The 72,089-nt window shown below is 34.5% G+C and overlaps 3 protein-coding genes and 1 non-coding gene across 14 annotated transcripts; 2 read left to right on the plus strand and 2 right to left on the minus strand.

The window, feature by feature from the left end:
- The first annotated feature begins 10,880 nt into the window (after window positions 1-10,880).
- Window positions 10,881-14,600, plus strand: LOC141688830 (uncharacterized). Of its 10 annotated transcripts, none has more exons than XM_074492945.1 (4): window positions 10,881-11,056; window positions 11,756-12,349; window positions 12,427-12,514; window positions 14,131-14,600. In XM_074492945.1, the coding sequence occupies exons 2-3, from the start codon at window positions 11,771-11,773 to the stop codon at window positions 12,478-12,480; spliced, it is 633 nt and encodes a 210-aa protein (XP_074349046.1). In that variant the 5' UTR covers window positions 10,881-11,056; window positions 11,756-11,770; the 3' UTR covers window positions 12,481-12,514; window positions 14,131-14,600. The 10 variants fall into 10 exon arrangements, 6 of the variants coding, with proteins under 6 accessions (XP_074349046.1, XP_074349049.1, XP_074349045.1 ...); XM_074492948.1 differs by having other exon boundaries at window positions 11,756-12,247; XM_074492944.1 differs by lacking the exon at window positions 14,131-14,600 and adding an exon at window positions 13,644-13,816.
- Window positions 14,601-19,655: 5,055 nt separating this feature from the next.
- Window positions 19,656-23,006, plus strand: LOC141693384 (uncharacterized). Of its 2 annotated transcripts, none has more exons than XR_012563104.1 (3): window positions 19,656-21,509; window positions 21,640-22,438; window positions 22,518-23,006. XR_012563104.1 is itself a non-coding variant. In XM_074498480.1 (3 exons), exons 1-2 carry the CDS (start codon window positions 20,918-20,920, stop codon window positions 21,873-21,875), a joined length of 828 nt encoding a protein of 275 aa, XP_074354581.1. In that variant the 5' UTR covers window positions 19,656-20,917; the 3' UTR covers window position 21,876; window positions 22,518-23,006. The 2 variants fall into 2 exon arrangements, 1 of the variants encoding a protein (XP_074354581.1); XM_074498480.1 differs by having other exon boundaries at window positions 21,640-21,876.
- A 2,155-nt stretch (window positions 23,007-25,161) lies between these two features.
- LOC141690608 (uncharacterized) lies at window positions 25,162-25,584 on the minus strand. Its single transcript, XM_074495394.1, has one exon. The coding sequence runs from the start codon at window positions 25,582-25,584 to the stop codon at window positions 25,162-25,164; it is 423 nt and encodes a 140-aa protein (XP_074351495.1).
- Window positions 25,585-40,282: 14,698 nt separating this feature from the next.
- On the minus strand, window positions 40,283-40,387 carry LOC141694829 (small nucleolar RNA R71). The gene has a single exon (XR_012564111.1). It is a non-coding gene; the product is annotated as a small nucleolar RNA R71 (small nucleolar RNA).
- Window positions 40,388-72,089: the final 31,702 nt, after the last annotated feature.

Raw genomic sequence — 72,089 nt, forward strand, 5'->3', positions numbered from 1 at the left:
GAACTTCTGATAATCCCTAAATAAGAAACCCCCAATTTTAATCAAGAACATTCAAACGAATATAAACCCTAATTATACAATTCGAGAATCAAACCCTAATTTGAACATGTTATTGAACTCCAAATTCGAAGTATAATATACCAAAATGATCAGGAAAACAAGCTCTGCAACATACAATCATCAAATCATTCAAACAACCATCTGTACAAAAATTCATAGTTTAAATACCAAGAAATTCGAATGTAAATAATTAAATAGAAAATCACCTGATGTTTCTCGGTTGAAATTGATGGAAGATTTGGTAACTAGATTTCAGTAGCTTCGTTTTGAGTATATGTACGCCAAAATCGGATATCGATAACGCCTCCGAATTTGTGTTTGATTATGAAGAACATAATATAATTATAATATTTTCTCTGTAAAAACTCTGTAAATACTGTTTGCAAATGATTTCCGGTATAAAATAAAATACGGTAGAGGCTATTTATAATTACGGAAAATTAGTATCCCGTTGGATCATTCCGGATATAAAACGGTACGTTTATTTATAAAAGCTGATCCAAACGGTACCGGTTTTTGAGATAATTATCTAAATCAGTACAATTTGTACTGTGGTCTTGGTCTCAGCACCTGGTTACACGTATTACGAGATGATAATTATGATAGTTTAATAAAAAGCTCCCGTTTATCGAAAATACGAGTTTTATTGATTTACCAAAACGAATAATGTATCGAAAATGTTGCGTCGGGACCCGCGCATGACAAACCGTACGCCGGATTGAAAAAGTCGAAACATGGAAAATGCTCGGAATATTGCAATTGGGTTAGGAAGGAGTTCTCGGAAGAGTTTCGGGTTCTAAAAACGTAAAAATGGATAACGGTGGTTGGTTCCCGTTTTTATAAAATAGATTTTAGATACCCGGAAAAAGATTTTATAAAATCCATATGATTCTTATAAATTCATAAATCAACATAAAAATAATTAGGAAGATATGACAATTATCTATATTTTATTTTGGACATATAAAAATTAAAATACTCAATTAATAATATTTTTAAACATCCAAACACATTTAACACTTAACAAATAATTCACAGAATAGATACTGAACACATATAATAATTATTTAATAGCAAAAATAATTACACGATATATCCCGGATATTACGTCAAGTTCTGATATTAAATCATGATGGAATTCTTGATGCTTATGTGGCATTTTTCTTTACTTGACTTATTTGTGGTAAAATCTGAAACAGTCATATTTAAATCAGAATATATTTGGGTAAGATAAAAATATTCAAAATCATAATCGGTTAGTGGTTAATGTGTTTGTCCTGAAGAATTGCATGTGCACGGTTATTATTGCTTATTTTATGCGCTCATTAACTCATGCTTTAACTGTTTACTAACTGTTCACACGTTGCCAGGTGTAAAGTGTATCCTATGCTTCAAAAATATAACTGTTGAGTGGAGAGAGTATATATATATGGGAGTTAAAAGATTTACTAATCTTTCACTTACTTTTCTATTCTTAATCTATTTTATTCTCTCTCTCTCTCATATTTTCTGAAGCGTTTTTCTTTCAGGACTTTTAACAAACACCTTGCAAACAATATCTTTCTCACTTAATTTCTTCAGAGATGGCACCAAAAGACTTGATCTTCAATGGAGCTAAGTTTGTTCCTAACAACTACTCGTCTATTCTTAGCAAGGCTGAAGCTCCATCGAAACTTCACTTTATTCAGGACTTCCTTGCTAATTCTGATATTGGGTATGCTTTAACCCAACCTGAAGTAATCTCTGGAACTCAAGTGTTGGAGTTTTGGAGAAGTGGAGTATATGATGATGGTGGTGCTCAAGGGTCCCCAAGTATTATCTTTTCAACAAGGGAGGATGAGCATGTCGTGACATTGGCCACGATTCGACAAGCACTGCAGCTGCCTGAGAACTGCGTTTATTCAACTGTTGAGGAGCTATTTCTTCAGAATATGATGGCCAGTCTGGGGTATGAAAAGACATTGGCCAAGCTGGGTCAATTGAAGAGATCAAACATTAGGAGGGAATGGAGTTTCTTCTTTGACTGCATTACAAAGACCTTCTTCTGAACTCAACCTCCATAAAAGAGAAGGAAGATGATTCTCAGAGATGAATCTGATAGTGATGAGGAAACAATTGAAGCATGGGTTCATGCATCAGAACATGTGATAGTTGAAGCTGAGAATGTTACTTCTCAGAAAGAAACTGCAGCTCAAAGTTCTGATACTTTGAAGAAAAAATCTGTAAGTTCTGAAGCAGCTAAAGCAACTCCTTCATTGGCAAAGAGATTGAAGAAAATGAAGGCTAGAAGGTATTTGGCTAAAGCTCCATCAGAAGATACTGAAGAAGCTAAGGAAGGGGATCAGAAATCTCTGATCTCATAAAAACCGATTATCATTGAAGCCCTTTCAATTCAAGCCAAAGAAACTGCTACTGATACAGTTGTAACCCCTCATGTCTCACCTATTAAAGCTACAAATGATACTGAAGAATACACTAAAAATTCTGATATAGATATTAATAATTTGAATATATGAAATACTCTTTATCTGGAAGCTCCATCTACAGAAGCTCTTCAATTTCCAACTCAATTTTCAATTTTAAATGATGAGATAACATCTACATCAACCACACCAGCTCTGGAGATAAATTCTGATGTTCAGAATTTAAATGAAGCTGTTCCTGAATCTCCAGTTGCTTCGCACACTGTTGTGTTGTCAGAACATAATGAGTCTTCCTCAAGTTCTGAAGACAGTGATTCTGCTGAGACTCCAGTTCCTATACTAGGTAAGGAAGAATTGGTGAAGAAATTTGTTGAAAAGGAAACACATATTCCTTGGGGGGATACTCACAGAGGTGTGGAGTGGACCAAGAAGTGGAATGACACTGATTTCATTCCAAGTTCTAACATTCTGACAAAGCATATTACTAAAGCTGATGAGTTGCTCACAAATGCTGATTTAAAGACACAACTCAAGATCACTGCTCTATCTACCAAACATCTTCAAGGTCTACATTCTTCTACTCTTGAGAAGGTTGATACACTAAAGGAATATGCTGATAAGCTAGATCTACAGCTTAAGCTTGACAAGAACAAATATATCAGACCTACTCTTGAGAAAATTGAATCCATTGAGAAGATTCAAGAGAAGCAACAGGCCCAAATTGATGAGGTCCTGGCTAACCAAGTTTCTCAGAAAGCTCAATTGGAAGAAATCCAATCTTCAGTTGAACTTCTTCTTTCTCTCTTACTTCCTGATGATGCCAAAAAAGGGGAGAAGGTAGTTAAGTCCAAATGCTCACCTACTGAAATACTGAAGAAAGAGAATGATAAAAGTGATGACCAAGGAAACTCTGATAAGAGTAGAGGTCAAGGAATATTCAAGGAAAATATTCTACACATAACAAGTCAAGTTCTGATGTTGTGAATGCTAAAAGACTGAAGTCAAGTTCTGATAAATAAAGTGATGTCAAGTTCTGATATTCTGATTCAGTCAGGATCTAAAGACTCTCAGAAGTTTTTACAAATTCTGAAGCTAAAGTGGAAGCAAACTACTGTTTATTAGAAAAAATCCTAAAATCCAGACACTTGATGAGGAAATAGCAAGAATATTATTTCTGAAACAAAATCCAGGAATAGATTTGGAAACTCTCAAGGAGGAAGAAGCTAGATTTGCTGCTGAGAAGACAAATCTAAGTCTAAAGCTTCTGATGCAAAGAAACCTCCAAGGACTAAGGAAAAAGGCATTGTGATCAGGGAAAAGTTAAATTCAAAGACTTTAAAGTTCAAGACTGGATCACAAACTGAGATTGATCCTAAGTCAAAAGGGAAAGAAAAGGTTGGTGAACCTTTAAAAATTGAGAAAAAGATAATTCTTCCATTTCAGTCTATCAAACTACAATGCATGATGATGATTTGATAGAAGATGAAACTGTTCAAATTCTGAAGAAAAGAAAGATAATTGAAGAATATAAAACAACCTCTGACACTACTCAAGTTTTTCAGAATGAAGAACATCAAGCTACAGAAGAAACAGCAAATTCTAATCAAGTTAATTTGGAAAAGATGACAATTGCTGATAAGAAGAAGTTGTTATGGAAGAAAGTTACTCCAGTTGAATCAAAATCCAATCTCTTGATGAATCAACTTGCAACATTTGGATTGAGATCCAAGCAACCTAGAGATAAAGCCGGATTAGGTTCTGATGAAGAGAAAATACAAACAGGAGTAGAAGTTACTCTAAGAGATCCTTTCATGATGACAGACAAACCATATGAACAAATCAAACAAAAGCACCTTCATAAGGTGTTGTCTGCTCAAATCGTGATAGATGCTCATGATAAGGAAAATCTAAAGGAGAAATTGATTTTATTTCTCTATGATGGATTAACTTACAGACAAGCTGATACTGATGTGCTAAAGAAGTCTGTCAGAGAACTTCAACATATTCACTATCTTCTGGAAGTAAAATCTGATGTTACAAGAAGATGGTCAGAATACATTTTGAAGGCTATAAGAGATCTATTCAGAATCTCTGGTACAAAGACTTCTCAGTATATACCAATGATTACTGAAGATGATGAAAGAGAAATTCCTATGCTGAAGAATTCTGCCAAGGTGGAAGTTATTCTGAAAGGAAAATTCTTATGTTATAATGAAAACTCTTCATACCCTAGAGTTATCAGACTTGTGATGGACTTGAAAGAACATCAATTCAAGCTCTCAGAACTGCCATTTATCAAATTGGTGATAGTAAAGATGAAGAACTGATGCAGGTCAAAGCACAGTTAGTTGAAATTCTGAGGAAAGCTGAAGAAAAGTTGGTAAGAGATTTTGTTAAGAATCATTATGGATTCATATTGATCCAGTGAAGTTGGTAAAGCTGAAAGGACTATAAGTTGTAGTTAATAGTCTTATTAAACTCTTATTGCATTTGAACTTAAATGTTTTTGATATCATCAAATCTATTAACTTGTATATTTTGCATAATTTACAAGTTGGGGGAGATTGTTAGATATATTTGAGATGTCATGTCTAATATGTTTCATGTTTAGTTTTCAGATCTTAACAAACAGGAAATATCAGTATTTACTGGAATCAGTACTTACTGGAAGTCAGAACTTAAGGATATCAGGACTTAGATTATCAGAAGATAATATTAGAAGATGGATATCAGAACTTAAGTACTGGAGGACTAACAGTTAAGGAAGGAAGCTGACTTACAGGAAAGAAGATCGAGACTAATACAAAAAGAAGATATGCATGGAAAGAGTTAGAGGACTTGAAGAATTGTATAAGATATCTGATTGATATATTTTAGGAGACAGAATTATATTCCATATCAATTAGAAGTTATCTTGTAACTGTGTACTATATAAACACAAACATAGGTTTACACTATATGTGTTATCATTATCGAGAAGATCATATATTGTAACCTAGCAGCTCTTAGTGATATTTGTTCATCACTGAGAGAGAACAGTTCCATTATAACAGAGTTTATTATATTGAATATATCTGTTTACTGTTACTTGTGTTTGAAATTGATTTGATTGTATTCTACACTGTATTCAACCCCCTTCTACAGTGTTGTGTGACCTAATAAATAACTTCGACTAGACTACTGTGGGTGGACCATGAACTCAACCAGGATTGAGGTCGAAATCCAGGTCGTCGAAATCATTCGACTTGGATACAACAAATGACTAAAATTTTAACCAGGATCGTAGTCGAATTCCAGGTTGTGGTTCCCGATCGTAATCATTCGACTAAGATATAACAAATGATTGTAATTTTGACCAGGATCCTAGTCGAATTCCAGGTCGTGGTTCCTGGTCAAAATCATTCGACTAGGATACAACAAATGAATGGAATTTTGACCAGGATCCTAGTTGAATTCCAGTTCGTGGATCCTTGTCGAAATTTTTTGACTAGAATACAGTAGCTGTCAAAATTTTTTACTAGGATCCTAGTCGAAATTTCGACTAGGATCCAAGTCGAAAATAACATAAAATTTGAAAAAAAAAAATCAAAAAAAGAGGAATATAATAAAAAATTATTTCGGGAAAATGTTTCCTAGTTATCTGCAATGGTAACCCGAATATTGAGGATAAATATATCTGGGGAGCTGAATAGACCATGGAGCTCAAATCTGTTCCGCTAAAAGGACAAGGAGCCCTTTCTCAAGGAATTTTGATATTCTTAAAAGAAAATGTGATTCAAGCCTCGGGAAAAGGTATAATCGTTATAAATATATAGGTCGCTCCACACTTTACTTTGAAAACGATACCCTGTAAGGGCATATGGAATTTCAACTTCTACGAAATCTCATATATTTTTCTAGAAGTTGGGGGGCAAATGATAGGGGATAAAAGTAATCTTGATTAAGTAATAAATAAGCGCATTAATTAGGCCCGGTTTGGTCCAAGGATGAAGCTTGGTTTTTAAGGCCCAACAGTTAATATGTCATTAATTGGGCTCAAGGGGCCCGTAAATCAAGGATTTATTATTAAATTCGTAGGTCATGTATCAGCCCATATTATGGTTGAGAAAATAAGTTTAAGTTAGAATTAAACTCTCAAAAGAGTAGTACTCAAGCCACACAGTCATATAAGGATGCAAATCCCAACATTCTAGGACTTCAAAGTTTATTATAAATCTGAGACTTGCCCACCAAGTCTCCTATATAAGGGGCCTCACCCCACAACTCAGAACTACATTTATTGAAATGATCCTTAGCATACATCAAGGTACATAGACATCTTGTAAAGACAGATTGAGTCACAAACACGATATCAGTCAAATAGAGTCTTTGAGCTCACGAACCCTGGCATTAAATACACCCTAGTTTTTTTACCCATAACACCAATATATATTGAATATCCTCTAGCATCACTTTCATCTCCTCCTTTCTCATGAAAAAGTGCCTGGGATAGTTCCTCTCAACTAGTGTCGTGACAAGTCATGCATTATTCTAAAGCACAACAATAAGATCGGTGAACACGCCAAAATGAATATAATGTAGTATCTCCTTCTGCACAGATGATAGAACCCAAATACGCATAGCCTAGCTACCACAAATACACTCGAAAGGACCCCGCTCAACTTCATCCCAAATATATGAACTCACGTGATATGCGTTATCGAAGATAACGACCTGACTAGACCCGGAAAATATATCATACATTCTGAAAAAATAAAAATACATTAAATTATGTAAGTTATTCTTATAAAACTCAACATAAGATACTTCGAGTACACTTCTAATCACGTAAAATACACAAAATTGTATAAGCTAGTTTAGCGACAATAATCCCCTTTTAACTTTATAAAAAAAATTATAATTTCTTCGTTTGAGTTCCCAAGTTTGCAGACTATCTTTCACTAAGATCACATTGGTTTATTTTATGTTCTTTAAACAAAATTAGCATATTTTCCGGTCTAGAAATCTACCTAGGCATATACATTCTAACCACAATGATTATCTTCTTATCATACACATATATTCACACACAACCAATTATATTTAAATGCAATTATAATTATTAACCTTTCATAATTTCAACCGAATTATTTCGACTAGAAGATCAGAGAAGTTGATTTAACAAAATATCAAGTGGCATTGTATCACATATAAACACGTTAGGCCTCATCAAATCAGGAAAAAAATCATATTTTTTGTACATACTTCTACAACTCTGCCAAATATTATTAAAGTTTATGATTCAGCTACATATAAAATCCAACAATAATAACAATTCCCCAAATAAGGTAAACCTGAACATCAACAAAAATCTTCCACAATTCCACAAAGCAACGTTTAAGCCACAATTTCACAATTTAACAATTTAAAAATATCCAAATTCAACATAAATCATTACTTCAATTTATGAATCAATTCAATTTAAACCATAATACATACCCAATTAAGATATAATTTCCTTCACAACACATAGCCAATTCGTACCATAACATTAATCCTAACCTAGAACCCGAATTAAGAGTGAAAAATGGATAATGAACGAACATTTGGGCAACCATACAACTAGAATTGGTGAAGAACGGATGAACTAGCACCTATGTTGTCAAATTGCCACCAGATTGCTTGTAATTCAGTTTTGTCCTTGAAAATTTAAGTGTAATTGCTAAATGGTTTCAAAATTGGGTTTAATGCGTTCTTTAAAATTTTCGCAGTTATTTTCTATGGAAATAATTAATGGTAAAAATAATAATTTCTCCTTTTAATCGTATGGAAATAATTGCTCCATAAAACGACCAAGATATAATATGTTGGATAATTGTTCCTAACACACAATTGTCAACGGGATCCACAAAACTTTTATATTCATATTTTGGATTTGAGAACATAATTTCGCAGTAACTAGTTTAATATTTTATTTAAAATAAAGAATATTTTTAATGATTAGATTAAAAATATAAACTATAAATTAAAACTAAATATAAATTATATACCCATTTCCCGTAAACATTTTAAAAGGTGTTCTTTAAAATTCTAAGTGTATACAAAAATTAAATTTTGTTGATTTTTTTGGCAAAGAAGACATTTGATTCTTTTTTTATACAAAGTATCTAAGTTCATAATACAATTGGTCATATGCACAGCTGTTTTACACAAAATATAAATTAAAAAGGTTTATGGTTTATGGTTTAATTTTAAATTATGTAATATTAACTCGTAAACATTCTAAAAAGGGCTCTTGAAAATATATGTGTATACAAAAAAGTTAAAATCTTGTTGATTTCTTTTGAAAATAGAATATTTGATTCTTTTTTATACTAAGTATTTAAAGTGATAATCAAGTTGGTCATATGCACAAATTTTATACACATAATAAATTTTAAAAAATATATTAAACAAAGTATCTAATTATTTGTCAAGCTGGCATGCACTCTATACATGCACTATAAATTGATAGACTCTATATTGTTTTAGCTACCTATATTTGTTAAAGACAATAGAAGAGATTTTGCAACAATGACAAAGTACTTTTTTATCACCATTGTCCTCTTCATTCTAGCTATCAAAGTTAGCCAATTTATATATATCATTTGTTTCAAACGAGTGTCATACTTGTTCTAGTATTTTGTGATGGTCAAGAAGGTTGTGTAGCATACTCTCAATACTCATATATTAAAACTTACAAGTGAAATTTGGTTTATTATATTTATTTTACTAATAGTTTATAGTTTCTTATTATTATAAATATATTAGTATTATTTTATCGTTTCATCAATAATTGTAAAAATATTGTTGGCGTGATATTAAAACTTTAATTTTTTCAGGAACTTGGGGTTGTTCGATATGGAATGTTAATGTAATTATGGGAAAAACATGAAGATATATTCAAGGAAAGCCGAAATGGGCAGTAGAAGTTATTAATTACTGCAATTGTGCAGTATACGGCATTTCGTTGCCGTGTCCTGAATTCGAAACAGTTGAACCCGTAGATCCATCAGTGATGTTAAGATCTGGGGATGGTCGTTGTCTCATCATGCATGGAAATCCTCTAAGTCCACGAGCTTTTGTCAAATTCTATTATGCGTGGGATACAGCATTTGCATTTCCTGTTCGTCAAATATATCTCATTGGTTGTAATAGATAAGATTTTTCAAATAAAATATTTGTCAAATATTTTAATATTGAATTTTTTTTGTTAATTTAGATTTATTAGTACACCGCATGAACTCATCACTTATACTACAACACTAATGATTATTTTATTTTTTACATTCGTTTTATCGAAAAATTTACTTCATAATAAAAGAGAATACACCTGATGAAAAGGCTAAAAAGAGTTACACTTGTTGCACATAATTTTTTACGGAGTTTTTATATTATAGGCTTTCATTTGATTTTATTTTGGATCTATCTTGATATCTAGAAATCAAATATTGACGATTTTTAGCCCATACAAAATACACGAAATAATCTTTAATTTAGTGATGGTTTAAAAGGTATTATCTAATCAAAATAATTCAGAAAATGTAGAGAAAAGACCGTTACGAATTTTTTATGAAGTATTCTATTTTATTTAAGATACCTACTTATTTTTTTATTTAAATCATTAAATAAAGAATATTTTTTTTTATAATCAACGGGTATTATTTTTTAATTTCAAGATCTAATGGTCGTTATTACATTTGTTTTCGGTAATTTTGCATTAAGTATTATATTCTATTTTAGAAATTTACTTATTTTTTGTTTAAATAATGAAATAGAAAATAGTCCTTTATTTTATTTAGATACAACATCTATTACCTATTTATTCTAAGATCTAACGGTCGTCCGGGCCAAAATTTGGATAAAATCTATAATTACCCTTACCATATATAATTTCATTCATAATTGAGTATGAATTATTCATAAGGGGTTTCTAAACTTGTAATGTTGAACCACAGAACTACTACAAATCGTCAAAGTTAACAACAGTGCAAAATTTGTATTTTGTAGTGCTCTCAATTACTAGTTGTAGGGCTGTAAACGAACCGAACTCGGACGAACTCGAACGAACATTTTACGAACACGAACAAAAATATTATGAACCGAACAATGTTCGTTAATATTGTCGAACGTATTTCTCTGTCCGAACTCGAGTTCGGTTAATTTCGAACTGAACACGAGTTGTTCGCGAACTAACCGAACTGAACTCGAACCCGAACCGAGTTCGGTCAGCTCGTTAAATTATTAATATATGTAAAATTTTTGGGCCTCAGATTAGTGTAAGCCCAATTCAATTCAAACAAGTAAGTTGGTAAACTAAAATAAAAACGTTTCTGGCCCATCAAAATTAATAAATAAATCAAGTTTATTATTATACAATCAAAAACTCAAGATATACATACAATTACAAATACAATCGACCTCGACCTCGACGAGACGACGACTGCTGTCAGTCTACAATTGAATTGAATCCGTCTCTGAAGACAAATTGACAAGGGTGTTTGTACAATCAATTCATAATCCTCAGAGCAACTTCAAGCTTCTTCCTTAATCAGGTACGATTAGGGTTTCACATAAAAGAAATTTGGTATGATCCAATTGATACACTTGAAGGCTACTTGTTGTTTATCAGTTTATCGATTATTTTTTTGTCTCGGTCCATTTGGTATGTTTCACATAAACGAATCTTTGAATCTTGTCTACATATTTACACCTAATTTCGATTTTGGGGAACTTTTTATATATATACTGTTTATATATGTGCAACAGTTGTAGTACTTAGTTCAGTAGTGCAAAAGTTTTGGGTGTTTTTTAGGTCTGTGTTAAGATGATTTCAAGATTATATACACATACAACATACATATAAACATGAACCCTCAAATGTGCATTGAAGTTAAATGTTTGCTTTAAAAATCTCATCTTTTTAAAAATGGCATTTTCAAGAACTAGCCCATCTGTGATATTTCAGCTACTAGTTTTGCTTTTCACATTTTCTTTGACCTTCTGCTTTGTGGACTCAAATGATGGTGAGCTTATATTTATGTTTAAACAGCCTTGTTATATTATTATTCTAATACTTCTACACAAGTTCTTGTTTTTCTATGTCTTGACTTTCTTTCTCCCACTGATTTATGTTTACTGCCTCCCTATACTTTAAGTTGTTAAAATACAGCCCCTCCTTCATGAATTTGTTATTCACTTGAGCTGTACCTAAATATATGTGTTAATATTTGTTTGTTTAACTTTAAATGCAGGCGTAGTAGTTAAATATGTCATCGAGCCCTGCTGTGAAGGCGAAGAAAGGAAAAAGAATGCATCAGATAGAAATCATTCCGGAGAATGCTGAATATCAGGAAAATGAGGATATTGAAAGAAGTCTCGGAGATGAAACTCCTTCGGATGACAGTGGTGAACAAGAAGAGATATCCGTTAGGAAAAGAAAAAGAGGTGATGGAATCTCAATTCCAGATGCATCATCTAAAGACAACTCTGAGCAAACTGAAGCTACTGCCAATCCATATGCTAAAAGACAGAGGAAGAAGAAATCTGCATCCTGGCAGTACTTGGATGAATACACATTAAATGGTGAAAAATGGGCAAGGTGTAAACTTTGTCACAAAGAGATAAAGAGGGACAAGACCAGTTCAACTACGCAACTAAATAGACATGTGGACAAGTGTAAGGTGGCTCATGGACTTGTAAAAAAAACTCAACTTCAATTTCAGAAGAGCGGGAATACATCTGAGGTAACACTTGAAACTTTCAAATACGATCATGCTGAGATGAGAAAAATAGTTGCTGGTGTTGTTTCGCTTTATGGTCTAAAAAAGATAAATCAGGCAAATCAGGTTCGTTTCGCTGGTGTTGTTAGAATTGTTAATTTCTACTTCGGTTCACTTCTAATATTACTGATTTTTTTTTTCAGGAAGCTTTGAAGGACATTGAGATTGATTTGTTTCCTTCGAATGTTACTTCCTAAAAAGTACAAGAGAATCACATTTGTAGAATGGCAGGTAAATATTTCACTCATTAATCATTGTCTTCAGCTCTGTTGTTCTATTGAAGTGAACGTTGGATGATTAGTTAATTCATCTGAGTTATATTAATTTGCTCTTCTGTTGGATGCTAGTTTCCATATCAGGAGATTTTTATTTATGTTTAGTTTAGCTATATTATTTTTTTTCCTTTGTACCTGCTACTTAGATGAAGTTATCACTACTGGAAATGAAGCTGACAAACTTTCCCGTGTATGCTTATCTTCTTGGTCTAATTCAAATACATCCCTGATTATGTAACCAAAACCTTATCCTTGTTGACCTCTCTTTATAATTAACTTTCTTTTTTTGCTAAATGTCTATACCTCGTACTTTTGCCTTTTGTTTTCTTTTATATTACCTCATCAAATTGCATGTTTTCATACTGATGTATAATCTTAGTCATTAATGTCATTGAAATGCCCTAAATCTGGTTAAGTTATTTACTCGAATGCTAATAATATTTTGGGAATCCGTCATCTTTTATACATTTGTGCAGGTTTTCAAATTTTCAAGATTAAAAATGTCCGAGTCTGACTAAATCTAAATGTGCATATTTTGCTTGTATTCATGGACTGGGAGCCTGAGACTGTTCCCTGTGGCTTTACTTTAGTTTACTTTCTAAATTCTAATTTTGCTTAACTAGTTAACTTTGATCAAGAATCAAGACCTTAAGTACTCTGTACTCATTTTGTATTTTGTGTATTTATCATGTACTTATTCCAGTTTCAGTACTTAGGTTTAAATTGTTAAATTAATCCATAATTTCTGAATTATGATTTTTTTTACCTTTTCTCGAACGAACTCGAGCTTAACGAACTCGAGTCGAACTCGAGCGAACTCAAGTTGAACTACGAGTCGAACACGTGTTCGTTCGTTAAGCTTAACGGACAAGAATATCTGTTCAAACTCGAGTTCGTTATACTATCGAACCGAGCTTATCGAACTCGAACTCGAGCGAACTCGAGCGAGCTTAACGAACAGCTCGGTTCGTTTATAGCCCTAACTAGTTGTGGCTTGTAGGTTGTAGTAATATGTTTTCAACATTTAAAGATTTAGATGGAATTATAGAAGATAATGGTGAACTAGATGTTATTTTTTTTTGCAGAAAAAACTTGTTTAGCGGAATATTGCAGCATTAACAAATTTAATATGGGGAGCATTGGGAGTACAAGAACTAATTCACATAACCAAGATTGACCCTGAGTTACAAGATGCCACATGCGATCATAAAAAGTTTTGCCCCTGTAATAACTCTCGACTTAAAAATTATTTTTCTCACTTTTTTGTTAGCAAAATCATCAATCAAGCCTACAAAATTACAATTTGTAAGCATATCTTTCTTTATTGATGTCACAGATAACCCATTCAACCGTTCTTGTAACATACTAGAGCGATGATACTACTTAATCAATTTTGAACTTGGAAAAACTTCATTATGTAGAATCCAATGTAACCGTTCTTTTCGGCACATAATGATAGAGTATGTTTTTATATATATTTTTTAGATGATTATTGTCCTTATATTTATTGTATTTTGTATTGATTTGGATATTTATTTACTAGCTTTTGATGTTTTATTGTACGAAATAAAGAATCCATGACTTGGAAGGATTTGGAACAAAAATACCTATTTTGGAGTTTAAATAGAAGAAAAATCGTATTATTGGGTTACTCGGGCTGCAAATATTGCTCGGGCTGTATCTAGAGAACAAGAATTCCGATTTTGATGATCTTACAGTTCACGTGAAGCTCAAAAAATTCTCTTAAATTAAGCAATAGTCCAACAAGGAGAATCAAATTGAAGCATTCCAGCAAAAGAGGAAAATAGAGAGCTACGAATTTGAATTAGAGAATCATACTCGGTTATGGATACTGTTTTGGTAATGGACTTAGAACATTAAAATACTTTTTATATTAGAATAGGGATCAGACTTTTTTATTAGGGAGATACATATTAGTGTAGAGGAGAATAGCGTAGAATATTTAGGGTTTTGTACCGAGAAATGTGGAAAGAGCCATGGATTTTCATCTAGTGTCATATTAATTATTACAGGTTTTCATATCTAAGTTTCTTCTTTATTGTTGTAAGTTTAATTATTTATCTTTATTGTATTAGTTATTTTAGTTGTTTAATCATTAGTGAGTAATATTTTCTAAGGCATATAAGGGGAAGCCATGTGTGTACTATAATCTTAGCATGTTCTTCACAATAGTTTGATTGATTAAGTCTAATTCTTGTTGATTATGTTATATGTTTAATTTATATATTCGGATGATATCATGAGTTAATTCTATCCAAATAGAAGTATGATCGAGAGTTATACTACTAGAGGCACCCATTCGATTAGCAGAACTGAATTTGAGTGTGAGAAGATCATTGGATTTCTGAGAGTGTTAATACTCGAGAGAGATTAACATTGCTTTAATTGTCTGGTTGATTGAATTACTAACAGTTATTAATATGTAAGCATGTTTCGAGAGTGTTAATACTTGAGAGAGATTTACATACTCTAGTTACATGACCGCTTTAATAATTTTAGCTTAGAAACCAAATATTGTGTAACCATTGTGGACCTGATTGTCCTAGGTTTTAAATTCCTTGTTCAGAATTTAATAGTTTAGTATTAATTTAGTTTTAATTCTTAGCTAGTAAAATATCCTTCACACTATCATTTTTCTCTTTAAATAATTTACAATAATTGGATTTAAATTGATAGTTTCTCCTTGTGGATTCAGCCCATAGTTGATAGTTTCTGCTAACAGACACCGTGCACTTGCGTTATATATAAAATAACACATCATATAGCCAATTAATCATAATATCAGAAAACTAAACAAGTAATATGTCTGCAAGCTAGAGTCACTAGTTCATCCAGACCTATAAATTATATAAGTTAAACATTTAGGCATCATTATAGAAAAAAGAAGAACACACTTTGTGTTGCTTGAGTGACAGAAGGATGTAGGGACTCAATGCATAGACTAGAAAATTGAAATGTGTTTATTTCAGTGTGTGCCTTTTCTCGTCCTTCAAGTATATATTTTTGTTATTAACCCTATTTATGTGAGAAGTACACGCCCAGCACAATCCTATATTATAATACCTGAGTCTACCCATGCATACACTTAATGTGCGATTAACCAATCAGAAAACTATGAATTATTTTACGACCAATTATAGTCCATTTATAAATTTTAGACCAATAATATTATATTATACAATTTCCTTATTTATCATTCGAACTCAACTCTATTAACTATGGTTAGTCCGCATATTCACTCTCCAGCTCACCCATGAACTCTACTACTCTTTGACTTAAATTTCCAATTCAACTTTAATTTCTATGTAGTATTAATAATTTAATATACATATATCTCCGCTTATCCCTATAATAATTTTGCTATTTAAGTCATTCCCTTCGATAAAAGTGCATCTTTATTTCAATTAAAGTGCATTAATTAGTGTAATCTATTATGTATTTATTTTACTACTTACCCAATTAGAAACTTTTAAATTATTTTAGACCAATTAACCAATAATTATAATTTTAAAATTGATTTTAAATAAATTTAAACTAATTATTTAAATTAGTGTAATTTATTGCGAATTTAAATTTTAAATTATTTAATTCAATTAGTGTACGATGCGTAGTAAACCAATAAGAAAATTTTAAATTATTTTAGACCAATAAGAACTCCTAAATTTTAAATCAATCATATTATATTAAATTTTTCCTTATTTATCATTATCTTCCAATTATACTAACCATAGTTAGTTAATAGATCAAATTTATATATAGTAGTTATTGAATTTAACATATTTATATATTAAGTTAATCGAGTTTTGATTGATTTTATTTCGGCTATATCTTCAGTTCTATAAATCATATTTTGAGGAATTTATAGTAATGAGAAACTCATGAAACAATTTTAATTTATGGATAGTTTGAAAAGTATTAACCAACTAAAGTTAGTCAAAAACTGAAGTAAAAATACAGTTACGAATTTTACATTAAGTTTTCAATTACATTTAGGATAACTACTATATTTTATTTACATCATGAAATTCTGATATTTATATACTTATTTTATATTGAACATATGCTCATCTATTTCATTCAAAATCTAACGGTTCTTTAGAATAGTTTAAGAAATTAAAAAATAAATATATTTAGCAGAAAAAACCAGGTTTTGTTTAATTTTATTATCGCTCTATCCTAAATTCTAAAATCAGATTTTGACAAATTTACAGTGTACAAGAAACTCATAAAATTTATTTTTAATTTAGAGATGATATATATTAACTTTTTTATTAAATCAATAAGATTTTCTTATTTAACATTCTTATTTTGTTGTACTAACCACAGTTAGTTAATAATAATAATTAATTGTTTAAGATATTCACATATTACATATTTTTGTGTTAAAAAAATACAAATATTCCTTAATTAAAATCTTTACGAGTATACAAATATTTTCTCTCATACTGTAATTAGTCAGGTTTCGTTTAATTTTATTTTGGCTATATTATGAGTTCTATAAATTAGATTTTGACGAATTTACACCCCAAATGAACCTCAAAGAATATTATTTATTTAAGGGACAGTTTAAAAAATATTATACACACTACAAGGAAAACAAGCTTCAACAACGGTTTATGTCCGTTGTCTGATACCCTATTTTTCCGTTGACTATTGAGCCGCCGTCTGTTAGTTGGATCAGACAACGGCTAAAAACCATTGTCTGAGATTATACAGACAATGATTATGGATTAAGGCCATTGTATTACATCCAGAAAAGACAACGTTTTTTGCTTGTTTTCGTCGTAACAAGCGACATTACTCAAGGGTTCTCACAAACTCAGAAAACCGTTGTGTAAGGTATAACATTAAAACCAATCCTACAACACTTATTGTTGTATAAACGTTGTTGTGTATTCACATAGACAACAAAAATGAAATTGAGCTCGTAGAACTCTTGTAATAAATTTCTACACACAACAGTTTTGGATTTTAATGTATGGCATGATCAGATACATACAACTGTTTATTTGTCCAAACATATTGCATGAATACCTTTGATACAATATCTTAATATTATATAGACAATGGTTTACTAGTGTTGTGAGAGTTAATTTTGCACCAAAGTTTTATGTTCGAAAGCATTGTTTTAGTATTAAAGACATGATATTTTAATGAAGCTTGGCTGTTAAAAGTGTTGTCTTACTCAAAATATAACAAGTAATCAAATGAAGGTAACTTTACAAATCTGAACAAATACAATAGCCAATTGAACAAAGAAGGAAAGAAAAGAGACCAGCGTATATGTATAAAAATTACTACACATCATCTTGAATAAATATAATTTCAGCTTTGGAAGAAGCTCTTCAAAATCGCAGCAATTCTATTACCACGTTCAATTTTCCGTAGGAAACATATATCCTAGGTAAAACGCTCATCACCCAAGCACTGGAGAATTTTTAAGCAAAAATTTGAGGAATTCCATCTCATGTGGCACACCAGATAAATTATCTTGTTCATCGGGAAAGAATTTCATGTTGGGAAGTAGTGCTTTTACCAGATTTTTCTAAACCTGACATTCGAGATGAATTTGAAATTTTTTAATACTTTTTTCATGTGACTAAAATAAGTATATCTTCACATCCGTACGGTTGGATCGTCAAAAAAATCATTTAAAAAATTTATCTTGTTCATCGGGAACGAATCCCGTGTTGGGAAGTAGTGCTTTTACCAGATTTTTCTAATCTTGACATTCGAGATGAATTTGAAATTTTTTAATACTTTTTTCATGTGACTAAAATAAGTATTTCTTAACATCCGTACGGTTGGATCATCTAAAAAATAATTTTAAAAAATTATCTCTTTTATCGGGTATGGAAAAAAATCTAGTACGAGGCAACATCCAACGGTTTTCTATGAAAAAGTCTTGTCTGAAATAAATAGTGACAACAGTTTTTTTGAAAAAAAACCGTTGTTTTAGATGATCAACTTTTTTAAATCCTACGGCTGATATTAAATCTACTTTTAATCAACGGCTCTAATTACACCAACTCAACAATCCAAGTGAATGTTTTTTTACCAATCACATGGTGCCACCTCATCACAAGCAATGCTTCAGAAATTTCAAGAATCAGACTTACAGACAACGGTTTTCTATGAAAAAAGGTTGTCTTAGATGAACATTGACAACATTTATTTGAACAAAAGCTGTTGTGTAAGCGTAGCAGCGTTTTTTAATCTAATGGCTGATATTAAATATACTTTCAATCAACTGCTCTTATTACACCAACTCAGCAATCCAAGTGAATGTTTTTTCACCAATCACATGGTGCCACCTCATCTCCTCTTAATGAACGTCTCTCATTATACCAGCTCACCAATACAAGTGACAATGGTTTTATGAGCAAAATGCTTGTGTGATGTCGTGACATACAACAGAATAAAAATACTTGTATGTCAAGTGATATTTAGACAACACAATGGAAGTACGTTGTTTGATTCCAGCTTAACTAATCCATTGAGAAAACACTTGTCTCATTCCAACAACGGTGTTTCACAACGTTGTCTCCATTACTTTCAGACAATGCAAAATTAAACTGTTGTACAAACTACCTCATTTGCACAACATATCTTTAGAAAGGCTTGTCTGTGTCGATTACCTAGACAATAGTTTTTAAAGCATTGTAGGAAAGATGAAATCTTTTTATTTAAACAACACCTTATCTCATAAAACGGTTGTCTGATACGATATGCTAGACAACAGTTTTAAACCTATTGTAGTAAAGGGATTCACACAACACCCGTTTTCTGGTTTTTAAAAAACTGTTGTGTAAAATTTCTGGGCAACACTTTTTTGGTCAAGCGTTGTCTGATGGGTGTTGTCTGATGGCATTTTTCTTGTAGTGACAACTCAAATTATCAAGATGCGGAAGTTAAAAGAATGTTACGAATTTTGCATAAATTATTTGTTTAGATATGGGATACCTACTTATTTATTGTTTTAATCATGAAAATTTTAGTATTCTTCTATTTTTAATCAAACAAATATCATTTATTTATTTTAAGATCTAACGGTCCTTTGAAATAGTTTTTTTATAAAAGACAAACACATCCTATATTATAATACCCGAGTCTACGATTAATAATACTAATTCCCAAGAGACAGTGACCAGCTACAAACTAACATTAATATAGAGGTAAATAACTAAACGACTATTGAACTTCTTAGTAGTAGCCCATGCAACCATCAGAGCATTTCTTGAGCTAGAGCCTCCTCATCTGCCAACACCAACAAGCCTTCAATTTCCTCCTCAACTACACCCCCATAGCCACCTCCATAGCCTGCTCCATTTACTAGAATTTCTTCAACCTGCCCATTTGCCTTATTCACCATATTGGCCATTATATCAAGTTCATGAACTGGCATAAAAGGCTCCCCTATAGGTCCAAGACCCATATCGCTGCATCATAATTCAAACACCCTCTCCACATGCCCTTCCAAAATCACCATCATATTGAAATGCTCAGCACCATACCGTGCTAAAAATAATGCTAGGTTATTCGCATTTGCCTCAATAGGCCTGACATTGATCCGAAAGTTATGATGTGCATGTTGTTTTGGTAGAAAATAGTGGGTTTTAATTCTAAGAAAAAAATTATTGATTAACAATATGGTGCAAATATAAAAGAGCAAAGACACGAGAATTGTTGATGCGGAAAATCTCCGTTAAAAAGTAAAAACCGTGGGTGGGACTTTCCCCAACCAAATGTAGAGCTTTTACTATGTAATAACTATGAGTACAAGAATGTTTTTTCTATCTTATTCAGAATGGACTCTATGTCTTATATCCATCAGCTAACTTGTATTTATAATACATATCCACAACTAAAATCCCTATTTTTACTCTATGCTCCACATTCAAACTCCAACTGCATGCTCTCCTACTTCTTCGGGTTAGGCTCCTTCTTCAAGTGTGTTTGTTGTTTGACCCTTTCTTAATCCTTATCCTCATCTCTGCTGTGTTGACTACTTTCCAGCTTGTTCTTGTCTAAATCTTCTCATCTTGCCTAGATGTCGTCACGTCTTTACGTCTTAGATAGTTGTCGTCAAGACTTCTAGTTGTCATCATGTCTACAAAATTCTGGTCATAACAATTGCCCCAATTAAAATGATAAGAGTATACTTAGCATTTTAATTCATCTGTAGCGTGTAGAACTAGACTTCAATGATGAAACGATAAGACACACCCCTTCTAATACTCTACTTCTAGATTCATGTTCCTCGTAATCCGGTCCATTAATACTTATCTTCCCAGATCCATACTTAACCCTTCGCTCAACCCTCTTTCGTTATTTATTCATGCCCAAAAAGAAACCGAAACAAGCTTCTCTCAAAACCATGGCCAATTCAAGTGAAAAAAGCGAATGGGCTCCTACCAACATACTCGACCCTCGAGATAATGGTAAACAAAACTGGAAAGACGATCGAATTGCTGAAGCCATGACCTTGTTCAAGGACAAGTTTAACTTGGTGCTTCCTTCTTCCGACGAGCTTGCTGACTGGTATCGAGATGGATGGATTTATTTCTATTTCTATCCTTTTAGCATCGGGCTTATGCTACCGTATTCAGATTTGATTAAGGGTGTCATCACGGCTTTGCATGTTTCACCTGGGCAATTGATGCCATCTAATTGGAGAACCCTAGCCTGTCTTGATGCAATTGAGACAAAACACAAGTTGGGCATTAATGTGGATGTGGTAAAATACTCCTATTCCCTCAAGAAATTCAGTAATTGTCGTTTTAGTCTTGTTAATAAGGACAAGAACAACCCCCTGATACTGAACAACGAGACGGTGAACGACCGTGGATGGAAAGGTGAATATTTCTATGCGGAGAAGTCGACTCTGGGGGATGATGTTGACAATTTGTTGGAGAAGTGGAACGTGGATGGTAACTTCTCTATTTATTGCATTTTTTGTATTTAATTTGTTGACCGTATTCTATATGTCATATATTTTTTTTAAAGTAAGCACTGTCACGATGCACTTCCCTTATATGTTTCTCTTCATCCATGTTTTAGGCATTAAATTCGAGGCTAAAGAAGACGATGTAGGGGCCAGGAAAATTACGGAAAAAATCATGTCTCTCCATGTAGCCGATAGAGTATGGCCGAATTGCCTTAATCGTTCAATCAGGAATGCTTCAGCAATTGACACGAGTGAACTCACTGCTTCAATGAAGAAAACTGCTTCTAAAGGAGATGTTGTTCCCCCATCGGCTACGACTGCAGCAAAGGGTGCTTCTTCTAGAACCTGAAGTAAGTTTATCGCTCATAAGCCTTCTTTTTCCATTCAAAGTATTTCCTCAGAATCTAGAGAAAGTCCCAAACCTTTGAATGATATTGAGATGAGCTCTGGACGCAAATATGCTAGAGGTATTGGTCGCATGCTTTACAACTTGATATGTCTTCTTTTATTGAGTAGTTCTGTGCTGATTCTTTTATGTTCAATTGATCAGTTCTTCCTTATTGTAGAGTTTAAGCCTCCAATAATCAAGCCATTGTTAATATCTAGTAAAGATTTGTTTAAAAGAGCTCGTGAGGATAAGTCCACAAAAACCGAACACTCGAAAGCCCCTATGATAGTTAGTCCTACTGCTAGCCCTTTGACCAAAAAGATCAGGACAGAACCTTCCAGTGTGTCTACATTTGGTGATGTTAACTACTCCATGCCCTTGGTAGCCCATTATTATAGTCAGGAAGCCAAGCCTTCTTCGTTTGCAAACTTATTAGGAGATATATTATTGCCCAGTCCATGGAAGGGCAGAGTTCCAAGCCGTTGGAGAGCATTCTAGATGACACGAAGGGACATATTTTTCACGTAAGCTACAGTTTAAATAGTCTTCATAATTGTTTGTGTCGTGCTATGTTTGTGACTTGTTTTCTTTGTAATCTTGTAGGCTTTTCAAAATGCATTGGTTGCATATGAGGTGTATACTGCTGAGGCCAAGAGGTTTAAGGCACTCGAGGAGGAGCATAAGGAGTGTCCTACTAAATTGAAGGCTGTTATGGATCGGGCCTCTGAGAACATGAAGACTGCTACTGTTATTCAAGAGGAGTTTGACGAGTTTGCTAAAAAAGTTTAATCGCTAAAAACTGAAATGAAGGAAGAAGCGGACAAAGATGTCACTCAACATGTCATGAAGACTCGAGTTGAAATGATGCTTGAGTATAGAAGAGGGGAATGGCAGAATTGGGATATCGACGAGACTGTCAAAATTTATAATGACATGTATCCTGATGATGCTTTTCCTGTCCCCGCACCTGATGAGGTCGTCGTCGAAGAAGGAGGCGACAAGTCTGCAAAGGACTTGGACGTCACTGGAAAATAGCTTCTTACCTTTTAATTTGCTTAGTTGTTTGAATCTTGTAATCTCAAGACTATTTTTGTTGGCTAAACTCCTGTTTCGTCTCATGGAGACGGGGAGTGTTAATGTGTTTTGGACATCATTATCATCGTGATTTAATTTAAACTCGTAGTTTGAATTTTTCGTATAAGTTTTGTTTGCATCATTCGTCAATAATTATTACTGAATCACTTTGTTGGTCATAGATGATTAATTATGAGTGATTATTAAGAGGCCTTTCCCTCTAGAAATAATTAAGTAAGATTCTCATGTTGACAGGTGTTGTGGATTTTATGTCCCTTTCCCGTCTTGTCAGTTATATTTTCTTGTAATCGTGAAAGATGGTATTTGTTCACGTCGTGATGTTAATGGGTGATCAGCCCTTTGTAGTAATAGAGTTGAGAAACTAAGCCTCTCGTCTATTATAATTTCTTGTCATTTGTGTCAAGCATTTTGTTGTTAAGCTAATAGTGTAGTTCTAACAATAATAGTAAGATATTTATGTGGAAGTAAATGTATGTAAAAAAATGCACAGGCTTAAGATTTGATACCACATGTAACTTTTATTCGTACTCAAAAAGGATGCAGATAAGTGGCGAATTGAACACAAACATTCTTTACTGCTAATGGACGCTTACTGACTAGGAATAAAACAAATGTCCTATCGACTTATTCAAAGCAAACCTAAAAATCGAGGATCTTAATGAAAAGTAAGATGATTACATGTGATACTTTTTGAGGTGTAATATGTTCCAGCTTCTTGGGACTTGAATTCTGTCTAGGGTGGAGAGTTTGTATGCTCCACGTCCAACTATGTCGTCGATCAGATAAGGTCCTTCCCATGTGTCGCCCAACTTTCCAGCCGTTGTGTCCCTAGTGTTTTGAAACACCTTTCTCAATACTAGGTCACCTATGGAAAGTGTCCTAATATGCACGTTTTTGTTGTAACTTCTAGCCACTACTTGTTGATGTGATGTCATTCGTAGCTTTGCCATGTCACGTACTTCATTTATTATATCTAAGTCATGTGCTCGTTCAACAGAATTTGTTTCCGTAGTTGTTAGACCATACCTTGCAGTTAGGGAAATGATCTCAGTTGGCAGGACGGCTTCTGTGCCGTAGACTAAACAGAAAGGAGTCTGTCCAGTTGACGTCTTGGGTGTCATCCTGTCAGACCAAAGAACCCAAGGTAGTTGTTCAGCCCATCTCCCTTTATGCGTTGTCAACCTCTTCTTTAAGTTGTTGATGATTATCTTGTTGCTGGATTCTGCTTGTCCATTAGCTTGTGGATAACGTGGAGTAGACTTAACCAAAGTGATGTTCCATCGTCTACAAAAGGCTTCTGTCTTGTCACTTATAAATTGTGAGCCGTTGTCGCAAACAATCTCTGATGGTACTCCAAATTTACCTATGACATTCATTTCTATAAATGAAATCACTTCTTTAGACTTGACTTGTCGAAATGCTTCAGCTTCTATCCACTTCGAGAAATAATCCATCATAGCTAGCATAAACACCTTTTGTCCAGGGGCTGGAGGCATTTTTCCCACAATGTCCATTCCCCATTTCATGAATGGCCATGAAAGAATGGACGGGTGTAGTACTTCCAAAGCTTGATGTATGATTGGGGCGTGCCTTTGACATGCATCACACTTCTTGACATAATCAATTGCGTCTTGTTTCAAAGTGGGCCAGTAATACCCCATACGAAGTACTCTACATGACAAGCTTCTTCCACCCGAATGATTACCACAATCGCCTTCATGTATATCCCGTAAGACATCGCTGACTTCTGATTCTTCAAGACACCTTTGAAGTAATCCGGTAACATATTTTTTGAACAATATGCCATCAATGATCATGAATCTCGTAGCCTTTATCTTTAACGATTTTGCCTCGTTGTCCTTTGGTAATTCACCTTTTGTGATGTAGTCTTTATATTTCTGAGTCCAACTTCCACGTTCTTCATGATTGTCGACAGCCATTATTGTGACATCTCTTTCCTTCTTAGCTCTAATCGTGGCAGGCTCTAGGACATGAATTACTGGGATTGTGAGTATGTTTTCCTTTTTGAGGACAGCACCCAAACCTGCTAAGGCATCAGCCTGAGAATTCTGTTCTCTGGGTATTTGTTGGATACTGAACGAGTCGAACTTGCCTTGTAGTTCTTTAACAATTTCTAGATAGGCCCACATCTTCAATCTTTTGCTTCATATTCCCCTTTTACGTGATTGACAATAAGCAAAGAGTCGCAGTTTACTTTTATATGTGCGATCTTCATGTCCACAGCCGTAGTTAATCCAATAATTAAGGCCTCGTATTCAGATTCGTTGTTAGTAGCTTTAAATTCGCAACAAATGGAATAGGCTAAGGTGTCCCCCTGTGGTGACTTTAGTACCAAACCCAAACCTGTCCCATTCACATTTGAGGCTCCATCAGTGTACAACGACCACGACTCCATTTTTCTGGTTGAAAGGATTTGTTGAAGTTCTTCATCTGCCTCACACAGTAAGTTGGGACTAAAGTCAGCCACAAAATCAGCTAAGACTTGTGATTTGATGGTTGTTCGTGGTTCATAAATGATGTCGTACATGCTCAATCTAATTGACCATTTTGCCATTCTACCCGTCAACTCTGGCCTACTAAGTACTTTTTACAATGGATAATTCATCCTTACACAGACCTTGTGCGATTCAAAGTAGTGTCGAAGTTTTATAGAGGTCATGGATAATGCCAATACTAGTTTTTCCATTGACGCGTACCTTATCTCAGTGTCGAGTAGACTTCTGCTTACGTAATAGATGGGGAGTTGAGACCCATCTTCTTCTCGTGTCAAGACTCCGCTAACAGCATGATTTGTGATGGACAGGTAGACGTAGAGTGTTTCTCCATCTCCTGGTTTTGATAATAACGGTGTAGAGGACAAGTACTTCTTCAAGTCATCAAGGGCTTTCTCGTGTTTCTCGGTCCATTCGAATTTTTTGTTTTTTCTCAAGACATCATAAAATGATTGACATCTGTCAAATGAGCATGAAATGAATCTGTTCAGGGCTGCTACTCTCCCTGTTAGTTTTCGTACGTCTTTGACATTTTTCGGACTTGTAATCTCGTAGATGGCCTTTATTTATTCCGAACTTACCTCTATTCCTCTTCTTGTCACCATATGTCCCAAAAAATTTCATGAAGATACGGAGAAATTGCGTTTAGATGGATTTAGTTTCATGTTGTACACACGTAAGATGTTGAACACCTCCTCTAGATCTTTGACATGATCTTCTGCATTTTTCGACTTTACAACCATGTCGTCGATGTATACTTCCATCGTGCGTCCTATTTGTTTTTCGAACATCTTGTTGACTAATCGTTGGAACGTTGCCCCTGTATTTCTCAGACCAAAAGGCATTGCCAAGTAGCAAAAGATTCATCTATCTGTTATGAATGTCATTTTTTCTGCATCAGATGGTTCCATTTGTATTTGATTGAAACCACTCGATGCGTCAAGAAAAGTTAGCAACTCATGTCCTGCTGTTGAGTCAACCATGGTGTCAATATATGGGAGAGGATAGGGGTCTTTTGGACAAGCCTTATTTAAATCGGTGTAATCTACGCACACACGCCACTTGTCGTTCTTCTTTTGGACAATCACGACATTTGCCAACCATTGAGAATAGTCTACTTTTCGAATCATACCGTTTTTCAGCAACTTGTTTACTTCTTCATTGATTATGTTGTTTCTTTCAGCTCCAAACTTTCGCCTTTTCTGTTGGACTGGAACATGATTGGGGTCCACGTTCAACTTGTGTGATGACGTCAGGATCTATCCCTGTGATATCTTCTTGTTCCCAAGCGAACGTGTCTAGTCGTGTAGTCAAGAATTCCACCAAGTTGGTTTCTATATCAACTGGGATGTCTTCTCCAATCAATACTTTCTTTTCTCCTTCTGTAATTGTTACTTCCTTGAGAGCTTCCGGACCTTTCATTGCTATAGTTGCTGCTTCCTTTTGTTTGTGTCATACTGTTGGCTATAAGCATGTTTTGTAACATTCTCTGGCCATGACTTGGTCACCTCTAATCTGTTGTGTCCCCCAAGGTGTTGGGAATTTGACGACTTGGTGAACAGTTGAAGGTATAGCCCTCATGTCGTGTATCCAAGCTCATCCCAGAATTATGTTATAGGTTGAGCCTGCATCGATGACTAAGAATTTTTGAAGCAAATTGATTCCACCAGCATATGTGGGTAGGTGGATATCTCCAACAGTCCTTTTTGTTTCGCCACTAAAACCCACCAACGTCGTATATTGTTTCTCTATGTCAGCTTCCGATAATCCCATTTGCTGTAATGTATTGAACATCATTATGATCGCAGCACTTCCATTATCCACCAAAATTCTCTTTATCAGACAATTTCCAATTGGTAAAGATATTACCAGTCCATCTTGCTGTGGTGACTGGACATGTTCCATGTCGGATGCGTCGAATTGTAATACTGAAGAGTCGTTTGTCGCAACCTCAGCATGTGCAACTTGTATTCCCTTTCCCCTAGCTCGTCTTTTGGCTTGTGAGTACGTTTCTCCACACATTTCTGATCCTCCAGCAATAAAGTTTATGACTTTGTGATGAGGTGGAGGAGGAAGTATGTTCGCAGGTGTCTTCTCTGTTCGGACATGATTACTTCTATGCGACGACATGTACTCCATCAAGTATCCCCTTCTAACCAAAGCTTCAATTTCCCTTCTCAAAGCCACGCAATTAATAGCTTTGTGACCATAATCCCCCTGGAACTCGCACCATAACTTTGAATCTGGATTCGACTTTGGCTTGTTAGTTTTGGCTGGCCATTTTACCACATCATCTATCTTAGCAAATTCCTTAACGAGAACCGTAGGGGTTACACTAAACCCATAGTTGTCGAACGTTGGGGGTAGATTTGGGTCTCTTCTCCAATCTGGACGAACTTGTGATGAGTTGACATGTTGTTCATCTCTTATCGTCCTGATGTATGGCTTATTTTCATTCTTGTAGTCTTTATTTCTTGCTGACATGATTTTCCTGTTTGGCCGATAATATTTGTCGTCGTCATCTCTTTTGTCCTCTTCCAGACGTATTTGAGCCATTGCCTTGGCCTGCACGTCGTCCATTGTTTTGCACGGACACTTTGTCAATTTATCATAAAGTGGTAAATCATTTTCCAATCCTCTTCTAAATGCTTCTATTGCGGTTGGGATGTCTCAGTTTGTGATTGTAACCTTCTCTCTGTTGAATCTGGTCAGGTAATCTCGTAATGGTTCTCGATACTTCTGATATACCTTATAGAGATCACTCGTGATCTTTTCAAACTGTCGGCTGCTGGAAAATTGTAGATTGAACGTGTCGACCAAGTCCGCAAATATGGATATACTCCCATTTGGTAGACCTACGAACCACTGTAGAGCAGGTCCTATTAGGGTTGATCCAAAGCCCTTACACATGCAAGGTTCTCGATATTCCCTTGGAACTGGCACCGTAAACATTCATTGTTTGTACTGAGCACTGTGTTCCTGTGGATCAGACGATCCATCGTATTGCTTCATGTGTGGTACAGTGAATCTTTTTGGGATTTCGACTAGAGCAATGTCGTCAGCGAAGGGCGAATCAGCATAGCTTGTGGGATTTGCCTTTTCCAATGGCTTTGGAACACCAGGGATACGTTGAATCATATCTTTTACCTCCTGTAACTCATTTCTTACTGACTCAGGAATTTCTAAATGTGACTTGGATTTTCTGTGTTTGTGACTTCTCTTTCCGGTACTCTTCTCTATTGTTCCATCGTGTGTGCTTTCTCCCTGTTGGTCTTTGTTGGCATGAGTCTCTATGACGTGTCCATCTTTGTCCGTTATAATGATCTCGTTTTCATGCAGCTGTTCTTTCTCCTTTCCGTCATCATCGAACAATCGCCGTGCAACGACCTTTGATGCCTGTTTAGTTTTGCCCTTGTTGTTGGACTTGATCGTAGTCATCTCTTTCTTTAAACTGTCGTTCTCAGACCGTAGAATCTCCATGTATGCCTGTAACTTCTTTATAGCTGCTAGTAGGTCACCATTGTCACCTTGTTGAGATCCTTCTCTCTGCTGTTGCGGGGTATCGTCATCCATACCTGCTAATCGGATTAATTCTTAGAAAGATTCCCACAAACGGCGCCAAACTGTTTTGGTAGAAAATAGTGGGTTTTAATTCTAAGAAAAAATTTATTGATTAACAATATGGTGCAAATATAAAAGAGCAAAGACACGAGAATTGTTGACGTGAAAAACCTCCGTTAAGAAGTAAAAACCGTGGGTGGAACTTTCCCCAACCAAATGTAGAGCTTTTACTATGTAATAATTATGAGTACAAGAATGTTTTTCTATCTTATTCAGAATGGACTCTGTGTGTTATATCCATCAGCTAACTTGTATTTATAATACATATCCACAACTAAAATCCCTATTTTTACTCTATGCTCCACGTTCAAACTCCAACTGCATGCTCTCCTACTTCTTCGGGTTAGGCTCCTTCTTCAAGTGTTTGTTGTTTGACCCTTTCTTAATCATTATCCTCATCTCTGCTATGTTGACTACTTCCCAGCTTGTTCCTGTCTAAATCTTCTCGTCTTGCCTTGATGTCGTCACGTCTTTACGTCTTAGAAGGTCGTCGTCAAGCCTTCTAGTTGTCGTCATGTCTAAAAAATTCTGGTCATAACACATGCATCTGCTGAAGTTGTTGCACTACATACCGATGCTCTAGAACTACCCCACAAGATAAGCATTCATCATTTCCCCATATGAATCCTCATGATCAGTCTTGAGCTCAACATCTAAGCTTGCTTCTAGATATGCTCTTTTGAGGCCTTCAAGCATTGCATATGACTCATTAGTACCTTCCTCTTCAATCCCTAGAGAGCCTGCCAACATCCTCAAAATTCTTCCCCTTGAATTAGGAATGCCACCTCCAATGCCAGACAAATTACCATTGGGGAGTCTCTCATTCCTAAGAAAACTATGCACATTAATCTTGCAAAACCCTTGAGGGAGAAGGCGCCACAAAGCTCGAACTGGCTCCATATTTACTTACTTTTTATTTACTGAGCTGAGACTCTACTATTTACTGCGACAATATTGGTTTAAATAGACAAACATAATGTTAACGAAGTTTCCAGGGAAGCACAGCTTACTAAGAATAAAAGGAATCAAACTTGCAAATAGTTAAGGTTAATGATAATTTTTATATGGATTTTGGATATTTTAAAATCATCTACAGATAACCATCACCATATAAAAATAACTAAACACATGCCAAAATCACCATGAAAATCACAAGACTCTGACAAAAATTGAAAATAAATCATGCTTGCATAATTAAAAACAAAAATGGAAAAGACGATTTGGAAGAAATAAAATATTTTTTCACAAAAGCATGCATTGATGAAGAACCAATGTAAATAATATATCATAAATAGATATGAAAAATTGGTAGAGAGTGCAAACCAAAAAAAGAAGTAATAATCGAAATTGATTTTTTGCGATTTCGTAAAAAAGATAAAGCTCGACAAAAAATATGAATATATATATATATATATATTACTTATATGTGTATTATCTAAAATTAGAGGTACAACTTAAGATTAATATAAAAAAAATGGGTGATTGAGATTAATTTCAAAAGTGCCCTCTTCTGAATTTTTTATTCAATTATCAACATAATTAATAGACCAATGTTACATAGTTTATCTACGAAATGATAATGATAAGTAATTTACCCAATAAATATAAAATTCTATATTCTTAAAATATAAGATTGACATTTTTTATAATCTGCGTACCTAAATTTAAATAATAAAAATAACATTATGCAATTTATACAATGAAGAAATGAGTAATTTTGAGGTTTTCAAAAAAAATCATTTCTTATACATTTTTGTTTTTAAAAAATATGATACTTTTAAAATTATTGCAAAAGTACATTTTTTAATTTTTTTTAAGAAAATAATCTGCAAAAATTGCACCTCAAATGTAACTTTATTTTTGCTTTTTAGAATGTTGATTTTCGGTTTCTTCGGTTGCATTTGGTGTTTTTTAGTTAGTTCCAATTGCATATATGATAAACGAAATCAATTTCAATTAAATATCTAAGCAATCAGAATCAATAAAAATAATTTTATATTTATTGGTGATATTATGTCAAACATTTAATATTCATGAAAACTAATGAATTAAATCAACCAAAATCCAACTTCATAATTTATCAATCAATCAAAAAGCAAAAAGAGTAGCAGACAAACTTGTTATAATCAAAATTTACTATGATCAGTTGATTGCAAATTTAGAAGTAACCAAATCAACTAATTGTAAGTTTATGTAAAACCTTATATTTGTTAAGTTCCATTACTTCTTTGATCTATATAAAAAGAAGAGTTAAGTCAAATATAAATAAAGGGAGACGACGTTGTTAGTGCATTAGAAAAGAGAAGGAGGGATGCTGGTGATCCAAGATCGTATACGATGAAAGATGATGACGATGACGAAGAATGATAAAGACGTGATGGAGGATGTAGAAGGAGAGAAAAGCAGGGGATCGTATTGGTTAAAAAAAGGATGAAGAAACTGTTAAAACGAAAGAAAAAGAATACACCACATTTTTGAAATAAATTGGTAAAATATATTTAATCAAAATTTTCTAATTTCATATTTTACATTGTAATATGGGTTGAAGGATTCTGAGGTAGATTGCAAGAAATATTTTCTAAGGAAGTCATTGATTCGTGTGTATTTTATTAATAATTTAAACATTCAAGATCCTAATTTACAACAAAATATAAAGATGGTAATTAAATAAATGTCAAGAATGAGTTTTTACATGATTTTCTCATACACTCGGAAAAAATATCCTGAGATTAACCTTATGATCCTTATTCTCTTATTTTATTGTAAAGACTATCGATAATTATGGGTTGGCGGTTCGGTGCGTAGCACAGGTAAAATGCTAGTTATTTGTAAGAATGGGTTAGGGTTATTCTTTTTTTCTTGCTACTAATTTATGTATATTTTTATATTGAATTTTTAATAATTTTTATTTTATACTTTTAATTTTTTTTTAAATATTTCTCTACATTATTTTTTTTAAACTAACATTTTTCGTACTTATAAAAATCTTAAATAATTACCTAAATTATTTTTTTGAACTATTCTCTAGTTTTTTTAAAAAAAATACTATCCGTACATGATAGATGCCCCCACGGGATGAATTATATCTATTGCCCTAAAGTCAACCATGTATATAACATTTCGGGACACAGGTGTACATAACATTTCTTGACACTGGTTACGGTATGCATATAATCTACAGTTTGCACCAATATATTCTTAATTCCTCCTAATGCCCATTTAGTATTTTACCCATGGGTAAATTTTTTGACCCGATTTTCTTTTAGTATTTCACCCATGGATCCAGTTTATAACTCACAAATAACCAACTTTTTGAATTTTAAAAACTCAAAATGTACTCACGTATAGGTTCTATTTTGTAGTAGGTAGTGTTTCATCATAATCTTCTCCTATTAGCATTAGCATTCACTCTCTATTTTCTATTTTCTATACCATGATGAAGATGGTGCTTTGAACGATTTTCTCTTATAAATATGGATCCAGGTTTAGAGAAATCTATTTCGAGATCTTCACTTACAAGTTTGTGATTGTTTGAATATGTAACTGTTTTTTAATTTTAGAATGTGGAGAATGAATATCATATGTTTGATGTTTTGTTTAGGATTAAAATGTAGGATCCGTAGTCAAAATTTAGAGAATGTCCATCCCAGCCATTCTAATATCAAATCAAATTTTGAGGATGCGAATGTTGGTAGGTTTTCAGTATATATTGATGTGTGTATGTCAGATATTATTGTTCTTATATAGTTTCATTCGTATAAATGAATTTACAGTCTCGGTCAGAACAAGTTGTGAAGACAGCTCCTATTATAGTAATTATATGTCAACTAGTATGTACTTCTCAGCATATTAGTTTCTTATATCAGCATAGAATTGTTGTTGGGTCGTCAACTGTTCTTGATTTGAAACCTTGCTCCCTCACTAGGTACTTATGCCATTCCCTCTGTCCGTGTTTCCTTTTTCTTACAGAATTTGATGGAATTTCGAGTACCAGCATGTCGTCATCTTCGAAAATACCGTCATCTTTGAATTTGACATGTTAGTATGTTTGTTTTTATACTGTTACATGATAAACGACCCATGTACTCTACTCTGCAAGAAGAAAAATATATCCCCTTTATGTTTCTTTGTAATACTCATGACCATCAATCAGAAGGCCTTCAAAGGAAAATGTAAATGAAACTATAAGACATATGTTTTTATAAGTGTTGCTAAGGTATACAGTGAGATTATACGTGTTGCCAATAATATTTCCTGCAACCACAAAACCTGTAAGACAAACCAAAATCAAATCCCAGTAATCAAACAAAACTATTTTGGTAAGGGAGCATAGCACATTCTTACCTGACTGATTCAATTATTATATGTATCAGTTCCAAAAAGAAGCCCTTTACAACCTCTCCAGGAAACCAATCTACCAAATATGCAGTGTACAAGCTCTACATCTCCGTCATCGATGTCTTTAACATCCAAAGATAATCCAAATTATCAGATTCCCGAAGGTGCAGTCCAAATGGATAGACATGTTATTCCAAATAAGGAGTGTTAAAACTATCCACCTAATATAAACAACTACAATTACAGATTTAGTGGTAGCAACTACAATTACGAAGATTATATGACTTTCATTTCCGGGTTTAATAAATTTTAGTATAGACACGTGTTTTGTAAGATTAATATTATTAATAGAGTAATGAGTAATGTAACAGAGTAATTCAACTAGCAAATATAGCCCGTGATTCACACACGGAAATTTCTTAACATATATAAATTTAGTTTTAAATATATTTCTTTCATTTAATTTTTATATGAATGTCGGTCTTATTTTTATACATTTCAAAATTCATCAAAAAGTAGAAAAAATTTATAATAAAATTTAGTTAAATAGAGGACCCATTTATATTCTATATTTTCCTCTATAAACGGAGGAAAAGTAAGAACAAATGAGATTATAAGACTGACCAGAAGCACCGCCTTCATTTGTATCATTGTGAATTCTTATGAAAAAATATGAAACTAATTAGTAAGGGGACGATGCTCCTAATTTCTGTTAGAAATTGAGGATTACATGCACTGGAAAAATATTAATCTTATAATTGGAAGCCAAGTGAAGCACAAAAATGAAGAATCTCAGTCTAGTCTGTGTAGCCTTAAAAAGTGTAATCTTCTCTCTCTTCCTAAAGTGTGTATATTTAATTTATTCATCACCAAAGAATTAAAAGATAAAGAATGAAATTATTGTACTTGAAGAGTATATAAGGAAAGTGTCTATTATAAAGATCATTTTTGTACAAACATGTCAATGTATGTTTGTTGTTAGAGGACAGAGTAATCATTTGAAACTAAGATGTTTTAAATTTCTTAGAAGATGTATAGTATTAAGTACCTAATTTCATGTATAACAGGAATTGTAAATGACAAATTGAATTCTTACCTTCAATGCTTACATCCAATTCATCATTTTCCTTGAATATGGTTGTGTATACAGTATTAGGTCCCTTCGAAGGACAATTAAGAATCACTAAAGTATCTCCAGCTTCAATCTCTGCCTCGCTGATAAATTTTAGCCATCCCTTCAAGCACCGCTCCCCTTTCCATATTATTTCCATATTCCACAGTTTTCCAGAAGTCAGCAAGAAAACATACGACAGATTCCTCCATTTCTGGTAAAGGCCTTTTAAATCATTACTCAACGGCTGAAATTAGTTGAATATTGTAATTATGTCAATATAAAGATAACTAAATTACGAAGCTATTTAATAGTAAATATTGAAAGGAAACATGGCACTCACCAGATTATAAATTCTTGGATCAATGTCAAATCTATAAACTTTCATTGAATAGTATTCTGTATAATTTCCATAAGCGTTGAATCCCCAAAGACTACAGCTTTTGTCAAATTCTAAAGTCGAATCGCCCAATACAAATTCTCCAACATTCCAATATTCATTCTCTTTGTTCTTTAAATAATCTTTTATAATTTTTTTTTGGCCTGTCACCCTCAATTGTGGTGGACTTGAATATTTTAACCTTGAACATGTCGTCATCATAGTAATCGAATTGCACAAGACCATTTATTATTACTCCGTAAAACTTCATAAAAATATCAAACCCGTCCAATCTCCTCATATCAGCATCAAATAATCCTGGCCAAATATATTTACCACACCTAAACTTTAACTCTGTAGACATCCGTTTGGAATGTTCAGAAAGAAAAGAGTGTGGAATACACTGTTTCAATAAAAAAGAACATATGTCATATCGTTCAAAACCCAAATAAATTTGTGATTTATTTTAAATATTTCAAAGATACAGAATACTTATAAAGGAGCCAAATGTGTTTTTTTCATTGTTAACGGCCTATCATCCTCCCTCGCCCCTTTTCAATGCTTGCCCATTTCATCTTCAACATTTTTTTGCCTTTAACAAGATCAATGTTTACAAATGTAATCTCAATCATATACTAGCTTATTATCAATATGTAAGCAAGTTCTAAAATAATATTATATATAATATGGGGTCGCAAGTTCAAGATCTGTTGCATGCAGTTACTTAAACAAAGAACATATTACAAATTTCCACGTAATTGACATAAACAACTGACAAATTCTTAATTCATCAATAGGAATCAATGATCGGGGTAAGGGGAAGTATGCATTTTTGTATTTACAATGTAATTGATAAAAAGTAACAATAAAAGATGTAATTTAAGAAAGAACAGATGCACATATAACCTCCATTATGCACAACACGATGCTTCAGAATGCTCAAGTCTAGATTGGGCAAGGTCTTTGACTAGTCATTTGTAGTATGCATACTTCCGATTTGGGTTTTTTAGCCAGTAAAGAAATGAGTTTTTTTAGGCGTGTTTGTCTGAATATATGACAGCTGTTGTGCATATTTTTTGTTTTTTTAGTTTAATAATGTTAAAAAGATTTCATGTTATTACATTAAAAAGTTGTATGTAATTCTATATTTTTGGAGGAAAAATATTTACCTAATTTTTTACTAAACTATATTTCTTTAAATAATATATTTTCTATTAAAAATTATAAAATTTAATATTTATAGCATTTTTTTATATTATCTCATGTTAATATGTAAAACTTTATCATTGCATGTAATTTAATTAGATAGTTTTATACAATTTATATATATATATATAACTGGGAAGCGATTGATAAAGAAAACGTATTTTTATATTATCTAAAGTTAATATATAAAACTTTATCATTACACGTAATTTAATTAGATTTTTTTACAATTATATATATATATAATTGCGAAGCGATCGATAGAGAAAATGTATTTTTTATAGTTATTTTTTTCATACAATTTAGTAATATATATTCTATAATCAGCTGAAAGTTATTTTTCCGTAAAGGCAATCCTTTTTTTAAATGAAGCTTGGTTATATTGTAAATTAAAATTTTTACGTTTTATTAGTAAATGTAATGTAAGATAATGTTGATACAAATGCATCTTTGTTGCAAGAACATATTTCATTTTTTCGAGAAATAATGAACAACATTATGTACAACAAAATTAATTTTTAAGCTTCATGGATTATTTAAATTTCTCTATTCTAATTTTCATGATGACAAAAAATTCCTGTGTGCGAAGCACGGGTAAGATTGCTAGTATAGTCTAGCACTGCATAAACAAGATCCAAGTGTATATATGATATATGTATGGTCATGTTGTGTATAAATAATGAAAAAATACGGATACTATCGAATGGTAAAATTTCTCTTTGCCAAGAAGAAGATGCAGGTTTGATTCTCACTATATGTCTTACGAAAAATTCGGGAAAAAATTTCTGTAAATATTTCTCCATATATATTTTTTGCCCCGAAAATTTTCTCGGTAAAAACTTCCGATCCCGAAAATTTTCTCGGTAACAATATTGATCCCAAAAATTTTTTTGGTAAAATTTTTTGTACTGAAAAATTAAAAATATTTTTCTAAACGCAAAACAAATAAAGGAAAAATGTTAAACATATTTTCGTGAAATCCAAATAAATGCACAAAAATATTGTCATAGATCCGAATACAACAAACACATGAAAATTCAGAAAACATTTTCCTCAAAAATATTTTAGTAAAGAAACGGAGCCTTATTAAGCGAATCTGCGGAGATTAGAGAAAGAAAGATGTTCTCAAATCTTGCACTAACTCCAAGTCCAAGTAGTAGAAAAAAGGAAAGTAAAGTTCCCTTTTACAAATTAGTTAGTAATGCTACATGTACAAAATTGCATAAAGAATTTCTATACAGAATGATATTAATAACATTTGTATTCCACTATGAGTATAGTTGTCCACTGTAGTTGTACACCCTCAACTTATTTTTATTTGTTTATCTAAAAATTATATTTTTGTTGTGCACTTACAAAATTTTTATTAGTTAATTATAACAGTTATTACTATGTATTTACTTTTTATGATTTAATAAAAAAAATTACATTTTTATGTTTAATATATTTTCTTGTAGTATGTATTTATTTTTGTATTTTAATAATAGTATAGTTTTTTTAAATACACTGATTAAATGTTTAACTTTATATATTAAATTCTTAAAAAAATTAATTTCATTATAAAAAATTACAACACATAAGATTGACAAAAAGTAATCAAAACACTATAACATAAAGAACAACGGCCTAAATAGTAAAATTATATGTCTCAATAGAAATCAACAATAAGTCTCAATAAAAAAATTATAGCATACTTGTGTTAACAATTAAAAATACCCAACTTGGATTAAATAAAAAGAACATGTTTCATAGCCTTCCAACTTAAATCATCTCATTAATAATTTTTATTCTCCTTGATTTCTAAAATATGAGGATGGAAGGCTTGTATGTGTTCCTTCCAGATGACTTGGATCCATATTTGTTGTACCACCATCATGACTCCAGTAAGGAATTACCTAATATAATGTACACAAAATTAAGTTAGTATATATAGTCTTAAAATAAAATAAAGATATTATAATCTTATAGCCAGATTCCTTATCTCAAAATCATGAGGAGTATAATAAGAAGAAAATGCAAAAAAATTATCACCAGAAAGTGATTGATGCTCATGATTGTAGGTACTTGTTTCCCTGATACTTACATTTCCCTAGAAATAAATTAAAAAAAATTAAAATTTTGTATAAGCATACCATTACTAATTGATAAGTGAATTTTATATCTACTTGGAACGCTTCATTACAAGCTTAAGTTGGTGTTTTGGACTCAAGTTATTGGTATTTTTGATGTATTTTTTCCGTTATTGCATTTCAGACATCAGTTAAATGAAGAAAGGAGCTTTTCAAGGAAATATGCTGAAAACAGGTCAGAATTGGAAGCCTAGGCCATTCTCAAGTTGTAGAGAATCTCGTTAGCTTCGCGTGGGCAGTTGAATCGCCTAATTCTGACGAGCAGAACTCACGATACGGCCAAAAGAAGAATTGTCAGAAAAATTCCAGAATGTCAGCGCGGTCGCGCTAGAAGGTAGCGTGCCCGTGCCGCTGAAACACTATTTTAGCGCGGCTGAGCCTGAAGGCCGTGCGGCCGCGCCCGGTTTCTGCCCCAGAATCCTGATTTTAGTCAAAATTGAAGATTTTGAGAGTCCTGGTCATCCTGGAACCTATATATACAAGACGTTTTTCACAAGAAGGAGGCCTGGGAGAGCAACAAGAAGACCTAGAGAGCACGAGAAGGCTACGGAGAAGAAGACTTTTGTTTTCTTTGATTTAGACGATACTTGGATACTCATTTTTGATTTGTCTTTGAACCCTAGTACTCTTATATTGTTTATTATCATGCTTTCATTGGAACCCATGGTGACGATGAGTTCGATTATGAACTAATCGTTATCGTGGGGTTCTAACGGATTTACTTATGAATTTCAATAGTTAATTTATTTCAATATCTTGGTGTGTGATGATTGATTGATATCCTAATATTGGTTGTGCTTATTCGTCTTATTTGCGTAGCTAACATATAAGATAGCGCGTTAATCTCTATTGAAGCGACAGTGAATATAGAGATTTTGAACTTGCCATGCTAGCATAGGTTTATGTATTTGTTATGCATGATTCGTAGGTAATTTTAACCATCTTACTTTCCCTATGTAATCATGATAGATAACTTGTACATTAAACCGTTATGTTTTCAATTCTTATAGACATATAAGGACTAAGCATAATTGGTGTCTATTCAACTTTTATCTCTTTTGTGGATGCTTGGTAGTAGGGTATGTACAATGAAAGTTGGCGTTTACTAGTTTCGTGTTATCTGATTAGTGTCATCACCATTTCATGTTAAGGTTAAGAACAATGACTTTGAATGAAGTATTTAATGAAGTTAAGATCCCATGTTTGTCTCATATAAGTAATTCAACCTCAATTCTCTTAGTTAATGCTATTTAGTATAATCTCTTAGTTTAATCAAAACCCAATTTGTTATTTGTCTTAGCATTGAGCGAAAACCATATATTGTTGCATAGGTGCATAAATTTTACTTAACCTAAAGCAGTCTCTGTGGGAACAAATCTGATTTATATCTTATACTACTTGTGAACGCGTATACTTGCGTGTAATTTTGGCGCGTGTTTTCGCCCTAACAAGTTTTTGGCACCGCTTCCGGGGACTCGGTGTTAATTTTTAGTTTATGTGCTTATCATCAGCGGTCGTTAAAGTTCACTGACTCAGATTCTTTTACTTTCATGGTTTATTTGTTTGTGTTTCAGGTACTCATTACAATGGGAGATCCAGCAGCATGAACGAAAGCCTTGATGGATTTTTCTTAACCCAAGATCAATGACATTTAATCTACCATTGTCAGGCCAGCTATCACAGCTAATACCTTTGAGATCAAGCCTGGCATAATTCCATGGGTGCAGAATTAAATCCAGTTTGGGGGTTCTTCAACGGAAGATCCCAATATGCACATTAGGGATTTTATTGAGATCTGCGACACCTTCAAATTCAACGGTGTTTCTAGATACTGTGAAGCTGAGACTATTCCCATTCTCTCTGAGGGACAAGGCTAAGAGTTGGTTAAACTCTCTACCAGCTGGTTCGATTAATACTTGGGAAGATCTTGCTCAAAAGTTTCTCACAAAATTCTTCCCTATGGCAAAGACAGTTGCAATCATGAATGCTCTTACTCAATTTGCGCAGCAATCAGAAGAATCTTTATATGAAGCTTGGGAGCGCTACAAAGAGATGCTTAGGAAGTGTCCTCATCATAGAATGCCTGATTGGATGATCATCAATTGCTTCTATAACGGTTTGGGAGCACAGTCAAGACCCATGATCGATGCAGCATCAGGTAGAGCATTATGGGCAAAGAGCTATGAGGAAGCTTATGATCTAATTGAACTGATGGTTGCTAATGAATATCAGTATCCAACCCAGAGATTGCCACAGGGCAAGCTAGCAGGAGTTCTTGAAGTGGATACAGCTACGGCTATCACTGCTCAACTAAAGACGTTGTCTATGATGATCGATTCGCTGCCTAACTATGGAGTTCATCAGAGGACAAGTGTTTTTGAGCTTTGTGCAGGTTCGCATGCGACGAAGCAATGTGCTATATCTAGTGAATCAGCTCAGTGTGTGAGCAACTTTCAGCGATCGCAGCAACCAGTTCCAGACACTTATCATCCTGACAACTGGAATCATCCTAACTTCAGATGGAGCAACAATCGGAATGCGATGCAACAGCCGTTCCAGCAGTTTGGAAATGAGCAATTCAATCTTCCTGGTTTTCATCAACAAATTTCACCAAGACAACAACTCCAACTTCAACAACAAACTCATGATGCAGGTCATTCGAATGAAAAATCTGAATTGGAGGAGTTGAGGCTTATGTGCAAAAACCCGGCTCTTATATGCCAAAGCCAGGCTATTTCTATCAAGACTCTTGAGGACCAAATAGGGAAAATTGTTAACGCCTTATTGAATCGACCACCAGTAACGCTTTCTAGTGATACTGAAGCTAATCCAGGCAAGAGGGAAGTTGAAGAACAGGTGAACGCCATCACCTTGAGGTCTTGAAAGGTCGCAAGTCCCCAAATTCAGCAAGACGATGAGCTTGAAAAATCTCAAGTTTCAGAAAATGAGGTTGTGGCTGAAGAAGAGGTGCTAAAGGATACCGAGGTGGAACCAAGGAAGACTACTGTGGAACACACTCCTCCTGAGGGTAATACAGGGGAGAAACAAATCTATCCTCCACCCCCTTTTCCTAAAAGGTTGCAGAAGCAGAAGTTGGATAAGCAATTTTCTAAGTTTCTGGAGGTGTTCAAGAAACTTCATATCAACATACCTTTCGCTCAAGCTCTTGAACAGATGCCTAGCTATGCGAGGTTTATGAAAGATATTCTCTCTCGAAAAGTGAAGCTCGATGACTTAGAAACCGTTGCTCTAACAGAAGAATGCAGTGTTGTGCTGCAACAGAAGTTGCCTCCGAAGCTTAAAGATACCGGAAGCTTTACTATTCCTTGCACCATCGGAAATTTATCGTTCGATAAGTGTTTATGTGATTTGGGAGCTAGCATCAATTTGATGCCCTTGTCTATCTTCAAGAAGCTTGGTCTGCCTGATCCGAAACTAACATATATGTCATTGTAACTAGCTGATCGTTCCATCGCTTATCCAAGAGGTATAGTGGAGGATGTCTTGGTCAAGGTGGATAAACTCATCTTCCCTGCTGACTTTGTAATTCTTGATTTCGAGGTAGATAAAAAAATTTCCATTATCTTGGGGAGACCATTCTTAGCTACTGGCTGAACTATGATCGATGTGCAAAAAGGAGAGCTTACGATGAAGGTTCACGATCAAAAGGTCACTTTTAATGTGTTCAAGGCAATAAAGTTACACACAGCTAAAGAGGAGTGCTTTAAAGTAGAGTGGGTAGACTCTGTAGTGAATTCGGAACTTGAACAATTGCCAAAGTCAGAGACCTTAGAGAGATCCTTAATGGGGAAATCAGTTATTGATGACAAGGAAGGAGCAGAGCAACTGCAGGTTTTCAATGCACCTCCGTGGAAGAAGAAGTTGGATATGCCATTCGATTCTCGTGGGTTAGCAGAGCTGAAAATTTCTTAGGAGCATCTCGAGCCGTCTATTGAAGATGTTTCCACACTTGAGCTTCACCCACTACCAGATCACTTGAGTTATGCATTCTTAGGTACACCACATGATAAGGTCTTGGGATATATTTTTGATGTTGTAGAGGGTAGCCGAATGAATCCTCTAGTGCCTATAGAGGGTTCTTCCCATGTACAGCAGGTAGTTGATAGGACTGGTGTTGGTGATGAGTAGTATAGGCGAGTAATTAGGCGTATGGAGGCCATGCACGACATTCACCTTCGTTTTGCTGTAGATTTGACACGGGCTTTGGGCACTATTTTCCGAGCCACTGGTGTCGAGGTTGATTGGCCACCTGATCCTTCACCCGAAGAGGGTGATCTTTCTGATGACTAGGTATGCCTGAAATCCTTATTATTGCCTTCAATGAGGGCATTGAAAATTTTAAGTTTAGGGGGTGATAATGTAAGGATTAGTTTATGTGTGTCCATATAGTTCATATAGATTCATGTTGCATATAGTTGTATTTCATTCATATTTTTACATGATTGTTCATATAGGACATATTTGTTTGTTTGTTATGTGATTTCGTAGAGTTGCATTTGCATGCATTTTTAGCATGATCCCTTAAGATGAACTATGCTATTTGAGAAGTTAATGTTGATGTGAGTGTAGTGATGACGAATAGAGGGATGTTTAAGTCCTAATGAATTGATTTGCATGCCAGGAACAAATATTTTCACAAAGTCTTATAGGGTTGCTTTTGATCTAGATCATGATCATACTTTGTTGTTGAGATTTAATCACGTGGTTATATTTAGAATTTGTGGTATTCTCGTAATGACAAAAAGAACACTGAATTTTTAAACTGGAGAAAAGCAGGATTTCATTGCTAGTTGTTGTAAGACTAGGCGTCAAATGGCTAGTAGCCGGCTCATAGTTTTATGAGTAGTCTAGGGTTGAATGAGATGGAGCGAAACGCACTCATTCAGAAATTGTTGAAAAAAAAAAAGAAAAAGAAAAAAAGAAAAAAGAAAAGAAAAAAAAGTATGTGTTTATGCATAATTGATCAAGAGTGAGCTCTTTAATACTCGAGTTATTAAGTTCTAGGGGACTTTGTGCCTAGTGACCTAAGGTTTTTATAGTCTGGGATCCGCTAACCTAACGCTCGCTACATGGGTATTATTGCATAAGTCTTTTGGGACCTCATTCATTGCACAGTCAAATAAGTATATTTGTTATGTGTTCAATAATAGCATGAATCCTTGTATAACTCTAGTAGGAAGGAGGTGTTGTGAGTCATTATGCGTTTAACATCTTTCTGTTTATAAACTTGTGATTGTTTTGATGAAAGATAAGTTATGGTTATTTATCTCATTTCGAGAGTATATCTGTTAAGCATCCATACACGCATGTTCTGGTTTGTGAGTTGATTTGTGAGATTTATTCGAACTCTGTTTTGAGTTATTGCATTTTTAGAGGCGTTGGCTTATTCATTTGGTTATGGTTATTCTGAGGGGATCGATTGCATTATCATTTAGTTGCATTCACGTAGTTGCATTCATGCATTAGGTTTGTTTTGTAGTTTTGAGTCTGTTTATGCTTGAGGACAAGCATCGATTCAAGTTTGGGGGTGTGATAAGTGGATTTTATATCTACTTGGAACGCTTCATTACAAGCTTAAGTTGGTGTTTTGGACTCAAGTTGTTGGTATTTTTGATGTATTTTTGAGTTATTACATTTCAAGAATTAGTTAAATAAAGAAAGGAGATTTTCAAGGAAATATGCTAAAAAGAGGTCAGAATTGGAAGCCAAGGCCATTCTCAAGTTGTATAGAATCTCGTTAGCTTCGCGTGGGTAGTTGAATCGCCTAATTCTGACGAGCAGAACTCAAGATACGGCCAAAAGAAGAATTGTCAGAAAATTTCCAAAATATCCGCGCGGCCGCGCCAGAAGGCAGCGCGCCCGCGCCGCTGAAAACTATTTCAGCGCGGCTGAGCCCGAAGGCCGCGTGGCCGCGCCCGGTTTCTGCCCCAAAATCCTGATTTTAGTCGAAATTGAAGATTTTGAGAGTCCTGGTCATCCTGGAGCCTATATATACCCATAAAAAGACGTTTTTAACAAGAAGGAGGCCTGGGAAAGCAATAAGAAGACCTAGAGAGCACGAGAAGACTACAGAGAAGAAGACTTTAATTTTCTTTGATTTAGGCGATACTTGGATGCTCGTTTTCGATTTGTCTTTGAACCCTAGTACTCTTATATTGTTTATTATCATGCTTTCATTGGAACCCATGGTGACGATGAGTTCGATTATGAACTAATCATTATCGTGGGGTTCTAACGGATTTACTTATGGATTTTAATAGTTAATTTATTTCAATATCTTGGTGTGTGATGATTGATTGACATCCTAGTATTGGTTGTACTTATTCGTCTTATGTGCGTAGCTAACATATAAGATAGCGTGTTAATCTCTATTGAAGCGACAGTGAATATAGAGATTTAGAACTTACCATGCTAGCATAGGTTCATGTATTTGTTATGCATGATTCGTAGGTAATTTTAACCATCTTACTTGCCCTATTTAATCATGATAGATAACTTTTGCATTAAATCGTTACGTTTTCAATTCTTATAGACATATAAGGACTAAGCATAATTGGTGTATATTCAACTTCTATCTCTTTTGTGGATGCTTGGTAGTAGGGTATCCGTACAACGAAAGTTGGCGTTTACTAGTTTCATGTTATCTGATTAGTGTCATCACCATTGCATGCTAAGGTTAAGAACAATGACTTTGAATGAAGTATTTAATGAAATTAGAATCCCATGTTTGTCTCAGATTAGTAATTCAACCTCAATTCTCTTAGTTAATGCTATTTAGTATAATCTCTTAGTTTAATCAAAATTCTATTTGTAATTTATCTTAGCATTGAGCGATAACCATACATTGTTGCATAGGTGCATAAATTAAACTTAACCTAAACCAGTCTCTGTGGGAACGAATCTGATTTATATCTTATACTACTTGAGAATGCATATACTTGCGTGTAATTTTAGCGCGTATTTTCGCCTTAACACTAATTAAATACTTTAAACACATATCGCCAATGTTTTAGGTGGAAGCACATACATTGGACAATTTTTTTTGATATTCTGGTATTTGGCAGCCTTTTGAATACAAATGAGTTAAAAGTAAATAATTATAATATATATGCAACAATTATATATTTCATACCTGCCCTTTCTTCTCATCTTTTTTTTCTTTTTACTCCTTTTTTTCTTTGTAGTGGTTTTTTCAACAGTGGAAATTTTTCTATTAATCGGTGGACGGTCTTTACCTCTAACAACCACTGGATCAATTATGTTTGGATGCTCGATGTATGTGCTAATTTTTGTTCCACCATCTTCAGAAGGTTGAGCAACATCAACATTGGTATGACTATCAAGAAATTTTCTTAATTTAGTTGTCCGTTCCACCACCTTTTCATATTTGGAATCACTATCTATTGCCATCTCAGCTACCTTATAGAATGATTTACACATATTTTCAAATTTTTGTATCTCTTTGTTAACTGCCACAGTATAATAACTTATCTTCGCCCGAGTATGACATCTTTTTATATCTTTTCTTCATCTATTCATGATATATTTGGAAGAAATGTCATAAACTCTATTGTGAATAAGAACTGAAATTGCATTTTTACAAAAGATTCTTCTAAATTCATACAACTTACAGTTGCAGATGACTTCTCCATTAGCTTCTTTGAAGTCTACTTTATAAGACACATGCTTCCTTTTTTCACCAAATTTACAGTCTTCAATAACTTCATATTTCTTGGATTGGAAAAACTTCAAAGTAAAGTTTTCCTTTTAATTCTTGTTGAAATTCTTTAAACTTTGCATTTGTATAAATAGACTGAATTATTTTTCCATTTCATACTCTATAATGCATGGATACATTGAGTTGTACTAGTTGAAATCCTCTTGATTCTCGTTTTCTACTTTACTTGCAAACGCATAGTCATATTGTTCTACAAACTGCTTCAACGTTGTTTTTGAGTTCACATACCCATCAAAAATAAGTTCATACTTTCACTTCGTTTTGTAATAGACATACGAGCCCAGAAAACATCCTTCACATGAGTTAGCACCTAACGACTCCTCCCATTGTATAATCCACTTAACCACTCATTATCTTGGAGCTCAAACTTTCCAATCATATTAGTCTAAGTTTCTTCAAATTCATCCATACTTAAGGAATTATACACATCATTTTTTAGAAAAAAATTGATAAGATCATACTCGTCATAACTCTTCAATTTTTCTTGCAACTTTTTCAACATATGCCATAAGAACCATCTATGTCGAACTTCCGAAAATACTTCTACGATAGCAATTTGCACAGCTTTATCTTGATCTGTGATGATGGCTTTTGGTGCATAACTTGGCATACACGTTAGTCAGGACTTGAATAACCAAGTAAAAGTTGGAATATCCTCCTTTGAGATTAACCCATAACCAAGTAAAATTGATTGTCCATGATGATTTACTCCCACAAATGGTGCAAATGGCATGTCATACTTATTTGTCAAATATGTTGTGTCAAAAGTAATAACATCACCAAATTCTTTATATGCAGCCTTCTTATATAAGCCCAAAATATATTTTTTAACTGACCTGCTTCATCGAAATCCACGGTGTAGAAAAAATTTAAATTATCAGCTTGCATCTTGAGAAAGTATCCATTATTTGCACTTGCATCATCTTTACCTAGTCGTAAATGCCTTACCTGATCAAGAAAATTTCTACAATCCTTTTCAAGAAAGGGCACATTTTGTGGCCCGCCTACTTCTACTACCATAGACCTGTAGCTCTTATTAGGTCAAATCCCTGCTACATCATTAAGTTCAAGTTTTCTTTTAATAAGTGGATTGAGTGCTCTATTACAGCGATAAAATCGAGATTTTTCTGGACTCAACACATGATTATGCTTCAATTCAAGATAATTCACTACACAACTTCCATCAGTTCCAACAATAACATTTATTTTTTCCTTACAGTTTGTCCCAGCGGATGGTTTCATGCGAAACTCATTTTTTGATTTAGAAGTTCTCTACCCTCCTCTATAACATGATAATATTTTGTATAGTTTATTCCCTTCACCTTTAGTTGATGTCGGTAGAAACACAGAAAACCTTCTTGTTTAGCATAATTTTGATAATATTAAAGGACTTGTTTATAAGAACTAAAAGTCATTCCAACTTTAGGTTCTTCAACTAATTTTGTAGTAGATTTATCACATTCCATTTTGTATTTCAAGGATAAAATTGGTATAACTATCAAGATTATCAATATCAATATCAATATATTCCTAATGTTTACTAGCATTACATTTTTCAAATTACACATTTTAGCCTTCCTTCCCTTTTTTCCTAACTTCCATCTCATGTCCTTTTTTGTCCATAAAAATATAATTGGAGCATCCACATGACAAATGGGTTAACCCAAATCTAATTTTACACTATAATGATACTATATTTGCGCTCTTTTAGGAGGATCTATCCACGATTGAACCATGTAAGTGTAATTGTTGATACCGATCTTAACTGTCGCCTAATCTTCAACCATTCGATTTGCATAAAGCGAGTTTGAATTTCAATCCATCAGTTTTTCCACACGAACTCCCTGCCTTATCCCGGTCGGGCTATTGATATTCAAAATCAGGTACCAATTTCATCTTTTATCTCATAATCTATTCTTATTTTTATATCATCCCATACTTTTTTTACTATTTCTTATGATCTTCCTAAGGCGGTGATTTTATTGAATAGTTATATTTTGAAGACTACGCAATATTTTCTGTTCAATTATGTTTTTTGCAGCCTCTACATTTATCCAATTCTATCTACTAATCAATGGATCGGGTTAGTAATGTCATTGTTTTTGTATCTATGTTTGAGTTATTTTGTTTAATCCAAAGGGTCTCAAGTTAATTTAATAGGTCAAAAACGAGCATCCCTTGATACACACTCTCTATGTTAAGGTATTATGTTCTTCGTTAATATTTTTGCTATATATATACATACATATATATATAGATAGATGTACTGTTTTTCAAATATTGTAGATTATAATACTCTACAATGAGTAATTCGGTAATTATAAATCACAATATCATTCTTGATAATATATTATAATTTTTCTAAATATCTATGCATTTCTGTTATGCAGACCACTATTGCACTTGCAAACCTAACTGTTGTAGCTATACTAGAACTACATTCAAGTTTTTGAAACTGGTAACTATGATTTTTTTTGTGTTTTGTTCATTTCTTTACGCGTCATTATTTTTTGCAGAATTGTATTGACCTAGATGTATAATTTTTAGCTAACATAGAATTGTGTTATTAATATCTCTCTTAAACCAAAAGATTATATAGGAACAAGTTTGCACTTTATTGTTAATCTCTTACAGGTTTATGTGATATATATTACAGGAATTAAAGTATGATCTAGACGTTTCCACCCATTAGGCTTTGTTTAGGAATTCTGGTTTCAGGATACCCTACTCCTCTATTTTGTTTCTTTCATTATTGTCTCTTGCTGCATCAACCGTGTGGCCTACTTGACAATTGACAGGAAGGTAGGTGCTTTATTGTATAAATAACTATTTTTCGTTTATATTTCTTTACTTTATTTACCACTTAAGTTGATTTGAGACATTTTAAATTACTCATATCATTGATAACATATATGATCGTCTTGGACTGCCAAAACTTATTTTAAATCGATGATGGGTTGGACTTTATTACCTTATTATTCTTTTAATTTGCTTAAGTTTCACTTCATGGTTGTGTTATTGCTGAATTTTGAATCTGCCGGTAACCATGGTTTGGAATGTCCAGATCCTTTGGAGCACTTTTACGAGATAAGATAAACCCAAATTGAAGGAATATCCAAGAAAACATATCAACGAATTTAGGCACATATAATGTGTTCTGCGAAAACAGGTTGATTTTATGCCCACACATAAATATTTGCTTATTACATATAATTAACATATTGATATCCTTTCATTGTATTGGCTAATTTACTTGTGACGTCATTTTTTAATTTAGCATTTTAATGTATTTATTCATTATGAATTGATGCTGCTTAAGATGCTTTAGATTTTATACCATATATAAATATAAATATAAATTTTAGGAATATCAAAAGCTGCGTCACATTATCTAAATGTTGTCGAGAATGAAGCTGCAAACAATTATGCTCATCCCTTAAGCAAATGAAGCGAATCAGACAAGTTCCAAATCTTGGCAGCTAAAACTGCGTCAAAACTGACACCTGGTACAGTAATCATCTCATTTTCCAGTTGCTAAATTATGTTGTGCATGAGAGCATAATTTCATATATGCTGGCTTTTTTTATCTATATGTTGTACAATAATTATCGAATTTTCCGGTTGCTAAATTGTTTTGTGCTTTTCCGGCACTAAATAGTATTAATGATTCCCCTCACTGAGTGAGCAAGCCCACAAACAAACAAACAAATCATTTAAAATGTTGGTTTATAGTGCAATTGAAAATATGATCCAACTCCCTTTTGTTATTATTATCTTTTTTCCTTTTAAAGCTTGGATGCTCCAAATATATTCTGGACTGTCAGGGTTAGGATTCAATATTGATGAGATTATGTTATGTATTTTAAGAGTATCGTTCTCAGGGAAGGATTAATATCAACACCAATTTCAAGTCTTTTATCTCTTACAGTTCAGAAATGTGGAGAATAATTATATGGGTGTTTTAACTATCCACTAATTTAATCTAATAAACAAATAAAGTTATATAAGATATATGAGAGAAATAATTTAAGAATAATGGTTCTTCAATGCCTATCATGAATGTCTAGTTTGTGTCTCTTGTTTTACTAAAAATAATCCTTCTAATGTTTATAAAATCCTCTCCCAAGGTAGATTATAGTGCCTATAATTATCCCTTGAAAGCTACTCCCATGGTCCTACAAAGTACAATTATAGACTATTAAAAACCAAGGATTACATGTTTCACAATTTGCATATTAATCTCCCGACCAATACTTAAATTGTGTATATCATATCATGTACTAGAATTAAAACTCCTCTTCCGATTCGTTATAATTCTTAGAGATACAATCAAAGGTTCGCGACTCCCTCAATTGTGTTAAGCCCTCAATGACAGATTACCAATAACAAGAAAATCACAATACAACTAAATAAACACAACAAGCCGAAGAATACTACCAAACTCTTGGATTAAGGGATTAGCTACACATAATATATGAATAAAACTAATAAATATTAAAAATGCAAACCATGAGTTTAAGAATTGATGCACAAAGAATACAACTTTAAAGTTCCTTTGGAATCTGGATGAATCCATTCACGCCTTCTTCCAATCTCTCTCTCAAAGTGCTTCTTCTCCTTTTCTCTCAAGAATTACAAATATCTCTATTCTATCCTCTAATACAATATGATATGGTTCTCTCTATACAATATATAAAACCTAATATATAATAGAGTTTTAATGCTTTTCCCAAAATTAATTAGATTCTGATGTAAAATTCGTAGGCTGTCGTTCAGGCCTGATTCTGGGCTTGTCCAGTTGGATTCTTGATATTGGACCACTTCTAAACTGTAGATAATTCTGTAGCTTCGCATGGGCTATAAGATTGCCCAATTCTGATGTCTAGAACTCAAGTTACGGCCCAAACAGTGATGTATGCGCGTACAGCCCAATAAATCTGAATTTCCTTATTAATTAAGTCCAAATAAGCAATTCCATATAAAGTTGGGAATTCTTTATTTTCCGTCATAAAACAATAAACTCTAATTAATAATATCCAACTAATGATATAATATTATAAATATGAGAATAAAATCCTTTAAAATATATATAAATATATACCCTATCAAATATCCCACACTTAGTATTTTGCACGTCCTCGTGCAAACTAATATAATGTACTACAAACTAGTACCACTTTCGTAAGGTGATCACGGTTGCATTTGGCATATGTAACAAGCCCTTTAAACCCCAAGGCAGCCCTAGTGTATAACGACTCGTGTATATTCTTTTATTTTTTTTTAATATTTTCAAAGTGTAATAAAGGTTTAAATAATTAAATAAAAGTGTGTATTGATTTTGGCAGCAGTTGTTGATTATTATTTTTATTTGTGATTTGTTGATATGTGGGATTGGATTGTGTGATCTATTATTGAGTTATATGATTTTATTTTGCTTGTAAAAGTATTTTTATTACAGTTTTAATTCCATAAATATTTGGATTATTTCTAAAATTAGTTTTATAATTTTATAATTTCAATAATTATTTTTAGGACTTCATAAAATTGAGAAATCAATATTTCACTAATTATTTATCTTTAAATAATTTTCTGATTATGTTTATTTATAAAATCCATATTTAATTTTGGAAATCTTCAAAAATCATGAAACTCATATTTTATTAAGTTCGTATTATTCTGGGAATTTTAAAATAATTTGGAAATTTTTGGGATTAATTTTACCCGCGCGTCGTTTCGTCTAATTGTTAAAAAGCGGGTATAGCGTGCACCTTAAACGTCATTTTAAAATTTTGGAATTTATGTTTATGTAAACTTCGGGATATTTATGATATTTTTAGATTATTTCCGTAATTTTCTGAAATCATTTTTTCGTACACCTCAATTCATTAATTTCAAATTTTCGGGGCAAAGCATATTGTAGGACACGTGTTTACTTCTCGTTTATTCATAAATACGTGTCAGGTGCTTATGAATTGAAAAAAACAAATAATAAACAACCATACCCCCACCCCCTACACTCGTCTCTCTCCCTCCTCTTTTCATCTCTCTCGCGTCTCTCCCTCCCAATTTCTCATTTTCTCTCTCTCGGCTCTTATTTTCTTCCTTCCGTTTTTGCTTCCCTGGACTTCGTTCGTCTTCCCCTCGTTGTCCGGCTAATTCTCCGGTGAGCCGCCGCTTAATAGTAGCTTGGCTGGTTCGAATTCTATATTGCTGGTATATATATATATGCATATGATTATGTATATGTTTGTGTGTGTTTGATTGTGTGTGTATCAGTGTGTATATGTGTGTGGCACGGTGGCGCGTGTGTGGTTGTGCAGCTGTGCGGCTGTGTTTTGGTTTGGGCTTGGTTTCGGGTTCCTGTTGTTGGGCTTTGCAGTTGGACTCTGTTATTGGGCCTTCCATGTGGCCTGGTTATGCAGTTGGTTTTTTTTGTTGGGCCTTGTTGGGCCGTCTGTGTGCTGTTGCATTGGACTGTGCAAATTCTTAATTATAATTTCTGTATTGCAGGGAATTTTGAGTCATATTCGTGATAAAAATGAATTTATATGGGAAAAAATTCAGTAATTAATCGGTGAAATTTTTGGTTGGAATCCGAATTATCGGGTACCCCGATAATTTTGCCGTTGTATCGTGATGACTAGTTACGAGAAGACGGTGGACGGTGATAACGTTGTTCTGAGTCCTAAATTGTATAAATAAATAAAATGTTTTCGAAAATAAATTGTATTTTGGGAATTGTACGAAAATAATTAATGAGATTATGCAATTGACATTGTGATGAGATTGTGACTTGTTGTGATTGTTGACGTCGATTGTAATCGACGGGTAGGCTTATAAACAAAGGAGTTGCTGCCAAAATTTTCTAAAAAATTATTTTAAAACATACTTATTTATATTATACTTACGTGATTACGTGATTATGTGTATAATAGTTATACGAGTCGGGTTATCGGATTGGGTTATTAGGATTTGAGGATATCAAGCATGTCAGTATAACTGATTAGGATACTTTGTATTTGTACATCCTAATCGAGTTTCACCAAGACCGCAGTCAGCGTGAAAGCTACTTAGGGCTTTGTAAAGCGTTACAAGGAAAGTACCCCTGACCATTCTTTTATGGTTCAGTACGTATGAATAGCTAAATGTTTTATTCTCGTAATGGAATAGAAACGTTTTAAGTTATGTATCCCCTGTAGTTATAAATCACTATTTTCAAATTATTTTGGGGAAAAGTAACTTCGAAAGATACCTATCTCGGATGAAATGATTTGCGAACTGGATTTTATATGTGTGTTGTTAAAATGAATGATTTTGAAAATGAGATAGGTACAAGTATTTTGAAAACTGGATAAAAAGATCAGATATGGGATACATAGGGGCCAGAGTAGGCCTATTGAGGTGGCGTAAGAGGCTAATTCGGTTGCGCGCACTATATAACCGATTAGTCCAGCAGGTCAGAGACCTAGCTAGTCTCTGAGTTCCGGAACAGGTAAATAGGATGGCAGTTAGAGCCATCTGGTGTTGATAGCTTGATCAGGTGTCTTCACATATCCGTTACGTATCTGATTTAGATTTGCGATTCCCGTAAAGGTATAAGTAGTGATACAGCGGTTTTATAAATGTGAATAGCATGCTAAAATTGGACTCTGGTACTTACACAGCACGCTACTATGTTGTTTTGATAAAGCATGCTAGTCAGTGATATCCAGTTATCTCAGTTTTTCATTATACAATGTTATTGACATGATTATAGCTCTGTTCCTATCATTGTTACGTTACTGTTTTATCCTGATATTCATATTTTGGTACTGCTGAGCGATTATGCTCACCCTTGCAACCTGTTATGTCTATATATCGCAGATGCTTAGAAGACCAGTCAGACATACCCGTTTTCCAGCCCCTTCAGGACCCGGCTCCTCTGAGATAGTGTTTGTGAGGCCACATGCGGTCTGATGAGTTGCTGAACAAAGTTAGAGTGTGTTAGATGTTGAATAAATGGTTTGTAATAATGTGAACCTGAATCATACTTGAACCTGGATCGGATCTTGGTTTGGGGTCAAGTTAGTATATATTAATAATAATCTTGTGGTTTATATTTTGATATTAGTGTTTGGTGACGTCAACTCCTGACCCCGGGGTTGAGGCCGTCACAGTTGGTATCAGAGCTACAGGTTCAAGTCCCTGATCCAGGTTAGGGATTGTGTCGAATAGGTGATAAAGTGAGTTTTAAGGTGTGAGTCAGCAACTCATATAGAGGAACAAACCTTTAGAGTCAGTCGAGGGTTCTGACGGCGTATTCTGGCATCTATTAAATGTTTTGATAGAATTGCCTTGACCTGGTTGTATCTTCCCTATATATTTATTATGTTGGCAGTGGCCTATTGTGATTTCAAGTTCTCCATCTCGGGAGAATCCCTCTGAACCGGATAGCTCAGATTTTGAGAGGACCCTGGATGTTGTTGTTGAGGAGACCCCTATGTCTCCTCCACCAGTTCCTTACTTTGTGCCGAGAGACATCCCTGGACCTGGTACTCGTCCCTGTTGGGTACGTAGGTCTGTGTCTGCCGTTAGGGATTTTCCTCCCAGTTGTGGTCCCAGTTCGTCCTCGACGAGACCTCCAGTACCTCCTGTGGCCCCTAGTGGTACTTCTTCACCGATCCCTTACCATGTTCACCGAGCGGTGAACACCTCTTTTATCAGAGATCAGAGTCCGGGATTGGCTGCTCAGCTTGATCAGGTACCCATTGCACCTTTCCAGGGCATTTCTGCCCCTTCCCCTAAGGTTCAGGCCCGTGTGCGATCATTGACCCAGATGGCTATTGAGAGGGCTAGATTCATTGACCGTTTTATTAGCTCAGAGTTCAGGGCTGTGCAGTATTAGGATCTAGTGAACTGGTTAGTGTTTTAGCTAGGTTCCATCGGTGGCAGTGGGATTGGTTAGACCAGGATTGCAGCAGAGAGATACAGAGCTCAGAGTTGGCTTCCAGGAGTTCTGTAGTTGTTTACCTTGTATATGTATAGTATGTTGTGATAGTTTGTAGTAGGCGGAGGCTTCTATGACAGCCAGTGTTGATGTGTATTCGGATGGTTTCTTTTCAGTTGGATTTAAGTTGTACTAGTTGGATTCCTGTTGGTTATTATATTGTAGCTGCTTTATTTCACTGTTTAGATTTTATATATATTGTGCGTTGTTATTGTTGTTACTATTATTGTTGCTTCTATTGCTGGCATTTTTAGATTATTATCATTCACTCCGGATGGATCCAATTAAACTAGGGATGAGGATATTTTCTTAGTGGCAACGCTCTCCTGATGCATAAATATAAACTGCTTGGAGCAATCCATTTTCTTATATATGACTGTTATGTTTTAGGAGATGCCACTAAAGAGGAACTCTCAACCCAATAACAGATCTGCTGGGGATCCTTCCATGAGTGAATTGATAAATTTGTTGCGTCAGCAGTCTACACAGCTGGCCCAATAACAACAATAATTCCAGCAGCAACAACAACAATCGCAACAACAACAACAGCTCATACAGCAACAACAGTAGTAAATCCAACAGCAGCAACTGCAAATCCAGCAGCAGCATGAGATGAGGGGGGCAAATCAGGGTGTTAGTTTTAAGTCTTTCCAGGCACTGAAGCCCCTAGAGTTTAAAGGAGAGGTAGATCATGTTGCTGCCAGGATATGGTTAAAGGAGATGGAAAAGGCGTTTGCGCTCACCAAGGTGAGTGAGGATTTAAAGACAGATTATGCTAGTTATTTTCTGAAGAATGATTCGAATTATTGGTGGGAATCTACTCGAGCCCTAGAAGGAGAAGGTCATGTTCCATGGGCCAGATTCACAGAGTTGTTTTTGGAGAAATACTTTCCGGACTGTCTTCAGAGTCAGATGGAGATGGAATTTTTGGAATTGAAACAAGGAGATAGGAGTGTTACGGAATATGAAGCAAAGTTTACGGAGTTGGCCCGTATAGCACCGGAATACGTGAGTTCGGAAGCTCAACGAGCGAAGCGGTTTCAACAAGGGTTGAAGCTAGAAATAAGGAGTGAATTTGTAGCTTTACAACTCAAGACATATACTTCGGTAGTCCAGGCTACCCTAGTGATAGAAAGTGATCAGAGGTTAGCTGCAAAGGAGGAGCGTGAGAAGAAGAGGAAGTTTGAAAGTGGACATGTTAGGTCAGAATCAGGAATAGCAAGTCAGAAGTTCCAGCGTTGGTTTGGAAAGAATAAGAATAAGAAGTTCAAGAGGCAGAATTTCTCCCAGGCTAGACCCAGTACTACTTCAGTTAACTACACTGACAAGGGTTAGTAAGCCAGTAATTGATTGTAAGACATGTGGGAGGAAGCACAGTGGACAGTGCCGAGAAAATATCAACTGTTTTAAGTGTGGCCAGAAAGGTCATTATTCCACAGAGTGTAAGTCTGAGACTCAAGGAGTAACTTGTTTTAGTTGCGGCAAAGTGGGACATATAGCTAGGAATTGCAAGTCGGTGACCCAAGGTAATGTTGGGAGGAGCGTGTCCCAAGGACCAGCAACCAGTACCGTTAGAGCTAGGACCTTTAAGATGACCAAGAAATCTCCAGTTCATGATTCCGATGTGGTTGCAGGTACGCTTTCTCTTAATTCCGTACCTATTAACGTTTTGTTTGATTCGGGAACGTCCAAATCTTTTATATCTGTGAATTGTGTGAATAAAATACAATTAATATTGGAAGATTTAGAAGAACCTTTGACCATAGAAGTGGCTAATAAAGATAAAGTTCCCGTAAGTCAATTTTTTCCTAAATGCTCCTTAGATATTTTATGATATATGTTCCCTGTTGACCTAATACCTTTCGAGTTAGGAGACTTTGATGTTATTCTAGGCATGGATTGGTTGTCTCTATAAAAGGCGAATATTGACTGTAAGAAAAAGAGAGTTGTTATGTACACCCCAGATAATAAAAGAATCAGCTATCAAGGACAGAGGCAAGATAAAAAGTTCCTTTCAGTAATGCAAGCAAAGAGATTGTTGCGGCAAGGTTGTGAGGCGTATTTGGCTTATGTGGTGGATACGAAGAAAGAGACCCCTACTTTGGATGAGATTCCCATAGTGAGAGAATTCCCTGACGTTTTCCCAGAAGAATTACCAGGATTGCCACCTGATCGAGAGATAGAGTTCTCCATTGATTTGATACCTGGAGCTGAACCAGTTTCTAAGGCTCCATACAGGATGGCCCCAATGGAAATGAAAGAATTGGCTAAGAAACTTCAGGAATTATTGGATAAGGGAGTTATTCGACCCAGTGTTTCTCTGTGGGGTGCTCTAGTACTATTCATAAAGAAGAAAGATGGAAGTATGAGATTGTGCATTGACTACCGAGAGTTGAATAAGTTGACAATAAAGAATAAGTATCCCTTGCCACGCATCAACGATTTGTTTGATCATCTTAAGGGGGTGTGTTACTTCTCAAAGATTGATTTAAGGTCTGGCTACCACCAACTGAAGATAAAGCCTGAAGATATTCCCAAGACAGCATTCAGTACAAGGTATGGCTATTATGAGTTTCTAGTGATGTCGTTTAGATTGACAAATGCGCCAGCAGCTTTTATGGATCTAATCAATAAGGTGTATTAGGAGTATTTGGATAAGTTTGTTATTGTATTTATTGATGACATCCTCATATATTCAAAGAATCCAGAAGATCATGCAACGCATTTACGGATTGCCCTTCAAAAATTGAGAGGAAAGCAATTGTATGCGAAGTTCTCCATGTGTGAGTTTTGGCTGACAGAAGTACAATTTCTTGGACATGTGGTGAGTAAGGAGGGTATCAAAGTAGACCCAGTAAAGATTAAAGCCGTATCCAGGTGGGAGCAACCGAAGACTCCGATGGAAATAAGAAGTTTTCTTAGATTAGCTGGATATTAGCGAAGGTTTGTAAAATATTTCTCGAAGATTGCATCCCTATTAACCAAGTTGACCAGGAAAAATGAGAAGTTTGTTTGGACGGAAAAGTGTGAAGAAAGTTTCCAGGAATTGAAAAAGAGGTTAGTGACAGCTCCAGTATTAGCATTTCCAGATGAGAAGGGAAACTTTGTGATCTATAGCGACGCTTCTTTGAAAGGATTGGGTTGTGTACTAATGCAACATGACAAAGTTATCGCCTATACCTCCAGACAATTAAAGCCTCGCGAGCAGAAATATCCAGTTCATGACCTTGAGTTGGTGGCTATAGTGTTTGCTCTGAAGTTATGGCGTCATTACTTGTATGGAGAGAAATGCGATATTTATACGGACCATAAGAGCCTGAAGTACATATTCACGCAGAAGGATTTGAACATGAGACAGAGAAGGTGGTTGGAATTGATTAAGGATTACGATTGTTCGATTAATTATCACCCAGTTAAAGCCAATGTGGTGGCCGATGCCTTGAACAGAAAAGAAAGGTTGAATATGGCTCGGATTGCGGACAAACTAGCGCAAGACTTTGAAAGAATGGAGATTGAGGTTCGAGTACCCGGTGAAAGTCAGGAGAAGCTAAATGAAGTTACCTTCCAGCCGGCATTGATGGAAAAGATAAAAAGGTGTCAAGAAGGAGTTATGGAACAAGAGTTGGATACTTTGACAGGAGAAGAGTTGTGTACTAAAAAAGATAATCAAGGTTTGTATAGATTTGCATCCAGAGTTTGGATTCCTAATATAACAGAATTGAAGAATGAAGTATTACACAAAGTGCATAACTCTAGGTTTTCTATCCACCCTGGTAGTACTAAGATGTACCAAGACTTGAAGAGAAACTTTTGGTGGCCAGGAATGAAGAAAGATATTTCCAAATGGGTTAGCAAGTGTCACGCATGTCAAACAGTGAAAGCGGAGCATCAACGACCAAGTGGATTGTTACAACCTTTAGAGATTCCCCAATAGAAGAGGGAAAAGATTGCTATGGATTTTGTAGTGGGATTGCCAAGGACGAGAGCAAATCACGACGCTATTTGGGTAATTATTGATAGATTGACCAAGTCAGCGCATTTTCTTCCGATCAATGAAAGGTATTTATTGGAAAAGTTAGTTAAGTTATACTTGGATGAGATAGTTACCAAACATGGAGGCCTGTGTCTATAGTGTCAGATCGAGACCCGAGATTTAATTCCAGGTTTTGGACTAAATTCCAAGAATGCCTAGGAACAAAGTTGAATATGAGCACCGCTTATCATCCTCAGACAGACGGCCAAAGTGAAAGAATGATTCAGACCATAGAGGATATGTTGAGAGTCTGTGTTTTGGATTTTAAGGGTAATTGGGATGAACACCTACCTTTGATTGAGTTCTCATATAATAATGTTACCATGCCAGCATCGGGATGCCACCCTATGAAGCTTTGTATGGACATAAGTGTAGATCACCGTTATATTGGGATGAAGTAGGAGAAAAGAAAGTGTTAGGTCCCGAGTTGATTCAGCAAACCAGAGATGCAATAGTATTGATTCAGAAAAGGTTTGAAGCAACCCAAGATAGACAAAGGAAGAATGCAGATCTGCATAGGAAAGATATGAATTTCGAGATAGGGGCTCTGGTATTATTAAAGGTATCACCTTGGAAAGGGTTAGTACGATTTGGTCAGAAAGGTAAACTTAGCCCCAGATTTATAGGACCCTTTGAGGATTTGAAGAAGGTGGGAAAGGTTGCTTATGAGATAGCGTTACCACCGCAGTGGAAGCACATTCACAATGTATTCCACGTATCTATGTTTAAGCCCTATATCCCTAGTTCGAATCAAGTCATAGAATATGAACCGATTGAGGTGCAGCCAGATTTGTCCTACGTGGAACAACCGATTCGAATCCTAGATCGTAAAGAGCAAGTTCTTAGGAATAAGTCGATCCCCATAGTGAAAGTCTTGTGGAGAAATCCTCGAGTCAGACATGCTTGATAAATATCCTCATTTGTTTAGTTAAGTCAGATTCTGGGGACATAATCTTTTTAAGGGGGAAAGGATATAACGACTCGTGTATATTCTTTTATTTTTTTAATATTTTCAAAGTGTATTAAAGGTTTAAATAATTAAATAAAAGTGTGTATTGATTTTGGCAGCAGTTGTTGATTGTTATTTATTTATTTGTGATATGTTGATATGTGGGATTGGATTGTGTGATTTATTATTGAGTTATACGATTTTATTTCGCTTGTAAAAGTGATTTTATTACAGTTTTAATTCCATAAATATTTGGATTATTTCTAAAATTGGTTTTATAATTTTATAATTTCAATAATTATTTTTAGGACTTTATAAAATTGAGAAATCAATATTTCACTAATTATTTATCTTTAAATGATTTTCTGATTATGTTTATTTATAAAATCCATATTTAATTCTGGAAATCTTCAAAATCATGAAACTCATATTTTATTAAGTTCGTATTATTCTGAGAATTTTAAAATTATTTTGAAAATTTTTGGAATTAATTTTACCTGCGAGTCGTTTCGTTTAATTGTTAAAAAGCGGGTATAGCATGCACCTTAAACGTCGTTTTAAAATTTCGGAATTTATGTTTCCGTAAACTTCGGGGTATTTATGACATTTTTAGATTATTTCCGTAATTTTCTGAAATCATTTTTTTCTACACCTCAATTCGTTAATTTCAAATTTTCGGGGCAAAGCGCTATTGCAGGACATGTGTTTACTTCTCGTTTATTCATGGATACGTGTCAGGTGCTTATGAATTGAAAAAAATAATAATAAACAACCATACCCCCCACCCCCTGCACTCGTCTCTCTCCCTCCTCTCTTCATCTTTCTCGCGTCTCTCCCTCCCAATTTCTCATTTTCTCTCTCTCGGCTCTTATTTTCTTCCTTCCGTTTTTGCTTCCCTGGACTTCGTTCGTCTTCCCCTTATTGTCCGTCTAATTCTCCGGTGAGCCGCCACTTAATTGTAGCTTGGCTGGTTCGATTTCTATATTGCTGATATATATATATGTATATACATACATATGATTATGAATGTGTTTGTGTTTGTGTGTGTTTGATTGTGTGTATCAGTGTGTGTGTGTGGCGCGGTGGCGCGTGTGTGGCTGTGCAGCTGTGCGGCTGTGTTTTGGTTTGGGCTTGGATTCGGGTTCCTGTTGTTGGGCTTTGTAGTTGGGCTCTGTTATTGGGCCTTCCCTGTGGCTTGGTTATGCGGTTGGTTTTTTTTGTTTTTGGGCCTTGTTGGGCCGCCTATGTGTTGTTGCATTGGACTGTGCAGATTATTAATTATAATTTATGTATTGCAGGGAATTTTGAGTCATATTCGTGATAAAAATGAATTTATACGGTAAAAATTTCAGTAATTAATCGGCGAAATTTTTGGTTGGAATCCGAATTATCGGGTACCCCGAAAATTTTGCCGTCGTACTGCGATGACTAGTTACGAGCGGACGATGGATGATGATGACGTTGTTCTGAGTCCTAAATTGTATAAATAAATAAAATGTTTTTGAAAATAAATTATAATTTGGGAATTGTACGAAAATAATTATGAGATTATGGAATTGACATTGTGATGAGATTGTGACTTGTTGTGATTGTTGACGTCGATTGTAATTGACGGGTAGGCTTATAAACAAAGGAGTTGCTGCCAAAATTTTCTAAAAATTTATTTTAAAACGTACTTATTTATATTATATGTGTTACCCCTATTTGTGTTCGAATTACGTGATTACGTGATTATGTGTATAATAGCTATACGAGTCGGGTTATCGGATTGGGTTATTAGGATTTGAGGATATCAAGCATGTCAGTATAACTGATTAGGATACTTTGTATTTGTAGATCCCAGTCGAGTTTCACCAAGACCGCAGTCAGCGTGAAAGCTACTTAGGGTTTTGTAAAGAGTTGCAAGGAAAGTACCCCTGACCATTCTTTTATGGTTCGGTATGTATGAATAGCTAAATGTTTTATTCTCGTAATGGAATAGAAACGTTTTAAGTTACGTATCCCCTATAGTTATAAATCACTGTTTTCAAATTATTTTGGGGAAAAATAACTTCGAAAGATACCTATCTCGGATGAAATGATTTGCGAACTAGATTTTATATGTGTGTTTGTAATATGAATGATTTTGAAAATGAGATAGGAACAAGTGTTTTGAAAACTGGATAAAATGATCAGATATGGGATACATAGTGGCCAGAGTAGGCCTATTGAGGTGGCGTAAGAGGCTAATTCGGTTGCGCGCACTATTTAACCGATTAGTCCAGCAGGTCAGAGACCTAACTAGTCTCTGAGTTCCGGAACAGCTAAATGGGATGGCAGTTAGAGCCGTCTGGTGTTGATAGCCTGATCATCTGTCTTCACATATCCGTTACGTATCTGATTTGGATTTGCGATTCCCGTAAGGGTATAAGTAGTTGATACAGCGGTTTTATAAATGTGAATTGCATGCTAAAATTAGACTCTGGTACTTACACAACACACTACTACGTTGTTTTGATAAAGCATGCTAGTCAGTGATATCCAGTTATCTCAATTTTTTATTATACAATGTTGTTGACATGATTATAGCTCTGTTCCTATCATTGTTACGTTACTGTTTTATCCTGTTATTCATATGTTGATACTGCTGAGCGATTATGCTCACCTTTGCAACCTGTTATGTCTATATGTCGCAGATGCCTAGAAGACCAGTCAGACATACCCGTGTTCCCGCCCCTTCAGGACCCGGCTCCTCTGAGGTAGTGGTTGTCAGGCCACATGCGGTCTGATGAGTTGCTGAACAAAGTTAGAGTGTGTTAGATGTTGAATAAATGGTTTGTAATAATGTGAACCTGAATCATACTTGAACCTGGATCAGATCTTGGTTTGGGGTCAAGTTAGTATATATTAATAATAATCTTGTGGTTTATATTTTGATATTAGTGTTTGGTGACATCAACTCCTGACCCCGGGGTTGAGGCCTTCACATAGTGGACGAGTTAGGTCTCGTGAGGGCCTATAGTGAATGTACCCACAAAATTCATCTAACCATGTAATATGTAACTATATAAATGCAACTAAATGATTGACAATACAAAAGATCTCAAATATAACAGTTCATGCCAAGTCAGATAGAACCCTCAGCTCATGCACCCAGTTTAGACATATCAAGCTCACACACAATATCACAACATAGTTAACACAAGTACAAAGTGTGCGTATGTGCTTAGCTTAACAAAACGCTCTCTAATGAATCAAGAACAAAGACAGACAAGTTTCAACATGACAAGTCATGTGAGTTAATAGCCCCAAGTTGAGTATTAGAATAGAACTAGCCATTGTTCAAGTTTAGCAAGGGATTTTTATGTCTTTCTTTATTACTATAACACTACAACTATATATACATACAATTTATTTACTGCTCGGTCTAAGGTTGGGTGGCTCCTCGGTGTAAGTGAGTTACGACCGCCATAAGACTTCACAAGCTCAGTCTAAGGTTAGGTGGCTCCTCAGTGTAAGTGAGTTACGACCTCCATAAGACCTTGACATCCATACTATACACGCATATATATAATGGTTTATTAATTGTGCAATGGTCGAGATCCCTAAAGATTTATGCACTAATACCCATGTAGCGAGTGTTGGGTCAGCAATCACAAACCATAAAAGGATTTAGGTTACTAGGAACAAAGTCCCCTCAGACTTAATTACTCGAGTATTAATGAGCTCAACCTGGTCAATTATACCACATTTATTTTTTTTGCGTGTTATTTATTACTACTATCATATACATTTTTTGTTGTTTTTTTAAAGACATGTACACCCCACTGCTTCCCTCAAACTTAAGTGTTTACGTACTAAGCTCAAAAGGGAATAGTCAAAATTCTAATCATCAACAAGCGGCTACCCCTCAAGAAACAAGCATATCTAAGTCTCAGTTTAAGAGCACAATAAGTGTGTGTTAAAAAATAAGCTCCGCACTAGTAATGCTACACATGTAACATCTTTAGCATGTGATCATAGTAAGACAGTCAAATATAAGGTACACAAAGTATCATCATAGGTCACCAACTTGGGCTACTACTAATTTGAGATCATGCTATGATATGAAATACAATGCAATGCAACTAGCATACAATGTCACTATATGATATAATGTAATCTATATAATTTTTTTTATTTTTTTATGTATAATGCAACTACTGAAAACACATCCCCACACTTAAATGAGTCAATGTCTTCATGACACGCTACACTAATAATTCTATAATATAAGAGAATGAAAGAAATGATCCCCTATATATATGCTTGAAGTGTCTGATCCATATCCAGCTCGATTGAGTCTATGCAAACTCGTAGTGCTTCTTTTGTTGATGTAGTTATGTTACATGAGCATGCTTATAAACTGCACGAGCATGTCAATCCAGTGCGTGATCATGCCAATAGCATACATGACCATGCTAAACCCTTAAAAACATGTTGTGGGTTTCTTTTCCAGTTGCATGGTCATGTTGATGAAGTTGCGTGAGCATGCTAAACCGCCAAAAAGAAGCCGTGAGTTTTTTTCTACTGCATGAACATGCCAAAACTCTGCATGATCATGCCATTTTCTTAAAAATCAGCCGAGAGGTATAGGTTGTGCTGCATGACCATGTTGACACCCTGCATGACCATGTCGTTTCTCCATTCTTGTCCAAAATCATTCTAAACGCTTGAATCACTTCAAACAAACACATCAAGGCAACACGTGGGAGTAAAAAAACAAAAAACAAAATCTAACTAATCTTATAATCTTGGGTTGTCTCCCAAGCAGCGCTTCTTTAATATCATTAGCTTGACGTGTACATACAACTAGCATCATCAATGTGGTGAAGAAGCAAATAAATGCACATATCTACGAATCAGTATTAACATTATGATGTGCAAATATATCTTAGATCCATAAAAATATAAGAAACTTTTTATGATCCACACTTTCTCAAGAGACTCGGAAAAATCAAAGTAGCTAGAAAAGTCGTCAGAATAATCATCATAAGTATGACTCATAAACTCCTCCCAAATTGGATCCCTATATTCCAAAAGCAAGACTCCAAATTTCATCAATCATAAATCCCTCCTCAATTTTAATGGGACACTCATCAATTTTTATCTCTTCTACCAATTTATTAAGCTCAACAACATTCTCTAAATTTGGTAGAATTTCAATTGCATCCAAATTATTGTTATCACGCATGGGACTATCATTAACTAAATAAGTAGACTCATCAGACACAAAATTATCATCAATTGCTAAACAATAATCATGGATCGTCGGAAAATTGACACAAGGAGGAACTTGAAGACAACCATCATGCATCACAAGTTGAACTTCCATTATAAATCTATTTCTTTTAGCATAATACTCGTACCAACCTATTGATTCTACTTCACATGGAATATCACCTTTATTAGCAATCTCAAAATTTAAGTCATCTAAGTGTTTAAGAAGTCCCAAAGAAAGTAAAGAATGATTAGAATGACTCAAACTCTCATCAACACCATTGCATACATATGAATCATCATAGTATTGATTATCAAAAGAATATGAAAAATCTGTGTTAGGAGGGTATGGAGCATAATATGAGTTATAACAATCGAACGAGTTCACCTGATATGCATTAAAATCCTGAAAAGAATTAAAATCTTGATATCATTCTTGATTGCTGATGAAATCTTGAGCGTTATCCCAACCAAAATTGTTGTACATATTGTCTCCCAAACTCAAAACTGTACGCTGTCTACCTCAAAGAACCCTATAGACACACCAAAGAAAAACAAAAAGAAGGAAAAAAAACTATATACAAAGATAAAATCCAAACTACAAGAAATAATTAACTCAAAATCAATATTGTTGCCTTCCCCGGCAGCGGCGCCAATTTGTTGTTGTGTATTTTAAGAGTATCGTTCCCAGAGAAGGACTAATATCAACACCAATTTCAAGTCTTTTATCTCTTACAGTTCAGAAGTGTGGAGAATAATTATATGGGTGTTTTAAGTATCCAGTAATTTAATCTAATAAACAAATAAAGTTATATAAGATATATGAGAGAAACAATCCAAGAATAAGGGTTCTTCAATGCCTATCATGAATGTCTAGTTTGTATCTCTTGTTTTTCTAAAAACAATCCTTCTAATGTTTATAAAATCCTCTCCCAAGGTAGATTATAGTGCCTACAATTATCCCTTGAAAGCCACTCTCACGGTCCTACAAAGTACAATTATAGACTATTAAAAACCAAGTATTACATGTTTCACAATTTGCATATTAATCTCCCGATCCAATACTTAAATTGTGTCTATCATATCATGTACTAGAATTAAAACTCATCTCCCAATTCGTTATAATTCCTATAGATACAATCAAAGGTTTGTGACTCCCTCAATTATGTTAAGCCATCAATGACATATTAACAATCACAAGAAAATCACAATACAACTAAATAAACACAACAAGCCAAAAAATCCTACCAAACTCTTGGATTAAGGGATTAGTTACTTATGATATATGAAGAAAACAAATAAATGTTAAAAATGCAAATTATGAGTTTAAGAATTGATGCACAAAGAATACAACTTTAAAGTTTCTTTGGAATCTGGATGAATCCCTTCACTCCTTCCAATCTCTCTCTCAAAGTGCTTCTTCTCCTTTTCTCTCAAGAATTACAAAATATCTCTATTCTATCCTCTAATACAATATGATATGGTTCTATCTATATAATATATAAAACCTAATATATAATAGAGTTTTAATGTTTTTCCCAAAATTAATTAGATTCTGATGTAAAATTCGTAGGCTGTCTTTCAGGCCTGATTCTGGGCTTCTCCAGTTGGATTCTTGATGTTGGACCACTTCTAAACTGTAGATAATTCTGTTAGCTTCGCATGGGCTACAAGATCGTCCAATTCTGATGTCTAGAACTCAAGTTACGGCCCAAATAGTGATGTATGCGCGTGCAGCCCAATAAATCCGAATTTCCTTATGAATTACGTCCAAATAAGCCCAATTCCATATAAAGTTGGGAAATCTTTATTTCCTGTCATAAAATAATAAACTCTAATTAATAATATCCAGTGATATAATATTATAAATATGAGAATAAAATCCTTTAAAATATATATAAATATATACTCTATCAATGGAGGAAATGCATGAAGCAATAAAGTGGCAGAGTAGAATTCGTTTTTGCTTGGAGCCATTACTATAAGCCGTGCGTTAAACCTTTTTATCATGACCTTAAAAAGGATGAGATTAAATATTTTAGTCATTTTCAATGTCATTTTTATTTTATTTTTCATATGTTGTATATTAATTTAGGTTTGTTTTCGTAAGTCTAATTTTGTTTCACAGGGTGATACAAAGATATTGTGAAGCAAACTACTACACGTATCGGAGAAAATATGAAAGTGAAGAGGTTTTCCCATTTCATACTTGGTGAAAGCTTGCAAAAGAAAAGTTTTGATTTTGATGCAGAGGTAGCAACCCAAAATAAGGGAAATGAAGTTGTTAGATATATTTGATAATGTCATGGCTAATATGTTTTATGTTTAGCTTTCAGATCTTACGTGAACAGGATAAATCAGTACTTAACTGTTGATCAGTACTTATACTGGAAGTCAGGACTTAAGGATATCAGTACTTATATTATCAAGAGATAATCATCAGAAGATAGATATCAGAACTTAAGTGCTGAAGGACAATCAGATAAGGACAGTAGCTGATTAAAGGAAAGAAGATCGAGATAAACATAAGAAGAGATATGCATGAAGAAGGAATTTCGTGAAGAATGGAATACTTGGAAGAAAAGATATCTGATTGATATATTTTAGGAAGCAGAATTATATTCCATATCAATTAGCGATTATCTTGTAAATGTGTAGTATATAAACACAGACATAGGGTTTACACTATAAGTGTTATCATTATTAAAAAAGATTATTCATTGTAACCCTAGCAGCTCTCGTGATATTTGTTCATCACTGAGAGGTAACAGTTCCATACTGTAACAGAGTTTATTGTTTCAATAAAGTTTGTTTTCTGTTACTTAAGTTCTTAAAGTTCGATTTAAGTGTACTATACACTGTATTCACCCCCACTACAGTGTGTGTGTGACCTAACAATTGGTATCAGAGCCTATCTGTTAACTTACATACAGTTAAAGATCCAAACACAATCATGTCGGACACAGAAACTCCAACTAAGCCTACCACAACTGAGGAACCACCAAAGACACAAATTCAGAGTCGGTATGAGACCATCAGAGTCCCCATACTGAGACCATCTGAATATCCCATATGGAAGGTAAGGATGACCATGTTCCTGGAAGCAACAGATCCAGAATACCTGGATAGAATCAAGGAAGGTCCTCACAAACCAACCAAACTCGATGTTGCAGTTGCAGGTGAAGCAGCAAAGACCGTACCAAAGGAGAAGAGTTATTATACTGCTGAGGACATAGCATCAATTGCTAAGGATGCTAAGGTACGACACTTACTACATAGTACCATTGATAATGTAATGTCAAACAGGGTAATCAACTGCAAGACTGCTAAGGAGATATGGGATGCTCTGGAAACAAGGTGTCAGGGAACTGACACAATTAAGAAGAACAGGAAGACAATACTCACTCAAGAGTATGAACACTTTGACTCAAAGACTAATGAGTCATTGAATGATTTATATGATAGATTTGTCAAACTTTTGAATGATTTGTCATTGGTTGATAAAGAGTATGATCTTGAAGATTCAAACCTTAAGTTCCTGTTAGCTCTTCCTGAATGCTGGGATTTGAAGGCAACAACAATAAGAGACAACTACAATCTTGATGAAACAACTCTTGACGAAATCTATGGAATGCTCAAGACTCATGAGCAGGCGATGGAACAAAGAAGCAAGAGGAAAGGAGGAAAGTCAAGGACAGTTGCTCTTAAGGCTGAAGAAGAATTCCCCAAAGCAGCTTCCTCAAAGAAAGACAAGGGTAAAGCTCTTTTCATAAAGTCTGATACTGAGTCATCAAGTTCTGAGAGTGATGATGACTCAGATTCTGAAAGCTTGCCTGAGACTGATACTGATGAGGAGATGATGAAGCTGTGTGCTCTTATGGTGAAAGGAATCACAAAGATTGCATACAGGAAGTTCAGGAAGGGAAAGAAGTTTTCCAGGAAAAGCATAAGTTCTGATAAGAAGAATTTCAGAAGATCTGAAGGCAGAGGAGGAAAGTCTGACAGAGGAGATTACACCAATGTTAAATGCTATAAATGTGGTGAGAAAGGCCACATATCTCCTGACTGCAAGAAGGTAAAGGGTGACAGAGGCAAGGCTCTTATCACAAAGCAGAAAAGCTGGACAGACACCTCAGACTCTGAAAGTGAGGAGAACTATGCATTGATGGCAAATGATGATAAAGAAAGTGCTGAGAGCAGTTCTGAAGCTGCTGAAACAAAGGTACCTCGGACTACTTATGCTTTTCATACTGATGATATTAATGAGTTGAGAAGATATCTTAAAGCCATGTTTGTTAGCTATAGAGACCAAACTTTAACATGTGAAAGATTAACTTCTGAAAATCTTGCATTTAAGAAAAGGAATGATTTCTTAGAAAAAGAGTTAGTCATGTTCCATCAAACTCAGAAGGATAGAGATGATGCTTTTTATGTTAGGAATGAAGTGCTAAAATTAAATGAATCTCTAAAAACTGAGTTAGAAAAGGAAAGAGAAATTATCAGGACTTGGACTAACTCTGGCAAAACAACTCAAAATTTGCTAAGTAGTGGAAACTGGAAAGAGGGCTTAGGTTATGGAGAAGATAAGAATGATAAAGGAACTGAAGAAATTAAGCCTGTTGTTAAGCAAAAGCCAAAGTTTAAACCTATTAAGTTTGTAACTGTAAAGTCTGAAAATGAGAAATCAGAAGTTAAAGAGGAATTAACTTCTGACAAACTAAAACAGGAAAAGACAGCTGAAGTGAACATAGGTTTAATGACAAAGAAGCAGCTTAAGCATAAGCTGAAAGATGTCAAGAATGCAAACAAGGTAAAATCACCTAGGAAAAATAGGAATGGAAAGGAAGGTGTGAATAAAAGCAATGATTATAAACCTGTTCCTGATGCTCCTAGGAAAACATGTCATAACTGTGGAAGTTCTAACCATCTGGCTTCTTTTTGCAGGAAGAATAAGAATATTAACTCCTTACCTTCAAAATCAGGAGTTAAGAGTCAGTCTGTTAGATACAAACCACAAAATCCTTGTTTTCATTGTGGTAGTTTATGGCATTCCATTTATACTTGTAAGGAATATCATAGTTTGTACTATGATTATTATCAAATAAAACCTTCTTTGAAGAAAGTTTCCATTGTTCCTTCTAGTGTAAATTCTGATTCAAAGACTGATAGTGTAAATTCTGATAAGAAAAATGTTAACATAAACTCTGATGCTAAATCCGCTGCAAATGTTAACAAACTTAATAAGGCCAAAGGATCCAAGCAAGTCTGGGTCCTTAAAACTAATAATTAGTGGTCTTTGTGATTGCAGGGCAACAGGAAAAATATTCTAGTTCTGGACAGTGGATGTTCAGGACATATGACTGGAAATAAGGCCCTGCTATCAGACTTTGTGGAGAAAGCTGGCCCAAGTGTTTCTTATGGAGATGGCAACATTGGAAAAATATTGGGATATGGCAATATCAATCTTGGAAATATCATAATTAAACAAGTAGCTCTGGTCTCAGGACTTAAACACAACCTACTGAGTATAAGTCAAATCTGTGACAGAGGTTATCATGTTGATTTCTTTGAAGAACACTGTGAAATTGTGAGTAAATCTAAAGGCAAAGTTGTTCTGAAAGGATACAGACGTGGTAACATTTATGAAGCTAAGCTTTCAACAAGTACTGATGGTTCTGCAATCTCTCTGATAAGTAGAGCATCAATTGAAGAAAGGTGGAATTGGCATAAGAAACTCTCTCATTTAAATTTCAACAATATAAATGAACTGGTCAAGAAAGATCTTGTGAGAGGATTGCCAAACACAGTATTTGCTCCTGATGGTCTTTGTGATTCATGTCAGAAAGCCAAACAAAGAAAATCTTCATTCAAGAGCAAGACTGATTCATCAATTCTTGAGCCTTATCATCTTATACATGTTGATCTATTTGGTCTAGTAAATGTCATGTCTATTGCAAAGAAGAAGTATGCGTTGGTCATAGTGGATGAGTTCACCAGATACACATGGGTGTATTTCTTGCACACAAAAAGTGAAACTGCATCTATCTTGATTGATCATGTCAAATAGCTGGATAAAATGGTCAAAGATTCTGTGAAAATTTTAAGGAGTGGTAATGGCACTGAGTTCAAGAATTTGATAATGGAAGAGTTCTGCAAAAGCCATGGAATAAAGCAGGAATTTTCTGCTCCTGGAACTCCACAGTAAAATGGAGTTGTTGAAAGGAAGAATAGAACTCTCATTGAAGCTGCACGTACAATGCTTGAAGAAGCAAAGCTTCTAACCTATTTCTGGGCTGAAGCTGTGCAGACTGCTTGTATTACTCAAAATGCAACACTCATTAACAAGCATGGAAAAACACCATATGAGATGGTGAAGAAAAAGAAGCCAAATCTGAAATATTTTCATGTATTTAGATGCAAGTGTTTTGTTCTCAAGACTCATCCTGAACAGCTATCAAAGTTTGATCTAAAAGCTGATGAAGGAATCTTTGTTGGATATCCACTTTCCACAAAAGCCTTCAGAGTCTATAATTTGAGAACAAAAGTGGTCATGGAATCTATCAATGTCTCTTTTGATGACAAGAAGATCACTGGTCTTAAAGATTTCATTGACCATGATCAGCTGAGATTTGAAAATGAAGACTCATATTCTAATACTGAAAATCTTGACAGTCTAAGTCCTGATACTGCAAACTCTGATGGATTAAACTCTGATGTTATTGAAACTGTGGTGACTACGTTAAAGGAAGATGCACCTATGCAGGGGGAGCATACTCAAGATCCTACCACATCTCAAGAAACATCCGAACATGCATCTG

This window comes from Apium graveolens, chromosome 10, assembly GCF_009905375.1.
Source record: "Apium graveolens cultivar Ventura chromosome 10, ASM990537v1, whole genome shotgun sequence".
In the NCBI taxonomy this organism is placed as follows: Eukaryota; Viridiplantae; Streptophyta; class Magnoliopsida; order Apiales; family Apiaceae; genus Apium; species Apium graveolens.

What these genes read in the sequence shown, in the direction of transcription:
- LOC141688830 (XM_074492945.1), top strand. Translation starts at nt 11,771, where the DNA reads ATGTCATCGAGCCCTGCTGTGAAGGCGAAGAAAGGAAAAAGAATGCAT. An exon ending in AGATAAATCAGGCAAATCAG is followed by an intron (nt 12,350 to 12,426) that starts GTTCGTTTCGCT and finishes TTTTTTTTTCAG; the next exon opens with GAAGCTTTGAAGGACATTGA.
- LOC141693384 (XM_074498480.1), top strand. Translation starts at nt 20,918, where the DNA reads ATGCCCAAAAAGAAACCGAAACAAGCTTCTCTCAAAACCATGGCCAAT. An exon ending in GGAGAAGTGGAACGTGGATG is followed by an intron (nt 21,510 to 21,639) that starts GTAACTTCTCTA and finishes TCCATGTTTTAG; the next exon opens with GCATTAAATTCGAGGCTAAA.
- LOC141690608 (XM_074495394.1), bottom strand. Translation starts at nt 25,584, where the DNA reads ATGGCAAAATGGTCAATTAGATTGAGCATGTACGACATCATTTATGAA.